At 41.9% G+C, this 72,089-nt stretch overlaps 1 protein-coding gene across 2 annotated transcripts; it reads left to right on the top strand.

Moving 5' to 3' along the window:
- Positions 1-18,921: 18,921 nt before the first annotated feature.
- Positions 18,922-52,003, top strand: CCDC34 (coiled-coil domain containing 34). Of its 2 annotated transcripts, none has more exons than XM_075837717.1 (7): positions 18,922-19,162; positions 21,437-21,680; positions 24,327-24,456; positions 25,420-25,527; positions 44,649-44,807; positions 46,676-46,817; positions 51,198-52,003. In XM_075837717.1, the coding sequence occupies exons 2-7, from the start codon at positions 21,439-21,441 to the stop codon at positions 51,410-51,412; spliced, it is 996 nt and encodes a 331-aa protein (XP_075693832.1). In that variant the 5' UTR covers positions 18,922-19,162; positions 21,437-21,438; the 3' UTR covers positions 51,413-52,003. The 2 variants fall into 2 exon arrangements, with proteins under 2 accessions (XP_075693832.1, XP_075693831.1); XM_075837716.1 differs by having other exon boundaries at positions 18,923-19,162; positions 21,388-21,680.
- The last annotated feature ends 20,086 nt before the right edge of the window (positions 52,004-72,089 follow it).

Below are 72,089 nucleotides of genomic sequence, written 5' to 3'. Positions count from 1 at the left end.
ATAAAAATGAATCAATAAGTCCCATGTACCCCAAAACAGTACCATTCAAAACTACGTCTTGTCCCGCAGAAAACAAGCCCAAAAAATCACTACATTGATGGAAAAATAAAAAAATTACGGCTCTTGGAAAGCGACGATGCAAAAGCAAATAATTTTAGTTCAAAAGTGTTTTTATTGTGCAAAAGTCGTAAAACATAAAAAACCTCTACATATGTGGTATCGCCGTAATCGTACCGACCCATAGAATAAAGGTCACATGTTAATTACGTCGCACAGTGAACGGCGTCAATTTAAAAACGCATAGAACAATGGCGGAATTTCAGGTTTTTTTTATAATCCCCCCCCCAAAAAGGTTAATAAAAGTTAATATAAAAATTATATGTACCCAAAAATGGTGCCATTAAAAAGCACAACTAATCCCGCAAAAAACAAGTCCTCATACAGCTATGTAGACGAAAAAATAAGAACGTTATAGCTCTTTGAATGCGACTATAGAAAAACGAATAAAATAGCTTGGTCATTAAGGCCTAAAATGGGCTGGTCACTAAGGGGTTAAACATGTCTGTATGGAAGACTATAAATGGAGCTAGTTTGTTGTACGCAAGGTCTATCAGGGCTAGTAGTGCCATGCTGCCATCTATGTGTGCTAAAGGAAGAAAAGAAAAAAGACACGGCGCCACCTTGTGCAGATCAATTGGCAAAGGTGAGACAATACTCCAAGAAATATGCTCACCTGGAACCGAAGTTTTTAAAGCGTGTAAATAAATAAGCCACAGTGCTGCTGCCAGATCCGAGTCGGTAACCAGAAGGGAACCGTTTGAGTAGAGACAATTGCAGGAGAAAAATGTGGATCATTCCAGGGGCGCTGCTGTGTGGTGAGAATAATGGGAGCGAAATCCAGAGGTATTGATAAGTTCAATTTAATTGCATGAGTGGCTACGCGTTTCAACGACGGACAGTCGTCTTCATCAGGCCATGTATATATTACAAGTAACAAAGCTTATATAGTGAACCTAGACACTATATAAGCTTTGTTACTTGTAATATATACATGGCCTGATGAAGACGACTGTCCGTCGTTGAAACGCGTAGCCCCCATTATTCTCACCACACAGCAGCGCCCCTGGAATGATCCACATTTTTCTCCTGCAATTGTATCTATGTGTGCTGGCACCCTAGCAGGACATGGATCTGGCAGAAGTGTGCTCCGTTTTAAAAGCTGTCCTATAGGTAAACCTAGACCAAAAAAAAATTATTTACAGTATTCGCTAGTATGTTAACACAAGGGCTAGAAACCTGCTAATGACAATAATGGGTTAACTAGTAATAGAGAATAGAGCATGTTTTTCACCGTGCACTAGTTAAATACATTTATAATCCAAATGGCAGTATTTATTACAGATGCAGCCGGTACATATTGCAAAATTAATGGTGTAAGACACAAAATATTACTCGTGCCTTATTGATTACTAGTTAAGAATTTTCCGAAAGCCATCCAAATGGTCCTCCTTGGACGCCCACACAGTGGTCGTAGTCGACATATTTGGTAATGACCTGGTAAATTTCACTTGGGTCCTTTCTATGGCAAAGTAGTCTACCATAACTGGGCCTGCTGTTTTAATAGTAGTAGAGCAGTTCTGTGCAGAAAACAAGGTACGAAGAGTGAAAATGACACGCAAAAACTGCCGTATAAATTATATGGAAAAATGTTTCCATAACATATCACACTCTGATCATATGAGCATCTAGGTTTTATATCCATGCAGGAGGTATAAAGAGACATCACTATTGCCGGCTTAAAGGAGTTGTATGAGGTTACAAAAAAGTTTTTTGTTTTTTTTCTTCTCTCCCCAGAAACAGCGCCACTCTTGTCCAAGGACTGTGTCTGGTATTGCAACATATCAAGTAAATGGTGCTGAGACACATTTTTCCAATCTCCTACAGCCCTTTTAACCTTGTGGAAACAATAGATTGGCTAAAATAAGAGTCAACCAGTGGTGTCTGATGGTGCCCATAATTGGAGATGTGGCCTGGTCCTGCCAAAATGATTGCAGAGTGACGATCATCTAATGTCTTCCTCCAATATGGAGATTTCATCAACCTTCACACTGTACACACTGCCTAAATGTATGCAAACTCTGCATAGAGCGCACCATAAATCGGCTGTAACGTATTTTAAGCCATTCAGCGCATCTCAATCCTCACACAAGACCATATCCGAACTGACCATTCATATTCCCGCTGCTTTAAAGGTGCTGTCCACTTTTGCCAATCTTCTTTTGGTTAGGAGGTTCCTCTTTTAAGTTGATGGTGTTCAATTCCCCTGCAATGCCACCACAGGGGAAATAAAGTATTACATGGCACCCATTGAAAGCAATAGGACGTCTGCCTCTGGAGGAACCGGCACGTTCATGCATTACACAGACGCTCTTTGTATCGGCTTTCTGCTCTAGCTAATAGATGAGGACCACTACCCCTCTAACGTGAAATGCCCAAATCGCATATTTGATAATAGTTTTTTCTAAATCCAACAACCCAGTCCTGGCAATTTTCCTAAAGAAGACATGATGACAAAATTTCTGTTCACAAATTAATCTTGAGCACTTAATTTTTTATTTTTTCTATTGAAATCATTAAACCCCCCTGATTCAATCCTATATATTTCGCTTAGATCTGTAATAAATGGTAAATATTCAGATTATTTTTTTTCCTAGGGAACATTTAATTTTGGCTCCGTTACTAGTTCGTTGCTGTTGCCAAATTCCTTAGAGCCGTTCATTATTAAGTAATCGGTGTGTACACAAAAAAAAACAAAACACAATTTTGTCAAACCCCTTGTTACCTGCCACGACCCCCCCCCCTCCCCCGCCTTTTGTTTTAGAGACATTCCAATCTTAACCATGAAGCTAGATGGAAGTTTTACAAATTAAGCTGTATATAGTGAGCATATTTTTTTATCTTTCCATTATAAATTATTGATAGAGCACAAGGTTGGGATGTATAGCTTCAGTTTATTTTGTCAATTAAAAGCTACCTCCTTTAAACTATATTGGCTGCCAGTAGCAGAATGAATCAGTTTATATACTTTCTCTTGCCTTGTAAATAAGCTCTTTTGTACATAGCTGCTGTAATAAAGTTGTTGTATATTAATCATGGGAGGGGTTTTACTCTGTATATTGTAATTTGTTTTTATATGAAAAGCTTTTAACAAGTAAAGAATTATTTCCATTTCGTGTGTTCTGTTATTGGGTCATGAGTGATCATTTGGTGCGGGTTTTCTTCAGACGTGTTTAGAAGTCCTTCAAGGGAAAATCCAGCCAACACTGATCTGTCGTAGATACGTATCTCAAGAACACATTGGAGGCCACAAGCTCAGACCACCACCGGAAGGGACTGTGGCACTGTAGGGTCCCTTTAAGGGGTTGTACAGGATAAGATGAACATGGCTGCTTTCTCCCAGAAACCGTACCATACCTGTCCACACGTTGTGTTTTATTGCATACCAGACACCCATTGACAGGTGTGGTACCTTGTTGTTTTTGAGGGGGTTTTTTTGGAAGAAAGCAGCCATGTTTTTCTAATCCTATACAAGCCCTTTCGGCCCTGCAGATTTCCGTTACTGGGAATCACTTGGTACAACATTCTAAGGCTATGTTCACATCTGCGCTTTTTTTTTTTTTTTTTTTTTTTTTCCCTGTTCCTGTTCTCTCATAGGAACAGAACAAATGAAAATGGCAGCAGTGCCAAATCCATCACATGACAGACACTAACCGCGCGCGCCGGACACCATTGACTTAAATGGGGTCTGTCATTTTACTGGGAAAAGATGTGTGTGTGTGTGTGTGTGTGTGTGTGTGTGTGTGTGTGTGTGTGTACACACACACATACATACATACATACATACATACATACATACATGTGCAGGAGCACCTGTGACTGCAAATATACAGCAGAAAAAGAATGGCAACAGCACACTGACACTAATGCCACCTAAGCCACTAAATATGCATTACTGATAAATCTACTTATAGTAGGGAGGTTCTTAGTGCACATTTTGATCAAAAAGTGTTTATATAATTTTTATTTCTCCCCTGCTTTTTTGATGCCTAAATTAACGAAGCTTAAGTAAAGTGTCAGAGTTATGACTTTGCATTAAATGTTGTCAGATTTTCAGTGCTTGAAGTCTGAGCAGTGCCAAAGGGACTTGAGAGTAATCTAGGACATTTTGTAAGCAGGTATCTGTGTGTGCATATTGAATTGTTCTTCATCTAAGAATGCAACTCTTGCTAGGCCTCAACTAAGGTGCAGTACAATGCAAGTAAATAGTATTTAACAAAACCGCATGTACGTGCAGTGGGAAAAAAAAAAACATCTCCATAGATTTAAGGACAATCTGCAGATTTATAATTCTGCAGCATGCCCGATCCGCTGTGTGGGCATATTGGGTTGTCTGAGATATTTAAAATACTGACTTCACTCTGGGGATGTGATAAAAGAACAAAATAATTACCTGGTATATCCCCTGCCGCTCCAGTGCTGCCCACCAGTCCGTTGCTGTCCAGCAGTGATGTCTTAGGACTACCCACATGTGATTGCTGCAGTCAATCACTGGTCTCTGTGCTGATGGTAGCACGGTGGGCACATAACCGCTGTGGACGGTGGTTGGCTGCAGCGGTCACGTGCGTGTAGTTGGAAAGTCATCAATGCTGAACAGCAATGGAGAACGCCAGGGAGCATCAACGCCTGGGGGTGCTGGTGCAGCGAGGGATGTGCCAGGTGAGTAATTTATTTTGCTATTTTATTGCATCCACTGCTTGCAGTGCCAGTTAAATGGCTACCCCTGAAGGACAACTATGTCAACTGCTACCCGTGTAGTAATTATTCAGATACTTGCTTTTGTTTTCTAGACCAGAGGATCTAAACCTCAACAGGCCAGGATTTGAGAGGATCTCCTAGAGAGAACACTTGTAGTGATTCTTGGTGTGCTGACCAGAATTATATTACCGGGTAATCCTAAAAATGTGACCTGTTGGGGTTACTTGAGGCCTGCAGTTGAGAAACACTGTTCTAGACTATACTTACAATAGGCAAAGAACACAGCACACACTAGTAGACAACCTTTGGGTGCAGAGATACGATGTCCTCTCTAGCAACTCAACCTCCTCATTCAACTTGATGAAAATCTGCATATTTAAGTAAAGGCCTAAATGCCTTGGCCAGAATGTACATTAATTCTGTATGAGAGCTATATTTCAGGATCCACAATACTGTGACCCCCTCAAATGCAGTACCATCTTCCACCACTGGTAATGACCAAGACCTCCATGAAGACTAATGCAAAGTGGCCACTAGGCCAGCTGTATGCCAACTTTAGGATGAAACCACCACTAGAAACAAAGATCCCCTGTTTTACTGATGGCTACTACATAATGCAGTATTAAAATCCTGCGTCGCACCTTAAAAAAAAAAAAAAAAACTTTTTTTTTGGTAAAACGAGATTATAGTAGACGATGTATCATTCAATACTCATGCTGGATTCTATCCCGGTTTTCATCTCAGTAACTTGGGGCATTTTTTGAAGAAACCCCCATCTATGTGTTTGCAGTCATACTGACCCTGGCTTCATTCCATGTTGTCAGTGAACAAACATATTTTTCAGATGTTAACAATGACTACTTTACAGGTGCAAATAATCATTACAAGTGCTCTCTGGGTTTATTTCATGCTCTACCAGAGCGTGGGTGAGGGCAAAATAAAAGCATGGCACTTTATAGCATGTAACAGAAGCCATTCCCGTATGTTCTCAAATATTCAATGGTTGAACAGGTTAATGGTGTATAGTGATAATCTTGTCACACCAAGCTGGGATTGTTCACATTGTCCATGTTGGAAGCTGTTCATCCAGTTAAAACTCGACCACACAAACCGAAGAGCACCCCAAACTTTTTTTTTTCTCCCTAGACAACCACATTCAAATTTACCATGAGGTCAGAAGCCACATTAAAGGGGTTTGCTTTGATCAACCCCTACTTCTTAGACTGGTGACTTGACAATAAGCTTATTAAAAATTTTGACCATGCTGGAATCCCAGCGATCAACTGTTCTCTGTGGGGAAACCTCACAGAAAGTCTTCAATTTCTCTGCAGCGCCACCACAGGGAGAATTAAGCATTACATAGTGCCCATTTAAATCCATGGGTTGTCTGTGTAATACAGGACAAGTCCTCCAGAGCAAGAGACGCTCTTTGTAACCATTCTCCACTCTGTTCAGGAATCTCATTTCTTGGCCAAAGGACACTACTCTATGAACTTAGAATTCCCTAATATGGTGTATATAAATGGTTTTTATATATATATATATATATATATATATATATATATATATATATATGCCATGCACACATTTTTTGCAGTGCCACTGAACGAATGCCCCAGACATGCAACTCTATGCCTATTCAGTTGCATATGTCTGTCATTGACTCCTATTGTATTATAAAAACACTCTTTTGGCATGACTGTCCAATAAAACTATGGAAACCCAAATGGGATGTGAAGCTAGTCTAATGCCTAATGCACACGACCGTTGTGTGCCATTCGTGGAAAGAGCATCGGGTCAGTTTTTACGGATCTGATTCACCCGCTAAAGGGAATGGGACCGTGAAAACTATCGGGTGCTACTCTGATGCCGTGAAAAGCAGCCCAAGTGGCACTTGGTCGTGTGCAACTGCACTTAAGGTGCCATTACACGGGCAGATTTCTGCCCAGAAGGAGTTCCAAACAACGATATAATAAGTTGTTCAGAACTCGTTTGCAGGCCCTTTTACATAGGCCGATGCAAACTGTATGGGGGAACAACTGTTAATACAGAGGCTCGGGCCCCATACAGATTGCATATTGTAGACAACACATCTCCTATTTACACAAGAAGTGCCGACAACGAGTTTTTTAGGCTGCATAAAAAGTGTGCTCAGCTGACAAATGAGCAAACGCTGATCGCTGACATGATTGGGAACGAGCGATCGATCGAACACTTATTTGGCCAAATTTGCATCCAGTGTAAATGGGCCTTTATCTGGGTCTAGCTAGGATGGGTCCAGGAAGCAGAGATCAGATTACTGATGTCCTTGTGTCTCCAGAGCCAGCAATGACACTTTCCTGACTAATAAAAATAATGTTCATGTCCAACAATTACTCCTTAAAGGGTCATTCATTAGGAGCGGTGTAATATCGGATCTAATGTATTACTAAGGTGGTCACATTAAAAAAATGTTTACATTCGGAAAGAAGGATCCACTCCTAAATAACGGTGCGATCTCATGCATAAGATGTGTCTCTGTGAAGCCCCAGTCTTTCCCAGTGAAAGAAATTCAATGAAGATTGTTATAACCTACTGTGTGCATCTCAAGCATCGCTCGAACAACTCTATTGCAAGGACCTCGGATCTCTGCTTCCTGGACCCCTATGAGAATAACCTGAGGAAAGTGGGATTTTGAGCTGACCAAGTCCAAGGCCTTATTCAGACGAACGTGAAGAAACTTGGACGTGAAAAACTAGTTTTTCTCGTCCGCTTGCCCCCGTGTGGGTCCCATTTTCACGAATCCCCATAGACTTGAATCTATGGAGGGATCCGAGAAAATGGAAGAAAATAGAACATGTTCTATTTTTCAATGGACCATTCACACGGTCCGTTGAAACAACGGCCGTGTGAACGGCCCCATTGAAATACATGTGTCCGTGTGACGGACGTTGTCTTAACACCCGTCACACGGACGTATTCAACACTTGTCTGAATAAGCCTTAACATCGATATTTAGGTTTTTAGATGGAAGCATCAGTCTGTGTACATGTAGTGATCTGCAAAGGATCAGACAACATCCTCACCTTGCAGAATAGACCAGAGATTAAGCCCATTTGGCCTGTTATGGTTATTTTAAATCCTATGGCTGGCGGAAATCACATTAATCTCACTGTGTCTAAAACCATTGTCTACAAATTACAGTATCTGGAAAAGAAAGCATTTAGTTCAGCTGTTTTGGAATAGATTGCATACCTATTTGCAATTCACAATGATTATATATGTATATAATTGTGGACTGTTATTCATGCTGCCTGATAGGTTGCCAGGCGCTTTGACGGACAGTTACATTGAATGTACAGTGTTGGCAGCATTTCCGGTTCTTACTACTGAACGATGCCAAGTTTTATCTGACACTGGTCACCACCACTGTTTTGTTTGAATTGATATTAACCCCTTTAGGACGCAGCCTGTTTTGGCCTTGTGGCACAGCCGAATTTTTCAAATTTGACCTGTCACTTTATGTGGTAATAACTTGGGAATGCTTTTACCTATCCAAGCGATTCTGAGATTGTTTTCTCATGACATATTGTACTTTATGATAGTGGAAAAATTTGGTCGATAAATTCAATATTTATCCGTGAAAAACACCAAAATGTAGAGAAAATTTGCAAAAATGTGCATTTTTCTAAATTTAAATGTATCTGCTTGTAAAACAGATAGTAATACCACACAAAATAGTCACTAGTTACCATTTGCCATATGTGTACTTTATATTTGCATTGTTTTTTGAACATCCTTTTATTTTTCTAGGACGTTACAAGGCTTAGAACTTTAGCAGCAATTTCTCACATTTTCAAGAAAAATTCAAAAGGCTATTTTTACAGGGACCAGTTTAGTTCTGAAGTGGTTTTGAGGGCCTTATATATTAGAATCCCCCAATAAATCACCCCATTTTAAAAACTGCACCCCTCAAAGTATTCAAAACAGCATTCAGAAAGTTTCTTAACCCTTTAGGCGTTTCACAGGAAATAAAGCAACGTAGAGGGGAAATTTACAAATGTCTCTTTTTTTTTTTTTGCCGAAATTCATTCGTAATAAAAAAAATTGTGTAACACAGAAGGTTTTACCAGAGAAATGCAACTCAATATTTATTGCCCGGGTTCTGCAGTTTTTAGGAATATCCCACATGTGGCCCTAGAGTCCTAATGGACCGAAACACTGGCCTCAGAAGCAAAGGAGCACCTAGTGGATTTTGGGGCCTGCTTATTTTTAGATTATGTTTTAGGCACCATGTCAGGTTTGAAGAGGTCTTGTGGTGCCAAAACAGTGGAAACTCCCCAAAAGTGACCCCATTCATAGAAATTTTGAAACATTTATAAAGCATCTTCTCCCGATTACGGAAATACCCCATATCTGGTAATAAACTGCTGTTTGGACCCCCTCAAGGAATTTTTCTAGGGGTATAGTAAGCATTTATACCGCACAGGTCTTTTGCAGAATTTAGTAGAATTAGGGGGAATTCACACGAACGTGTATTCGGTCCGTGCGGGCCGCGTGGTTTTCACGCGCCACGCACAGACCAATACAAGTCTATGGGGCAGTACAGACAGTCCGTGCTTTTTTTCGCAGCGTTTGACAGCTGCGCAAAAAACGCGACATGTTCAATTTCTCCGCGTATTTCGCGCATCACGCACCCATTGAATTCAATGGGTGCGTGAAAACCACGCAGGTCACACGGAAGCACTTCCGTGCGAACCGACTGAAACAGCGCACCAGCTGTCAAAAGGATGAATGTAAACAGAAAAGCACCACGTGCTTTTCTGTTTCCAAACATCCAAACGGAGTGTCTTTTTAGATGAGCGAACCCGGACAACCGAACCAAACTTCACCGTGTTCGGCCGAACTCGTTTTGGCCGAACCCGGCAAAAAAAATTCCGGTACGCGACGTCAGGAGATAGTCACTGTCCAGGGTGCTGAAAGAGTTAAACTGTTTCAGCACCATGGACAGTGACTTCCGATCCCAATATACATGAACCTGTAAAAAAAAACTAAGTTCTGACTTACCGATAACTCCCGGCTTCTTCCTCCAGTCTGACCTCCCGGGATGACAATTCAGTCCAAGTGACCGCTCCAGCCAATCACAGGCCAAGCACAGGCTGCAGCGGTCACATGGACTGCCGCGTCATCCAGGGAGGTGGGGCCCGATGTCAAGAGAGGCGCGTCACCAAGGACGCGTCACCAAGGCAACGGCCGGGAGGGAAGTTCTCGGTAAGTACGAACTTTTTCTTTTTTTTTAACAGGTTGCTGTATATAGTGTTCGGGATTCACTGTCGAGGGTGCTGAAAGAGTTACTGCCGATCAGTTAGCTCTTTCAGCACCTTGGACAGTGACGGGCGTCGACTAGCCTCATCTCTATGATGGCGGCTGCGCGAAAATCACGCAGCCGCGCATCATACACGGATGACACATGCAGCTGTCAAATGTTTTTTGCGCGCGCAAAACGCCGCGTTGTTTGCGCGCGCAAAAACGCAACGTTCGTCTGAATCTGCCCTAAGGCCGTGAAAATGAATATAAACATTTTTGTCCACTAAAATTTGAATTTTTTCAATTTTACAAGGGATAAAGGAGAAAAAGTCGCCCTAAATTTGTAATGCAATCTCTCCCGAGTACGACAATACCCCACATGTGGTAATAATTATTTTTTTTAATAGAAATTAATTAACCTTTGCAGGACTGAACCTTTTTTGCTTTTCCATTTTAGTTTTTCACTCCCTGCCTTCTAAACGCCATAACTTTTTTATTTTTCCATGAATTGAGCGGTGTGAGGGCTTATTTTTGGCAGGACGAGCTGTAGTTTTTATTGGTACCATTTTTTGGTACATGCAAATTTTTGATCACTTTTTATTACATTTTATTTAGAGCTTTGGTGGCCAAAAACAGTGATTTTGGCGTTTTAAATTCGTTATTTCTTACGGCGTTCATAATGCGCTATAAATGACAATTTTACTTTATTCTGCGGGTCGGTACGATTATGGCGATACCATATGTATATAGTTTTTTTAATGTTTTGCAGCGTTTGCACAATAAAATCACTTCTTTATAAAATAATTTATTTTCTGTGTCACCATATTCTGAGAGCTGTAACGTTTTTATTTTTACACTTTTGTAAAACATTTTTATTAACTTTTTTTTTTATTTTTTCATTACTTTTTACACTTTCTTTTTTTACCTGCAGCTCTGATCGCTACTAGAATACATTACACTACTTAGGTAGTGTAACGTATTCCAACTGTCAGTGTGACGTCACAGTCACTCTGACAGTTAGTCCACGAGGACCAGCCAGAGGCTGATCCTCATAGGCTTGCATACATGGCAGACCCGGGGGGCGTTGTCCGGCCCCCGGGTGCCATCACAAGCATCAGCAGCCCCCACAATTGTATGGGGGCTGCTGATGTGCTACAAACCCTGTACATGCGGAGATCGCAATCGAGCCCCGCATGTAACGGGTTATTTGCCTAAATCAGCGGCAATGAGACGCTGATCGGCAACAGTGGAGTGTCAGCTGTTAGGGACAGCTGACCTCCCGGTTCCCGATGCACACTGTCGCGACACTGTCACAGACACTGTCATCGACAGTGTGCATCGCGAACGGCAGTGACGTCCTGTCACTCTGACAGGAAGTCTATCAGGAGGCTGATCCTGATAGGCTTCCGTACATGGCAGACACGGAGGCCATTACTTGGCCTCCGATCGCCATGCTAGCCATCTGCAAACCTCACGATTTCATCCTGAGATCTTCCGATGAGCTAGAAACCCCCGAATGTGGTGATTGCAATCGATCACCACAATCAAGGGGTTAATTGCCGAAATCAGCGGAGATAAGCCGCTGATCGGCATACAGTGGAGCGTCAGCTGTCAGGGACAGCTGGCCTCCCGGTTCCCGGTGCACACTGTCGCCGACAGTGTGCACCGGGAACCACGCAGTAACTGTACGTCCCTGTGCGATAAGACACTGGCCACATGGACGTACAGTTGCGTCCTGGTGCGCCTAGGGGTTAAAGAGGCTCTGTCACCACATTATAAGTGGCCTATCTTCTACATAATGTGATCGGCGCTGTAATGTAGATTACAGCAGTGTTTTTTATTTAGAAAAACTATCATTTTTGACGGAGTTATGACCTATTTTAGATTTATGCTAATGACTTTCTTAATAGACAACTGGGCGTGATTTACTTTTTGACCAAGTGGGCGTTGTACAGAAGTGTATGACGCTGACCAATCAATGACCAATCCGCATCATACACTTCTCTCCATTCATTTACTCTGCACATAGTGATCTTACTAGATCACTATGTGCAGCCACATACACACACATTAACGTTACTGAAGTGTCCTGAGAGTTAATAGACATCACTACCGGCCAGGACGTGATGTCTATTCACAATCCCGACACTTCAGTGTCAGAAGCCTGGCAGTAAGTGTTCCATTTCCCAGCAGTGCCACCACATGGGAAATGAAGCATTACATAGTTCTCATTCAGTACAATGGGTTGTCTGTGAAATACAGGACAGGTCCTTTAGAGCGAGAGATGGTCTTTGTAACTGGTTTCCACTCTGGCTAAGAGATAAGGATCCTGAACAGAGGACTATCCTCTATTAACTAAAAATTTTCGTAATAGGGTATATGGGAATGGGCTTTCTAAACTGGACAACCCCTTTAAGCTTTATCTACATAAGGCCTGATTCAGACGAACGTGGCGTTCTTGCGCAGGCAAAACACGCTGCGTTTTGCCTGCACAAAAGCCACTTACCTGCTCCGTGAGGCAGCATCATATGATGCGCGGCTGCGTGCTTTTCGCGCAGCCGCCATCATTATGACACGCCATTTGGATGTTTGTAAACAGAAAAGTACGTGGTGCTTTTCTGTTTACATTCATCCTTTTGACAGCTGTTGCGCGAAACAGGCAGTTCGCACGGAAGTGCTTCTGTGCAACCTGCGTGGTTTTCACGCACCCATTGACTTCAATGGGTGCGTGATGTGCGAAATACGCCGAGATATTGAACGTTTCGCGCTTTTTACGCAGCGGACAAACGCTGCGCAAAAAGCACGGACTGTCTGTACTGCCCCATAGACTTCTATTGGTCCATGCGTGCCGCGTGAAAACCACGCGGCCTGCACGGACGCAATTCACGTTCGTGTGAATCCGCCCTAAGACTGGAAACAACTTTAAGGGTTTTCTAGGACTTAAATATTGATGGCCTATCCTCTCTATAGGCCGTCATTGTTTGATTAGTGGGGATCTTACCACCGGGACTTACGCCGATCAGCAAAATAAAGGGGTCGCCATGCTCTAGCGAATGCCGAATCTGCTTTATTGTTTACATAGGAACAGTGGCTCATCCAAATGGGCAGCTGTACCTGGTAATTCAGCTTAGGCCATCAATATTTAAATAGCACCTGTCCGCTATCCGGACGTCTATTTTAGTAAATAATTACATTTCCAATGACATAACTATTTTGGAGCATGTTTTGTTAGAACCCTGAGTTGTGCCGTTCCTCTATTATTCCTCTTGGAAATCTATGAATAAATTCACAACTAGTCATGTTACCATTCCTCGTGTCAATAGGGTCAATAGGGTGTGTCCTCACACTGTCCAATCAGTGCTGTCGATGTCAGACTGTATAGGGACACACCCTATTAACAAAGGGAAAGAAATGCATCAGTAGGGATGCATCGAAACGTCGATATTGTTTTGATACCGTGCACCCTCAAACAGTTCAATACTGTTATTTCATGTATGAAAGCGGGGCTGTGTCTGTGCTAATACAGCCATTGCCCTGCTCCTTAGTCCTGACAAGTGTGTGCGCGGTTAGCATGATGTGATGCGACCAGTGCTGCACTAATGAGCGGCGGTACTGAAGACAGAACATGGCGGGCGCACTGCAAAACACCCCCATGTTCCGTCTTCAGTGCCTGCGCTCATTAGTGCAGCGCTGGCCGCATCACCTCATGCTGACCGCTCGAGCACTTGTCAGGAGCGGGACAATGGCTGTATTAAACCTCTCGTCTCTGCCACTATTCCCCCGAATGCTGTGATAAAAGCTGACCAAGGGGAAAATGAGAAGGGGGATGCCTCTTGTCGATTGAAGGACATACCATATATGGGCAGACAGCCCAGGGTCCATTGAAGGACTCCAGGGCTGTCTTACCATACTTAGGTATGTCCTAACAACTGCCTGTGTACTATCTGTATATAGATATATGCCAGTACATTCAAGTTAAAAAATAAAAAAAAGTTAAAACATACACATTTTTTTACAATAAACATTAAAATAAGTCTCAATACATAAAATATACACACATTCAGTATTGGCGCAGCCGTAATAACCTGCACAACAAATTTTTCGCATCATTTATAATGTACGCTATGAAAACATAAAATAAAAACTTCTTTATTTTACTTATTAATGTAATGCACGAGGTGTGATGAATTTAACCTCCATGTGCCTCATTAATAGTAATTAACCCCATCATTAACCCAATGTTGTCCATTATGACTGAGAAACGTGATGGGGTTAATTACTATTAATGTGAGGTGCATTCAAAATTCATCATCACACCTCGCGCCTCACATCAGAAAATGGAAGAACTTATTTATTTTGTTGGCAAAGTATTATTGTTATCGAAAATCGCAATACTACACAAAGTATCGGTATCAAAGTCCAAATTCAGGTATCGTGACAACCCTAGTTTCCACGAGGAATAACAGAACGGCTCAATGCAGAGTTCTTAGAAAAGAGGCTCCAGAACGGTTATGTTATGGGGGAACACAAGTATTTACAAAAACAGACATGTCCGGAGAGCTGACTGTTCCTCGTTAAAGAGTGACTGCACTTTCGTCAAACTTTCGAAATGTCATAGAGACATATCAAAAGTTTGGATCGGTGCGGGTGCTGAGACCCCTACCGTCACTGAAATGCAGCTGAGCGCTTTTCACCTTCGGCTGTGATCAGCGCACCCTGTCAGGCTGAAGATTTCTCTCTTAGTACGTCTATGAGATTCATCTTCAGATTGACCAGGATCAGCGATCACAGTCGAAGGTCCTGAGCTGAGCGCTGCTGCACCGTAGTTTCAGCAATGGTGGGGGTCTCCGCACCTGTACCACCAATGATCCAAACTTTCGATATGTCTCAATAACATATCAAAAGTTTGATGACTGTGCAGTTACTCTTGAAGCCCCCAGAAAACCCCTTTAAATATGCTGTGATGACCTGTTAGCTCCCGGGTACACCTATGGTACATGTAAGTCATTGAGAAGATTCTGGCTACTTAGACACTCGATATACCTGTGAGCGCAAGACACACCACAGGAATTACACACCCACATAGATATTTAGGCATTCATACAACGGCGCCAGTGTGATTTACTGTATATTGTTTAGTGTTTTAAGAAATAAAAGTTAACCATGTTTGACAGCTGAACTAATTGTCTTAAGACAGTTTAGTGTATGCAGTTTGTGGGAACATTTCTTAAAAGATTATCAGTTTTAATGAGAAGCATAACAGGGGCTTAAGGAACGATTCCTTCAAGTTATCCCAGGAAAGCATTTGGGTTTGTCAGTTATCGTTTTAACATGTTAACTACCGGTACGTTGTGATCTGACCTGCAAAACCTTTGTTTTATTACTTCTTAGGAAGATAAAAATGGCGTAATTCTCGTTACATACAGATTTTTATGGGAGGAAATCTGTCATCCTAACAGTTTATAGAATTTAAAGCCTTAGGTAATGAATGTCTTTTTTTCCGGAATGTCATTTTTCAGTTTTGTCATATTCTATTCATACTTTCTGTAGTAATATAATTAATTATTTTGGTTTTGTTCTCAACGGTATAGTTAATATAACATTTACGTTTATTCGGAGCAATCCGGGTTGGCTGCTTTGGACAAGGACTTCAGCACCCTTATCCAATTTTTCATTGATGTTTACCTGCACGATTTTGCAGACCATTAACAAGCAATTTGACAACTGCTCCAAATACGGAGCCGGCGCGACTGTCGGCCGCGTCAATGGCGCTCTGTGGGGCCTTATTCATAGCTGATCACCGCGTGTCCCGCTGCTGGGATCCCTATCGATCAGCTGTAATCGGTGGGTAAACCTGGCAGCAAGTTGTCCATTCCCTTAGAGCTCCTCCATAGGGCAAATGAAGTTCCATTAAAACCAATAAGAGGTCTGTTTAATGTATGGACAGGTCGGGTCGTTTAGGAGTAGTGCTTCTCAAACTGAGGCGGGCCGTGAGGTGCCCCTGTGTTTTTGGTGAAGCATAGCTGGGAAGGCAGATTTAACAGAAGTGATTATATGCTGCATTGAACCGTTTCTGGCTGCAGCAATCTCTGGTTTAGCAGCATTATTGACTAGTTTTCTTATCACTGGCCCCACCACTGAAACCCCCACCTAAACCCCCAAATCCTCCTCACTGCTCAACCGCAGTAAGAAGGAGATTGAATAGAGCGGCAGGCGCATTGTTAACCGCTGTTCCATTTAAAGTCTATGGAAATAACGGAAACAGCCGAGAACAGCACTCGGCTGTTTTCGTCATCCTCATACACAGTGAATGGATGGCAGGCGCAAGCTCGACTGCTGCTCCTTTCAAGTTCCTCCTAACTGCCAGGGTGCAGTGAGGAGGATCTGGGGGTTCAAGACATCCGTTCTCAGGATCGGTAGGGGTTCCAACGGTTGGTCCCGCAGCAATGAGAAAATGATGACCTGTCCTGTGGAGGCCGGGCATCTACATATTCTAGCACCAGTAGAAAAAGTAAATACAGATCCCAGACCAGAACCCTGAAGGAGACCCCCTAAATTAATACGGTCTAAATAATATAGACACCAAACTTTCTAATTAAATACAGACCCCATAAATACAGACCAGACCTACTAAATAAATACAGATCAGAGACCAGACCCCTAAATAAATGCAGACTCCAAACCAGACCGTCTACAATAAAATACAGACCCAGATAAATGCTGGGAGGGAAGAAGACTGCAGGAACGGGAGAGGTGAGTATAATTTGAAGACATTTCGCCCTAGAGATTTGCCACAATCTCTCAAAGGAGAGTTGTCAAGTATGAATAAAGAGCAATTCCAATCTACAGAAAAAGTTTAGTAAGGGTGGATTCACACACTTTTTTAGCGCCGTTTTTCCTGAAGATTTTTTGCTGTGTTTTTAGTGGCAAAAAACGCTGATGCCAGATGTTATCTTGAAATCAATATGGCAATGTAAAATGCCCTACATACATAGGCGGCGTTTTTAAAATTTGAACTTGCGTTTTTTGGGGCCTTTTGTGTTTTTCCAAAATCGCAGAAACCCTGGGTTTGTCGTTTTTTTTTTTGCATAATTGATTGACTTTCTTTGTCCCATAGACCTCCAAAGTTTTTTTTTACTTTTTGACAAAATGCAAGTGTCAATGTGTGTTGCATTTTTTTATGCCGTTTTTTTCTTACTTTTTTTTTATAAAAGAGAAAAACATGCATTGGACAGAGGAATCTTTGTATCGCATGATCTTTAAATTACATGATTTGCAATATAAAAAGTGCCCCCTAAAATAAACTCAGGTAGTAATACACTACTTAAAAAAAAATGCTTCCTGCCCCCGTGTAGTGCCACACAGCTCCCTGTACATAGTGCCACAATACCCCCCTGTAGATAGTGCCACACACCCCCTCTGTAGATAGCACCACACTCACCTGTCGTCCTTCCTGCACCATCCTCTTCTGATCAGGCTTCATCCAGCTCCGCGATGACGTTATCGCGCCGTCTACGTCACAGGAAAGTGCCGAATGTCGGGGAAGGGAACCGATGGTCCAAGGGACGCAGATACAATTGCGTCCTATCTATAGGCCTTCCTGCCCTTGGCACAGGGGACTTTCTGCCCCATACACAAAGCAGCTTTGTTGCGTTTGCGGCAAAAAACATGAGAAATCTACGATGTGGTTTTACTCCTTGGGCGGCCATGGGGCCCCTGGGATCCCAGATGGCCACCCTAAACTGACCTATTGGGATCCGCTATTGATCAAATGACTATAAAGTGCGTGGTGTAAATATTACACTTTCCAAAATGCAAATCATCTGAACAAACTTTATACAGACACTGAACCAGGTAGGAATGCTACGAGATTTCAGCTCTGATCCCTGCAGAATTTCAATGCAGCTCTGGACTATAATACAGGCTGTAATTCAGGATAAGTACAAGATAAATATAGAAATGTAGTCACAAAGTTACTCTTCTATTCTCTAGAAAGTGACCAACGGCTTCTCACATGTCACTTTTGTCAGCAACGATCTCTTTATCTGCAGAGGGGATATTTGGTGGGAGGGAGAAGGTAGGACTAGGGTCGGGTGATGCCATTCAGGGGATAGGTGGGAGTCCCAGAGCTGGGACCCATATGAGTTGGGAACAACCCTTTAACGTATATAACAATAGCATAAAGCTCCGTTCACATCTGGGTTCGGGGATTCCTTCAGGGTTTCTGTCAAGCTTTGCAGTATTTTTGATGACAAGAATAATACTATTTTTGCAGTGAAAAATACTGGAACCCCAATGGACTTCATTAAGGACAATGGAATCCACTGGAAAATGTATCAAAAATGCCCTAAAATTCTGACCATAAGGCTGCGTGTATATCTAGCCAGGCTATGTTCACACTGGCGACATGGCTTCAGTTTATAACGGAAGCCATGGCGCTGTGACGGATACATCACACAACAGACCTTGTTTACTATTTAGTCTCTGGGGGTACTGTTAAGTTTTCTGTTGTTTTGTTGGCAAGAATAGCGCTGCCTACTGCTCTATTCTTCCTGCCATCAATGGAGTCACTGAACTTCAATGTGAACACAGCCTTATGGTGGTAATTATTTTATTATATTGGACTTTTATTTCAGCATTGTATGGTGCTATGATGTTAGCTATTTATTACACATTGATGTCTTATTGGAATATGCAGTTGTCACTGAAGCTGCATATACCGCACTGTTATAATAAGAGAGCTGCAGGTGTATGCTGGAGTTATTTGCTCCTGACCACACTGTTTTATATACAGCTTCCTGAAGTTGCTATGGACCTGGCAGTAACGCATCACGCGTTACTAGGAAAGCCGCCTGAGGACGGTTTCCCCTCTTCCTTGACAACGGGGGAGGAGCTTCGCCAGCCGACAGGAAACGTGCTCTTTCATTGGACCTATCTCGCAGTGACTGATGGGATCGCGTTTAGTCGCCGCCATTTTGAAAGCTGGCTGTAGTTTGTTGATGCCTGTAACCTGTAGACGATGCTTCTCCGGTGATAACGGCACGGTGAACTTAGGCGCCCGGTAGGTAGAGCTTGATGGCTTCACATCACACAGCGCAGTAAGTCTATTGAGCTGATAGACTTCGTTTCCCCGATAAGCGGTGTGTATGCAGACTGTGACTGTACAGCTGTAATGAAGGGCATGCTGGTAGTTGTAGTTTCAGCTGGAGACCCCTGCATTAATGCATATATAATTACTTCTATATGTAAAACATCGTCTGTTGTAATGCAGACTTGTCAACTTTTAATAAATGACACCAGGGAGTGTTAATACAGACCCAGACCAGACACAGAGCCAGATAAGACCCCTAAACAAATACAACCCCCCTAAATACGGACCCCAGACTAGATGACTCCCTTAACATATACAGATCCCCTAAACAAAGACCATACAACATAAGTGCAGACCTATAACAGACCCTCTAAATACAGATCCCAGATGAGCCCCTTAACATATACAGACCCCCCTAACATGCAGATCCCATATCAGACCCCCTAAGCAAATACAGGTCCCAGACCCCCCCTAAACGAATGCAGCTTCAGACCCCCCCTAAACGAATGCAGCTCCAGACCCCCCCTAAACGAATGCAGCTCCAGACCCCCCCTAAACGAATGCAGCTCCAGACCCCCCCTAAACGAATGCAGCTCCAGACCCCCCCTAAACGAATGCAGCTCCAGACCCCCCCTAAACGAATGCAGCTCCAGACCCCCCCTAAACGAATGCAGCTCCAGACCCCCCCCTAAACGAATGCAGCTCCAGACCCCCCCTAAACAAATGCAGCTCCAGACCCCCCCTAAACAAATACGCACCCCAGACTCTGCAGATCCTCACCTCTCCGCATTCCTGCGGTCCTCTTATGGCACTCCCGCAGGCAGCGTTTTAGCGGCTGTCCCCATGGAAGGACATTTTCTGCGGCAATTGCAAGGGGATTCCTGTTCTCACTTTTCAGAGGCCCTGATTGGTTGCTCGTTTAGATAAATCTCCCCCTGTCTATACTAGGGTTGTCACTATACCAGAATTTGGACTTCAATACCGATACTTCGTGTAGTATTGCGATTCTCGATACCAAAACTATACTTTTGCCAACAATTAAAAAAAATAAAATTCTGATGTGAGGCGCGAGGTGTGATGTATTTTGAACCTCCACGTGCCTCACGTTAATAGTAATTAACCCCATCATGTTCCTCATAATGGAGAACATTGGGTGAATGTGTGAGGTACATGATGGGGTTAATTACTATTAATGTGAGGCACATGGAGGTTCAAAATTCATCACACCTCGTGCCTCACAATAAGTGAAAGAAAGCAGATTTTATTTTATAACAGCAAAAACATTACGCTATAAATTTATTACAGTTGCAATGATACCGAATATGTGTATATCTTATGTATTGAGACTTATGTTAATGTTTATAGTAAAAAAAAATTGTGTTTATTTATTTAACATTACTGTTTTGTTTTTTTTTTACTTTTTTTTTTGTTAAACTTTAATGTACTGGCATATATCTATATACTGATCGTGCACAGCCAGTTGTTAGGACATACCTCCGTATGCCCTAACAGGAAATATGATCAGACAGCCCTGGGCTGCCTGCCCATATATGGTATGTCCCTCGATCGCGTCACAGGGATCCCCTGTGACGTGATCCAAAGGGCATCCCCCCCCCTTCTCATTTGCCCCTTGAATGCTGCGATCAGCCTTGATTGCAGCATTCACGGGAACAGCGGCGGAGATAAGCGGTTTCTCTGATCTCCGCCGTTAGAGCCGGGCTGTGGCTGTGTAATACAGCCATTGCCCCGCTCCTGACAATAAGTGTGTGCGCGTGCGGCCAGCATGAGCTGATGCGGCCGGTGCCGCACTAATGAGCGGCGGCGCAGGCACTGAAGACAGAACATGGGGGTGTTTTGCAGGGCGCCCGCCATGTTCTGTCTTCAGTGCCGGCAATCATTAGTGCAGCGCTGGCCGCATCACCTCATGCTGACCATACGGACTTGTCAGGACTCCGGAGCGGGGCAATGGCTGTATTACACACCCGCAGACCCGCTCTGACTATCATGTATTTCGATACAAAGCTGTGCGGCTGCACAGCTTAGTATCGACATACATGAAATCTCGGTATTGAACCATTTGAGGATGCAGAGTATCTAAACAGTATCAAAGTTTCGATGCATCGTTAAACCCTAGTATACACAGGCTGACTATATATCACACTTTAAATGTCAGACTTCTCTTTTTTTTTTTACAGACACTCCTTAGTATTTTCTATCTTTTCGTTCGTTTTGCTACGGATACAGGCATGTCTTCCTCCACCAGTGACGTACTATCGGATGAAGTGAGACGCTCTTATTCTACCCCTCAAAAGCCAAGCTCGAAAGAGACCGTAATGGGGCGTTCTAAGAGTTGTGACATTCCAAGCACCGGGGACTCCACCTATTCTCTGTTGTCACCGATCTATCATGACAGCTTTGAAAGTGACAATGAGGATCATTCATTCCATGCAAAGTTTTTGGCCGAGGAATCTGAAACAAAAAAGTCTTGGTAATGTAAAATGTTTTAACCTGTGTGTTAAACACTTCTTAGGGAACGGGTGACATATTGGGATTTCCTTGTTGGTGAATAGTTGGTGGCACACGTTGATATGCCACCAGTAATTCTGGTAGAAGTAGAAGAAGGGTGAACCACTTCCCTCCCAGAGCTTGTAATCCCTTTAAAGTAAAAGTCCACTTTCTATCCAGCTTTGCAATATATATTAGAGAATTTTCTTATTATAATGCTGTTATTAAAATTGCTCAGTTTACCATTTAAAGAATTTGTCTCATCAAGACAGCCCCTTCTCTAAAAAGAATCCTGAGGACTGCTCACGGGACCCCCGGCACTTATTTGCTATCGTTGCGTGTAGTTCAGGTGATATCACCAGCGGACGTTTTGTGCGGCCATACCTTTTTCCTGCAAATAAATGGCCGACGATGTAATATATGGCTGTGCCAAGTTGATCAAAGCATGAGCCGCTTTTACTTAGCTGTTCTTCGCTCATGCTTATAGAGGGGGGTCCCAGGATTTTAACATTTATGGCCTATCCTTAAGATAGTCTGTCAATATTGGATCGGTGGGGGTTCTAACTCTTGGCAACGCCGCCGATCAACTGTTTGAAGGGGCTGCAGCGCACGTGTGAGCACTGTTGCCACTTCATTGTTTACATCAGTTTCAGCCCGGTTCGTACTTGCACATGCGGTTACTTTCGTAGCGGCTGTGCATGCTATCGCGGCTTCCCATTCTAGTGATAAATTAAAATTCTGCTTCCCTAAGTTTACAACCCGTCGTATTACAGTTAAGGTGTATTCAACGACGTCTGAGCTATACGTTGGGAGGACTACCTGAGCTATCTAGGCATACGGTAGCATATGTTCTCCATAGGCACCCATGTAAAAAAAAACAAAAAACAAAAAACTTATATCGTGCGGTATGTTTTCCATTTGTGGACTGTCTCTGTATGGAATAGCGTAGTCGAATATGCTATTCCATACAGTTGAAAAAAAGGTATACTGACATATACTTCTACAGATGCCAAGAGGACACTCTCTTGTCATCAGTCGCATAAATGAGGCCCTATGTATACGTTTGATGTATGTGACGGGAGCTTTCCCAGCCCATTGAATGCAGTGTGAATACACCCTAAGGCCGGGTTCCCACGTATTGTAAATGCTGCGGAATTCTGTTTGGAAATTCCGCAGCATTTACAGTAGCAGCAAAGTGAATGAGATTTAGAAAATCTCACGCCCACGCTGCGGAAAAAAAACCGCAGCATAAACGTTAATAAATTGACCTGCGGTGCGGAATTTAAATCCGCAGTATGTCTATTTTATGCTGCGTTTTAGTTGATTTTTCGTTGCGGGTTTTCCCCATTCAATTGGGTTGCAAATCCGGCAACGGAAAGCCAAGTGTTGCGATCTTTGCGGCATATTCGCAGCGATAGCGCCGCGAAAATCGCAACTATAGAAAAAAAAAACACTTACCCAGAAGTCTGTGTTTCTTCATCCAGTCTGGCCCCCTGGGATGACGTTGCATTCCAAGTGACCGCTGCAGCCAATCACAGGCTGTAGTGGCAGTCACATGGGATGAGACATCATCTTAGGAGGCCGACATGGATGACGTCATAGGGCCAGCCTACTGGGATGACGTTACAGCTCATGTGACCGCCGCTGCAGCCAATCCCAGGCTGCAGAGGTCACAAGGGCTGCAGCGTCATCCAAGGAGGCCGGTCCGGACTGCACAGAAGGCAATAGTCACCATAATAACGGCCTAGGTAAGTATGAGTGTTTTTTACCACTGCTTTCCACAGCGGAAAATCCCTCCGTCAAAACGAACCACAATGTGGTGCGGTTTTTCAGACGGAGTGTATTGCTGGTTCCAGGTCGGGTATCGATGCTCAGTTTTATACGCAGCGTATCCGTCCTGTGGGATACCGGCCTCAGCAGTCTGAATTGTTACGTATGACAATGCATATAGAAATGTACAGCAGGTACCAGGGAAGTCTTATTATCTGGCTACTAATAAGATCTGACTGGCTACTAATAAGATCCGACTGGCTCCTACAGATTACAGATCACCGCAGGGAATGTGAATGCTTCCCCAAACCGTCCTGCAGCATGTTCTTTTTTTCTCCCTCAGCAGCCAGAAGGGATTCTGCTAATAACAATCATGTAAAGGAATTGCTATTTAAGCAGGACATGTAGACACCATGGCTTTACTATAAGTACAGCATACTGAAGGTTAGGAAATATCCGCTAAGCACGGAATAACGTTTATAAGCGTTTTGTATTACGAGCAATCCTTTAGTACGGTTCTCCATGCTTACTACACCCTGTATAAACTTGCTTACGTGTATTCTGAATTTGCCACGGACTGAGAGGCGCTTTTGTACATGCGTTTTGGAAAAGTGCCACAAATCCTTCTCATTCGATGCAAAGTAACTGATCGAAAAATCCTTATTCTAGTTAATTTGGGGAACGCCAATCCCAGGATACTCTAATCTTCGGAAACACAATGTAACCCAATGCTTGTATAGAGTGGCAGGGCTGCCCCCAAACTTGACTTCTTTTTTTTTTTTTAATGACATACCTCCAATATTAATAATATTAACACATAATGCTCAAATGTAATAAATTGTAAATGTCACTTTTTCAGTCATCACAACCAAGGAATGACCAGCACAATAGAGCAATCTCTAGCAGATTTGAAGCTCTCTCCCTGGGAAACATGGCTGCTCAGAAAGGAAAAACAAGGTCGAATTGAACTGCAAAACAAAATATCTGAGGTAAATATGTCCCAGTTTATCATCTGTCTCGTTTACTTTGTGGTCACAACTGTCGTGTCAGACCGCCCTTACGCTTATACTGGAGTGTGGCGTCATGTTGACTGACTGGAATTCTCTAGCCCTGGCCTTCCCTATATCACCAACAAAAAACGCTATACGCAGGTTTTGTTGGGGATCGGCTCTACCAACCTGGTCTCAATTCTATTTGATGGTTTTCCATTTCTGAGACCAGGGTGGGAAAGGAATCGGTCCATTTGGTTCCAGAGCTACCCAATATGTGTGATTATGGCAGACAATTTGGGTAGCCCTGCTCTCTAGTCCTAGGACTCACACCCATCAGTCTTGGAAACCGTTATTTTTCTTTTTCTTACCCCAGTATGGAAGACTTGGAGCAGGAAAAAGATCTCCCAAAAAATCAGGCAAAACTTAAGTTCTCTGGAGTGTAAAGGGAATATTTCACAGAGACAGATCTCTTTAAAGTGTTATTCCCATCTTATTAAGTAATGGCATATCCCTAGGTTATGATTAGTAGGGGTCTGACCTATGGGACCCCCACCGAACCTAAGAATGAAGGAGTCATAGCGCTAATTGGGGCCATACTGCAGTTCCCCGCACGGTGATTGGCTGGGGCAAAACAGTGTGGGGTACCCATCGATTAACTGGTGCTGCAGCTCCTTCTTTCTCATGTTTGTTGGGGGTCTCAGAGGTTAGACCTCCACTGATCCTAGGTATATGCCATCACTTTATAAGTAGGGAAGGCCTCTTTAGGTTAGGGCATCATAATGCTCTAATAGGGGGACTATATGCATGACCCTTCTCAGTCAGCCAAGAGGGACTTGACGTTTTACATATATATATTTTTTTCCGGCGGATTCCGCCCCACCATGCAAAATCCGCCGCGTGAACAGGGCCTTATTTTACTATTTAGATCTTCTTTATGAAGGTGTTTATCTTTTCATTCAGGAATTAAAACAAGAGGAAGAAAGAAGAAAACGGGAACAGAAGAAAGAGCAAAAAAAACGCTTTGCGGAAGACCTGCACAAGGAATGGGTCCGTAAAAAACTAGAACAGGTAAAGCTGTAAATATATATATCTCCATTGTTAAATCATTCCTATCTTAATTAATTAACATTAACTTATCCATTCTTACATAAATATTTAGTAGAGTTGTAATTTGGAAGTTTTTCACCGTGGGCACATCGTTTTCCCCCCCCCTGCAGTGTTTTTAGATCTTAAGGGTAGAGTGGATTTGTTGGCTATTATAATATGCTTTTTGCATAATAGATCTAAACTGTAGCAGCAGGGAGGGTGGTCCTTCATGTGTCTAATTGCAGGTAGTGATTCCTAAGGCCTCCTTCACACACACCTTCTCTTTAACGTTTTAAAAAGTATGTAAAAAAAAAAAGCTATGCGTTTAAGCGTTTTTTAAAAAAAATGTTATTTAAGATCATTTTGTACATGCTTTTATTTTTTCCTTGTGTTTTTGAAGTCCTTTACAGCAGCCTCTGGAAAGAACGGCAGAAAAAAAACCCACCATGCGCAGAGCCTGCTGTGGTATGAAAAAAATGGCACTGACCCGGCCGCGATGCTGCCAACAATCGCGCCGTCACCATGTTCGGCGCGGCTGTCAAACAGCCTGTTAACGTTGTTGCGGGTAAAACGACCTTTGCAGATAAAGGTCCTTTTTACGCGAAGCCATTAACAGGCTATTTGACAGCCGTGCCAAACATGGTGCCGGGGCGGTTGTTGGCCACATCGCGGCCTTACAGTTAATTTCACATACTGTAAGTTTAAATGCATAATGAATTATAGACATCACAGGCCGCTCAGGTATTCTGACTATTTGTCCATACGGGGCCCCCAATATCTATCTATGTTTGTATCTTGTTATCACCTTCCACTCACGATGCATTCAATTAGATCTATTGTAAAAACGGGAGCTGCATTTTTATGTAAATGTGGAGCTCCCAATTTTTGGTAAAAAATGGTGACCGCATGTCATTACTTTTCTGTATATAACGCCTATTGCGATTTCTTATGAACTGGATCTTCTGATTGATGCTAAAACTACCAGGTGGGATGGGGGTCAGTTGAGCCCTGCTCTGGAGATAGATGCATTGTCCCAGCTCTCGGACCTGCACCTATCAGACATATGTGGATATGCCATAAATGTCTAAAATGGGAATAACCCTTTAAAGTGCATCTGTCTGGCTATTCGATTAAATTAGACGTAAAGATTATTTTTATTTTTTTACCTGTACATAAAAGGTGTAGGGGGCCGTGCACACGACTGTATTACAGATCTGTTAAGTATGGATCCATAATACAGCGTCCATAGTCTGCTATGGTCCCATACTGTACCTACGTGCGAGGCTTCAATTTTATATAGGCATATGAAAATTTTCTCTCATGGATCCATACAGAATCTCCGTCATGTGCCATATTACACAGGTATTCTCCCCTAGAAGCTTTGCTCACTAGGTCACCATGCGGCAGCACACGTAGTGCCTATTGGTCTGTTATAAGGACCCGTAGCGACTCAATGTGCCGCCGTACATGGTCCATCAACATGGCTTTTCAGTGTGAATGAGTTTTTTTTAAATGACCTTTTAACCATTTGCAGAATTAGCAGTTATATTTGCATGCCACTTGGAGCTTCTTTTTGTATAGAAATGCAGAGGAGTAAAGTTCTTGAAGGGAGTTGTTTAGGTTTAGAAAAACATGGCTGCTTTCTTCCAAAAACAGCGCCACACCTGTCCACAGGTTGTTTCTGGTATTGCAGGTCAGCCCCTTTGAATAGAATGGGGCAGAGCTGCAACACCACACGCAATCTTGTGGACAGATGTGGAGCTGTTTTTGGAGGAAAGTAGACCTGTTTTTCTAATCCTTAACTGGTTGTAGATGCAGGAGTAGTTGCTGCATCAGGACGAGTATACTCGTCCTTCTGATTGTCCGGGCACAGCGAGTGTGTCTGTACAATTAAGGAGTCGGCAATGGCTTGTAATAGACAGATCACAGCATTTTAAAGGGAGAGAGTAAGGGAAAACCCCCTTTCATCGCGTCACGGGTAATGCCGTATTTTGATCGAGGCCCATACCTAGTATGGGCAGACAGCCCAGGGGCCTTTGATGGGTAACAGCGCTGACAACTGCCTGGGCACTATTAGTACACGGGCCAATGTACTGGCAAAAATGACCAAAACATTAATATAGATTTGTATCGTCACAACCGTAACAACCTGTACAATAAATTTGTAGCATCATTTACAATCTATGCCTAAATAAAAAATGAAAAAAAAAAAAAATGCAGCGCAATTGCAGTCCTAGATGTCTCCAGCCAGCGGGTCCAGGTCTTCTGAAATATAGGCGCCATGCACAAGTTTTCATTCGTAATTACGGATGGAATTACGGACCCATTTATTTCTATTGGCCATGGTCACTTTTCCGTATATACGGATGTATGTCCGTTCTGTAGAAATGATCGGCAAAATAAAAAACATGTCTTATTCTTGTCCGAAATTGCGCCACTGACTCGTCCATTGAAATCGTCGGGCACTTGCGGACGGCTACTTTTGTGTAGCCGTTGGATCTGTATTTGCGGACAGTAAAAGCCCTTACGGTCATGTGCATGAGGCCTTAGAAGGACAATTCCTGCTACCATATAACATTTGGTAAAGAGGCACATGTTTATTGACAAGTTCAAGCCAGTGTAGCAGAGTTGGCGTCTCTGTTGCCTTCCAGGCCATATTAATGACTTTCCTGGCACAGAATAGAGTAAAGCAACAAAAAAAAGAACAAAAACCTTTTTGTGTGTATTTTTTGGCAAAATAAAATTATATATAAATTAAATTCTAACGTGTACTAAAAAATGGCACCTACGTAAAGTACAACTCATTTCGCAACTTTATGCAGCTACGTTGGACAAAATTAAAAAAGGTATGACCGCTAAAATACAAGGAGGAAAACGGAAAAAATTGTTCTGCTGCTAAGGGATTAAGGAAAGACTCCTCCTTTAAAACACTTCAGCCCAAAAAGTAAAGGTGAGGGGTAAAACGATGGGCTGTGAAGTCACGGTCTTAATGAGTACACGGCAGCTTCTTCTCCTTCCCCGGGTTGCTGCATCTTGTGTCTGTGTGGAGGAGGGAATAAGGAGTTCCATGACCTGGTATAGATTACATTTATGTACAGAAGATTGCCCAGACAAGGCCACAGTGGTTGTGAAGCGTTAAACGTCACATATCGAGTGATGTTTTATATTGTTGTGTCTGCATTAAAAGGTCACATCAACCATTTTCCAGGACAATGGCTTCCTATCTTGGCTCTCAAAATGAGGACTGGTGATGGGATGAAGGATGAGATGACCGACATCGAAAATCTTTTTAGATATTATATGTCTTGATGATTACGAGCGATATTGAAGTGAAAAGAATAGTATGTCCGCAATGAACGGACTACGGATAGGTTTGTCCGGTGATCCGCATTGTTTACAGTCACATTGGAAGTATGTTGAGTATGTAGGTTCAGCAATCAAAGTCCGGAAGGTGAAAGGACTGAAAACCTACAATTCCCATTACTCAACCGTGACTGTAGTTTCTACCTGACGCTATTGTTCGAGTCTTGTACTTCACATACTGAATACTAACCAATAATGGTGCGGTCACGATTATTTCTCACGGGTTACCACCAAATAAAATAAATTCTATGGCTATACGAGGACAGGTAAGTCACAAGGGAGTATAGTAAAATAACAAAAAGATATGCTTCCTGAAGGGCCAAAATGGGCCGCGTCCTTGAAATGGGTATTCCCCTCACCCAAAGTAATGGCATATCACTAGGATATGGCATCATTTAACCCCTTCCCGCTCCTTGACGTACTATTACGTCATGGCAGCTGTATCGTTCGCGCTCCATGCCGTAATAGTACGTCTCGGGAGTAACGGCCGTTTCGGCCGTCCTCCCGACACATACAGGAGCTGTGACGCTGCTGTCTTGTTCAGCAGCTGTCACAGCTCCTACAGCGGGGACCGATCGCTGTGTCCCCGCTGATTAACCCCTTAAAAGCCGCGTTCTATAGAGATCGCGGCTTTTTAGGGGTTAAGCTGCCATCGCCGGCCTGCTACGCGATAGCGGCCGGCGATGGTGACTATGGCAACCGGACACCAAACAATGGCGTCCGGCTATGCCATAGACGGAAGCCTAGTGGGTCCTGACAACGTCAGGACCCACTATGCTTGCTGTCAGTGAGTAGCTGACAGTTCTAATACACTGCACTACGCATGTAGTGCAGTGTATTAGAATAGCGATCAGGGCCTCCTGCCCTCATGTCCCCTAGTGGGACAAAGTAATAAAGTAAAAAAAAAGTTAAAAAAAGATGTGTAAAAATAAGAAAATAAAAGTTTTAAAAGTAATAAAAGTAAAAGTCCCACTTTTTCCCTTATCAGGCCTTTATTATTAATAAAAATATATAATCAAACAAATAAACTATACATAATTGGTATCGCCGCGTCCGTAACGGCCTGAACTACAAAATTATTTTGTTATTTATCCCGCACGGTGAACGCCGTAAAAAAAAATATTAATAAACCGTACCACAATCACAATTGTTTGGTCACTTCACCTCCCAAAAAATGGAATAAAAAGAGATCAAAAAGTCGCATGTACCTAAAAATGGTACTGATGGAAAATACAGTTCGTTACGCAAAAAATAAGTCCTCGCACGGCTTTATTGATTGAAAAATAAAAACGTTCTGGCTCTTAGAATAAGGTAACACAAAAAGTGAATGATTGTTTACAAAACGTACTTTATTGTGCAAACGCCATAAGACATAAAAAAAAACTATAAACATCTGGTATCGCCGTGATCGTATCGCCCCGCAGAATAAAGTTAATATATCATTTATAGCGCACGGTGAACGCTGTAAAAAAAAAAGTATACAAAAACAATAGTACAATTGCTGTTTATTAGTCACCACGCCACCTAAAAATGGAATAAAAACTGATCAAAAAGCCGCATGCACCCCATGAAAACTACAATGGATTCCTCAAGGGGTCTAGTTTCCAAATTGGGGTCACTTTTGGGGGGTTTCCAATGTTTTGGCACCACAAGACCTCTTCAAACCGGACATGGTGCCTAATAAAAAAGAGGGCTCAAAATCCGCTAGGTGCTCCTTTGCTTCGGAGGCCGGTGCTTCAGTCCATTACCGCCCGAGGGCCACATGTGGGATATTTCTCTAAACTGCAGAATCTGGGCAATAAGTATTGAGTTGCGTTTCTCTGATAAATCCTTTTGTGTTATAAAAAAAATGGTATAAAAAGAGTAAATTTCACCTCTACTTTGCTCTAAATTTCTGTGAAACACCTAAAGGGTTCATAAACTTTCTAAATGCTGTTGTGAATACTTTGAGGGGTCTAGTTTCTAAAATGGGGTGTTTGATAGGGGTTTCTAATATATGGGCCCCTCAAAGCAACTTCAGAAATGAACTGGAACCTAAAAAAATAAATAAATGAGGCAATACTTCGCTTCTTACATTATACTGATAATGAGCCGTGCCCACTCCGAGATGACCCCAGTTTTGACCGTTTGTATAAACGGAGACCCCTATTAGACCGTTCCAGTGCCCGGTTTTCCCCAGCATACACCCCCGAGAAGTGTTTTTCTATTGATGAGTCCCTGGTACATTTTAAAGGGAGGGTTCAATTCCGCCAGTACCTGCCAGGTAAGAGGGCAAGGTATGGCGTGAAGATGTATAAGCTGCGAGAGTGCATCAGGGTATACCTACAGGTTTAGGATATATGAAGGAAAGGCCACCCCCAAACCAGACTGCATCCTGGACTACAATAGGTACATGGGAGGGATGGACTTGTCAAATCAAGTCCTGAAGCCCTACAGCGCCATGCGGTGAGGTATAAGAAGCTGGCCGGGCACATCATACAGATGGCTTTGTACAATGCGTATGTGCTACGTCGATGTGCAGGCCAGAGGGGAACTTTCCTGGAATTTCAAGATCTAATCTTTAGGGACCAGGAAGGGGGGGGCGCATCGTACCAGGGCAACACTTTCCAGGAGAAGGTCCCCAAACCGGTGGAAAGGGAAAGAGTCAAAAGAGGTGCAGAGTCTGCTATAAGAGGGGGATAAGGAAGAACACAATATACCAATGTGACACGTGTCCCGAAAAACCAGGGCTCTGTATAAAAGATTGTTTTAAAATGTATCATACATCCCTTGATTTTTAATTTACCCTGATGCACTCCGCACAGCTTACCCCCCTCATCTTTCCCTTCTGAGCCCTGCCGTATGCCCAGGCAGCTGATAACAGCCACATGTAGGGTATTGTCGTACCCAGGAGAACCCACATTACAATTTAAGGGGTGTATATCTCCGGTGGCGCATGCTGGGCACACTATATTGGACACTGAAATGGCATATACATATATAAAATTGCAAATCTCACACTGCACCATCTGCTGCGCATTATCTTTTACACAGTACCTGTGGGGTCAAAATGCTCACTACACCTCTAGATGAATGTCTTAAGGGGTGTAGTTTTTAAAATGGGGTCACTTCTCGGGGGTTTCAACTGTACTGGTACCTCAGGGGCTTCTGCACACATGACTTAGCACCAGAAAAGCTCCAGTAGGCCAAATGGTGGTCCTTTCCTTCTGAGCCCTCCCATGGGCCCAAAGGGCAGTTTATCACCACAAATGGGGTATTGCCGCACTAAGGACAAATTGGGCAACAAAATGGGGTATGTTGTTCCTTGTGAAAATAAGAAATTTTGATCAAAAATGACATCTTATTGGAAAAAATATCATTTTTTTCATTTCACAGCCCAATTCAAATAGGTGCTGTGAAAAAACTGTGCGGTCAAAATGATAACAAAAACCATAAATGAATTCCTTGAGGGGTGTAGTTTCCAAAATGGGGTCACTTCTGGTGGGTTTCCATTGCTTTGATACCTCTGGGGCTCTGCAAATGCAACATGGCACCCGAAAACCAATCCAGCAAAATCTGGACTCCAACAAACACATAGCGCTCCTTTCCGTCTGAGCCCTCCCATGGGCCCAAACGGCAGTTTATCACCACAAATGGGGTATTGCCGCACTAAGGACAAATTGGGCAACAAAATGGGGTATGTTGTTCCCTGTGAAAATAAGAAATTTTGATCAAAAATGACATCTTATTGGAAAAAATATAATTTTTTTCATTTCACAGCCCAATTCAAATAGGTGCTGTGAAAAACCTGTGCGGTCAAAATGATAACAAAAACCATAAATGAATTCCTTGAGGGGTGTAGTTTCCAAAATGGGGTCACTTCTGGTGGGTTTCCATTGCTTTGATACCTCTGGGGCTCTGCAAATGCGACATGGCACCCGAAAACCAATCCAGCAAAATCTGGACTCCAACAAACACATAGCGCTCCTTTCCTTCTGAGCCCTCCCATGGGCCCAAACGGCAGTTTATCACCACAAATGGGGTATTGCCGCACTAAGGACAAATTGGGCAACAAAATGGGGTATGTTGTTCCCTGTGAAAATAAGAAAATTTGATCAAAAATGACATTTTATTGGAAAAAATATCATTTTTTTCATTTCACAGCCCAATTCAAATAGGTGCTGTGAAAAAACTGTGCGGTCAAAATGATAACAAAAACCATAAATGAATTCCTTGAGGGGTGTAATTTCCAAAATGGGGTCACTTCTGGTGGGTTTCCATTGTTTTGATACCTCAACGCCTCTTCAAACCTGGCATGCTGCCTAAAATATATTCTAATAAAAAAGAGGCCTCAAAATGCACTAGGTGCTTCTTTGCTTCTAGGGCTTGTGTTTTAGTCCACGAGCGCAGTAGGGCCACATGTGGGACATTTCTAAAAACTGCAGAATCTGGACAATACATATTTAGTAGTGTTTCTCTGGTAAAACCTTCTCTGTTACTAAAAAAAAATTGAATAAAATTGAAATTCAGCAGAAAAAATGAAATTTGCAAATTTAATTTCCACTTTGCTTTAATTCCTGTGAAATGCCTGAAGGGTTAAAAAAACTTTCTATATGCTGTTTTGAATACTTTGAGGGGTCTAGTTTTTAAAATGGGGTGTTTTATGGGGGTTTCTAACACATAGTCCCCTCAAATCCACTTCAGAACTGAACTGGCACCTTCAAAAAAAGGCTTTTGAAATTTTCTTAAGAATATGAGAAATTGCTGTTTATGTTCTAAGCCTTGTAACGTCCAAGAAAAATAAAAGAATGTTCAAAAAACGATGCCAATCAAAAGTAGACATATGGGAAATGTGAACTAGTAACTATTTTGGGTGGTATAACCGTCTGTTTTTCAAGCAGATGCATTTAAATTCTGAAAAATGCTATTTTTTGTAAATTTTCTCTAAATTTTGCAATTTTTCACAAATAAAGACTGAATATATCGACCAAATTTTACCACGAACATGAAGCCCAAAGTGTCACGAGAAAACAATCTCAGAATCGCTTGGATAGGTTTAAGCATTCCGACGTTATTACCACATAAAGTGAAATATGTCAGATTTGAAAAATGGGCTCTGAGCCTTAAGGCCCAAACTAGGCTGCGTCCTTAAGGGGTTAATAAATAGTGGCGGTCTGACTTTGGACTGAGATTGTAGGGGCTGCTTTAGCGTGGTAGCCCATTAACTGGTTTTCCCTTCACAGCGGGTGGTCGGGAAACTGACACCGCTTCATTCAAGTGCAACGTTGTGGCGTTCACCATGACTTTTGATGAATGGCCTCCTTCATGCACTCTTTTTCTTAAGGGTAAAATCACTCACAGAGTTTTGATGCAGTTTTTGGTCAGTTTTTCGAGCCAAAGCCAGAGGTGGATCCAAAAGGAAGGAAATGTATAAAGAAAATACTGATGCATATCCTTTCTTATGTGTCCACCCCTGTGTTTGGGTAAAAAAAACTGAGCCCAAAACTGCATCAAATTTCTGAGTGTGTTCCTGGCCTTAGGCCTTATTCACACGAGCGTATTTCACGTTAGTGTTACGCACGTTAAAACTACGGACGTCACACGGACCTATGCAATTCAATGGGGCCATTCAGACATTGTGTTTTGCACGCAGCGTGTGTCCGCTGCATGAATCTCACTGCATGTCCTATACTTGTGCGTTTTTTGCGCATCACGCACCCATTGAAGTCAATAGGTGCTTGAAAAAAACGGACAGCACACAGATGTCATCCAGGTGTTTTTCACGCACCAGTTGCTAAAGAAATAAGGAAAAAATAAAATACCTCCTTCAGTTTTTTTTTGCTGACGTAAAAAACGCGTGACATACGCGCGGAAAAAACGTAGACGTGCACCGTACACGGATGCCACATGGAATTGCAATGCTGCTTTTTTTTCACCTGCAAAATGGACACGCTCGTGTGAATTAGGCCTAAGAGTTGTAACAACTACATGCGTTTGGAAAGGTTTTTTTTAAGTGTAATTTTGCACATTCGTTTTCCTGGTATTTTTTGAAGTCCTATAGAGAAGCCCATGAAAAACTGCAGAAAAAACTCTATAATGCGTGCTGCGTTTTAATAAAAATGCCACAGACCTCAAATATGGCAAAAAACTAAAGCGCTCTGTATGTCGGCTTTCTCATGGTTTACTACATACTTTACAGTAGGATCTGGCCGCTGTTTTTTGGATCCCATTAAAATTCTGCCAAAAAATGCCAACGAAAAAGCGGGTAAATGCTATGTGTGGTTGAAAAGGGTTGTCCCACCAAACACATGTATCCACTATCAAGTTCTCATGGAGCTCTTCGGGGGACCTTCAGTTCCCTGTTCTCTTTATTGCTGGGGGTACCAGCGGTCGGACCCCCAGAGATTACACATGTATCCCTGTCCTGTGGGAAACCCCTTTAAAGAGGCTCTGTCACCAGATTTTGCAACCCCTATCTGCTATTGCAGCAGATAGGCGCTGCAATGTAGATTACAGTAACGTTTTTATTTTTAAAAAACGAGCATTTTTGGCCAAGTTATGACCATTTTTGTAGTTATGCAAATGAGGCTTGCAAAAGTCCAAGTGGGTGTGTTTAAAAGTAAAAGTCCAAGTGGGCGTGTATTAGGTGCGTACATCGGGGCGTTTTTAATACTTTCACTAGCTGGGCGCTCTGAAGAGAAGTATCATCCACTTCTCTTCAGAACGCCCAGCTTCTGACAGTGCACATCTGTGACGTCACTCACAGGTCCTGCATCGTGACGGCCACATCGGCACCAGAGGCTACAGTTGATTCTGCAGCAGCATCAGCGTTTGCAGGTAAGTCGATCTTACCTGCAAACGCTGATGCTGCTGCAGAATCAACTGTAGCCTCTGGTGCCGATGTGGCCGTCACGATGCAGGACCTGTGAGTGACGTCACAGATCTGCACTGTCAGATGCTGGGCGTTCTGAAGAGAAGAGGATGTTACTTCTCTTCAGAGCGCCCAGCTAGTGAAAGTATTAAAAACGCCCCGATGTACGCACATAATACACGCCCACTTGGACTTTTACTTTTAAACACACCCACTTGGACTTTTGCAAGCCTCATTTGCATAACTACAAAAATGGTCATAACTTGGCCAAAAATGCTCGTTTTTTAAAAATAAAAACGTTACTGTAATCTACATTGCAGCGCCCATCTGCTGCAATAGCAGATAGGGGTTGCAAAATCTGGTGACAGAGCCTCTTTAAGTCTTATAGGTTCATTTATAGCACCAATGTGCATTGGACCTTGTATTGGACTCCCTATTGGCACTTTGGGGTGGATTAGTTGGTGCTCTTGTGGTTGATAGACCTAATTTCTTGTTTTATGAAGTAATATTATTGTGATATTACATTTTTGGGGGTTTTAGAAAGTTTTACCTAATGTTCTGCTCTGCCGTATAGACTTGGGCTTGTTGCAGCATGTACGTATGTTTTGGTGATGTCTATATATACACACACAGACTCCATAGGGAGATGCTATCTCACTTTCACCCAAAATACTACTAAGTGCCCATCTGAGATTATTAAGAGCATCACTTGAGTCATTTACACGGTCAGATCTGTCACGCGGCCGTTCATACACGACGGTAGGAAAAGCATTTATCTACAGTGTTGAGAGCCGAGCCATGCGTGTTTAGACAGAGCGTTGGTATGTAAAGGTGTGACTGCTTTATAAGTCAAGCCCAACCTATCATGTTCTTGTGGAAACAATAGTATTGATGTGTGTGCCAGATGGAGGCTGAAAATAGTAATCAAGTTATACATTAACTCGAGCCTTTGTTAATTCGAGCCATGTACATGGCAGTAAATTATTAGAATGATTTATAAAATGGCTCGTGTGGATCCTGCCAGGAGATCTCCTGATCTTGCTTGAAATGCCATAAATGTATACGATGCGTGCAGTCTCCTTTAAATATGAACGCCTCGGTTTTAATTATTACGTTAAGACATTTGCTTTTGCATCACCCTATTATTAAATGTCAAGTGTCATCAAGTAAATTTCGACTCCTGGAGGACCCTTTAAGTTGCGTTTCTTTGGACTGTCATGTCTGCTGTTTGAGTCGTCAGATTTCTCAATGACCTGTCCATGATTTCCAGAACTGTATCTATCCTCCTTGCTGCTGGTTAGTCGTCTGACATTTGTCTTTAGCCCTTTCACGCATAATTGTCTACTCCAATGACCTTGGTCTTCTGAGTCCTAAATTAGGTTCTGTTCACACTTGTGTCGGAGTGTATTATTCAGTCAGATTTGACAGGCGGAGTAGCGATATATGCAGCGCTAGTTTTCATATTAAAATGATGGACACTATGTTGGAACCCCGAACTAGCCTTGTAAGTATGGGTGTATTTGCGGTCCACGTTTGTCTCTGGCAGCCAAGTATAGGTCAGAAACCGATGATCTAACCCACTATTTTATAAACAGCATAGACCGAGATTTCGTTAGAGAGTTTACGTGAGATTTGAATTGGATGTACTGGAAAGTCTGGTTACCTGGTAAGTCATGATTTTGTGTAGGTTCAGACACGGGGTCATGCATTATGTGTGCATGGTACAGGTGTCCCTTTGTTTCCAACCCTCAAATAATTTTTTTTTAGGCCGTCCAACTTGAAATTCTGTGTGTTTCCGAAGTTGAAGGTAGTTGTGGAGTTGGAATGAAAGGCCATAGCGTTTCCGAAGCTCTTTCCAAGTGGATACCATGTCACGTATAACAACCGAGTGCTTCGCAGGAGATAGGAGAGTAGCTTATGTGTTGTGTAAAAGAGAGCTGTGATGTTGTGGGGTTCCACTAAAGCGGACTCTAGGGAGTAATGGGAATAATAGCTAGAATGGTGTACCCAGTCTAGTATGTGTCTTCCCAGACATGCTAGGTTGTAGCCCTGGAAATTAGGTAAGTTCAGTCCTTCTCCCTGTTCAAGGTCCGCTTAGCCAGGGGTGTTCTGGGTCGCTTACCGGACCATAAGAATTTCGTAAATGCTTTAATTTAAAGAGGTAATGTCTAAATGTTTCAAAGGAAGCAGTATGGTTTGGAGTGGGTAAAGAAGTTTAGGAAGGTCATCATCTGGATAAGGTTTACTCTGCCCATTAAAGTAATAGGGAGAGATTCCCAGTGTTGAAGTTTGGTTTGTTTCTTGTGCATTAGGGGCGGGTAATTAGGAGTATATATGGAGTCAGGAGTTTTCCCAATCTTAACCCTCAGGTAGGTGATATGAGAGGAAGCGGTTTCCAATCTGCCAGACACTTTAGTCGGCAGCTTATCTCTGTTCTCACAGTGTATGACGCTGATTGGTCAGCGTCATACACTTCTCTACAACGCCCACTTGGGCAAAAAGTAAACCATGCCCAGTTGTCTATTAAGAAAGTCATTAGCATAAAGCTAAAATAGGTAAAAAATGATCGTTTTTCTAAATAAAAAACACTGCTGTAATCTACATTACAGCGCCGGTCACATTATGTAGAAGATAGGCCACTTATAATGTGGTGACAGAGCCACTTTAAAGAGTAGCTGCACTTTCAGAAAACTTTTGATGTCATAGAGACATATCAGAAGTTTTGATCGGTGGGGGTCTGGGTGCTGAAACCCCGACCATCGTTGAAATGAAGGTGTAGAAGCACTCAGCTGAGCGTCCTGCACCTTCGGCTGTAATCGGTGCTACTCATCATCCCTAAGATGAGAAGACTATGAAGTCTCAGTATCTGGACCCCCAAGGATCAAAACTTCTGATGTGTCCCTATGACATATCAAAAGTTTTCTGAAAGTACAGTTACTCTTTAAGTAAAGTTAAGGATGAACTCAGACGAACACGTTTCAGTGCGAACTTTGGCTCTGAATGTAATAAGTTTTGTTGTAGACACAATAGTGTAGATTCAGGAGCCATCAGATTGCGTTATAAAACATGTGCCTCCATCGTGGAGGATCAGTCTCAGAGTTTAGACGATGGCAGTAAATTTTTGTCGGCACATTGGTTTCCTGGCTCCTGATGTGTCTCCAACTTTACTCCATTTCCTCTTTGATCATATGTTTTCCTATTTATGCTTGTGAATATTATTATAATGGTTGACTAACTTTTATAACAAAAGGAACTACATGCAGAAGTGAGAACGTAAATCCTTAAAGTATACAAGTCCTGGTTCTTTGATGTATCTGGCTTTGTAAAGGGAAATAAACCAGATCTTTGAACAAGACATGTTTTATTCTAAAGCATCGACTATGGTATAGCTGTCCATGGATATGTGATTACACTCCAAATTACGGGCGGCATGCAACAACTTGCTTGTGGTTCAAGTATTGTGAGGAGAAATGAAAAGTCCATGTTCAGTTCATATAATGTACACAATTTGACTCCTACAAGTATACATCGATATATCATAAAAGAACAATGAGCAATCGCATAGAACAAACAGCCCAGGCAAACACTGAACCGTCTATGCTTTACAAATGACCTGTCTGATAGGAATTTCTGTCTGTTTTTTTCATGATTCAACCATGCGGCTATTGAATTAAGCTGGTAAATATCGCTTGACTAGATTTATGTGCTGTCATTTTCTCGTGTAAGTGCCGTGATTTCTGATGACTGTTAAACACACGGTTGATGTTCTGTAAGTGACTATTTGGAGAACCTGTATTGTACACGTATCGGGGATTTCTATAGACGTGTTACCTTTCAGAAACCGACATGAAAATAGCATAAATGTAGTGACTTTTTTTTTTTTTTCTCTTTACCAAGTCACATTGTTTGTCGAGGTAGGTAAATGTTGTAAAAAGGTGAATCTGCAAGACATTAGACGGTTGCTTTATCAGATCTTTTAAAGGGACGTTGAACCAAAAAACTTATGCATATGTTTGCATTTGGTAGGCAGTGACCGGAAGACTATTGCTCCCTGATATCGGGCTAGTGAGAGACTGACTGTAAGGGTCCTTAAACATAAGCCCATTTTGGCCGTAGCAACGAGCGCCAATCAATGAGACCGCTCGTTGATCGGCGCTAATTTCCTGCTTTCACAAGGTGCTATGTATTGGGACGAGCGCTTGTTTCTATGATCACTCGTCCCCATACATTTCTATCATATCGGCAGCAGGTCTCCCTGTTTACACAGGAAGATGTGCTGCTGATAACTATATGATCAGCCGATGCTCGTTCATCGGCTGATCCAACGATCATCGGGAGCGAACGGTTTGTGAACGCTCGTTTGCCTGATCATTGGCCCTTGTAAAAGGGCCCTAATGTTCCAGAATCGTGCCCCCATGATCTTTCCTTTCACATATATCACCTTTACATGGGGTGCAGAATAATGTTGAAATGCTCGTAGTGTAAAAACAAAAAAATACTTGCTAATGCACTAATTGATGTCAGATTTATTCTTTAGGCAAAAGCAACATGTATTTTTGTTTGCAGGTGGTCCAGTCTTTCACTGCCAAAAATGCTACTTGAAAAGGTTGTTTAGTTTAGATTACCCGTGTTCAGAATCCTCATCTTTTTGGCCGGAGTGGAGAGTGGTTACAAAGAGCGTCTCTTGCTCTGGAGGACCTGTCCTGTTCTGCATTACACAGATAAGCCATTGATTTCAACTGGCACTGTGTAATGCTTAATTTCTCTTGTGGTGGCGCTGTAGGGAAATGGAACACTTACTGCCAGGCTTCCCCACAGATCACAGGTGGCACTTTTTGATCCGCTTATTGTCAAGGGACCGTTCTAACAAGTAGGGTTTGTCCAAAGTGAAGAACCCTTTTGACTGTAATTGCTTGATACATATAGCTATGGGCTTCGACATGCCTACATCAGATAGGGGCATAACACCATCCGCTGCTTCATTGATGAGCGACCCCGTTATTTGTGTGAAACCATATTGAATCTCCTTGTGGTCAAAGTTGCAGCAATGTCCGATAAACTTGGCGTTAGGATGTTGACCACTTTATACACAGTCGAGTCTTGTTATTATGACCTCCAGCTAATATCCAGAGTTACCGCCGTGTGCAGCACGGACAGCAGCTAGACTGGCTGGGAGTGACTCGATAAGGTGCTGGTAGTTTGTCTCGGGTATCTGGAGCCATGCAGACTGCGGTACATCCCACACTTGCTGGAGGGTGCGTTTGGGAGGATCCATAGAGCGAACAAGACGATCCAGGTGGTCCCACAGTCTTTGTCGTGCTCTTCCAACCATGATCAGACATTTCTAGCCGTGTGACATGTTGCACCATCTTGCTAGCAGATTCCATCTTCCCCAGGGAAGACAAACCGCATATATGGGTGGATGTGATCTACATGCATTCATACCCAAATCGGTTCAGAGTGCCTTCCACATGGATGAGTGGCCCAGAGAATGCCATAAAAAGATTCCCCAGACCATAACGATGCGGCCACCGGCTTGTGTTCTTCCAGCAATGGTTGCAGGGGGTTTGCTCTCTGATGTTTCTCGCCTGACACACCAACGTCCATCTGTTCGATAAAGCAGCAAACTTGACTCATCGGAGAAGGCAACCCTTTGCCAATCATCGGTGGTCCGTTTCCGATGCATATTGAAGCCTTTTTTTCTGATGTCAATAATCATTCCTTTTTGCAACTCTGATTAAATCGCCCCTTTTGCCCATGGCAATAACGAGTGATATGTCTACATAATTTCCTTTATGGGCTACGCGCTGCTGACTTTGAAAGTAGGAGGTGGTCATATTAATGTGACTCGACTGTGTATGACTGCTACGACCTGGTTCACCAATCAATTATCATTACAATTTGCTCCTTGTTCTGATGGTAGGGACCATCAGATCCTTCTACACAAATTTCCAAACCACCGATCGATCGCCAGGGGTTTGATAATTTGTCCCATATAAAGAGGCCTTTAGTCCTTGTATTAGGTTTATAGATGTGGTCCAGCGCTTTACATTAGAGTAGAGACCTTCTTGAATGAGGACGATGTGAAGTGGCAAGTTGACTTAAAACTAAGAATCTCAAGTTCTTTTTCCAAAATAATTTTTACTTTGCAGTAATAGATCATTGTCTAGATGTACCCTACGTGCACCTGAGAGGCTGGTATATGAAGAGTCATGAAGGTCTGACAGTCTTCAGGTGGCTGCTGGTCTACGAGTATCCTACTGGATCAATATAACGTTCAATCAACCTCCTATGGTAAAATATTTTTGAAGCAACGTAGACAGACAGTGACCGGTTGAAATAAAAATACCACCCGTCCTCATGTTCGTCTTTTCCCTCCATGAGGACTCGCATTGCCTAGAGTTTTGGGAACGTGTGGGATCATTTACCGGAGCTGACTGCATGAGTAATTGTTGGGCATTGTTTTAAAACCCTATGATTAAAGGATTACGGTGATTTATCTAGAAAACTATCTTGGAAACAGTTTTGCCTATAAGTTTTTTAGAAAGTATGTGAAAGATTGTTTTATATGTATTCAGATCGCATATAAAACCTACCAGGTGTTTCCACATAACAGAAGATGAGGTATGAAGCCGAGAGACTCGCACAGTAACCCTATGACAATAAAACAAGATGCAATTATCTCCGCTGGCAAACAGCCAGTCTGCTATTAGTTAATGTGGCTCCAAGAAACTGGTGGGGCCATTCGCTAAGGGTATAATTAACAAATCAGAAGCTTCAGTCAATGTCATGAAATTGTTCTGACTCTACCGAATGTAAAGCAGCAGAACAAATAAAAAAGGAAGCAAGGGATTACCGGAGACATGCAAGAGCTCTAAATGAATGGAACTGAATGAATTGCTTTAAAAAAAAAAAAAAAAAAAAGTATTTTTGTTCACTTTTTCCATCTAGGGGATGAGAGGGAAGTGTTAAAGTAGCACGCAGGGCATCCAAAGACAATTATTTAAATGTGCCCTTTGGAACTTGAATTGCAAGGAGGAAAACCTCATTTCCTTTTGTTGTGTTTGGGAAAAAATATTCTCCAATTTAATTTTCTATTTCTGTACCGAGCACATGGTACGTTACTGTGGGGGACAATATATAGACCTATATATGCAGTAAATTTCCTTTAAAGGGAAAGTATAAATTATATATTTTTTTCCGAATTAAAACCAGAGAGTAAAACTTAATCTTTCTTTCTAATCTGTTTTTACTCTTCAATTGTAAATTTGTTTTTTATTCTCTTTTCTGTACACGATTATGGGGGTGGCCATCTTGCCTGTGCTGATGTTCACAGCATTTAGAGGGATGCTTTACAGCATAGGAACCTGTGAACGGTAGGGGTCCCATTGACTTCTGTGGGATAGTTTTCTAGGCCTGCTCTGTGACCTGTGCAAAGCGATGGCATGGCATGACTGTACAACGTAAAGGGGTTATCGTTATCTGGGGCATTTCAAAATTGGCAGCAGGGCAGGTGATGGTGTAAAATAATAAACTAGGAGATACTTGCCCCCTGAAGTGCTCCCCGCTCCAGCACTGAGGTCTTTTTCGCCCCAGCCCCAGAAACTCTTGCAGCGGTCACGTGATGTTCATCAGTCGTGTTGCTGCAGCCAGTCACTGGCCTCCGCGAGAATGCTGCCATGAACAATGTGTGATCGCCAGCAATTGGATGCGACGCCACGTGACCCTTGCAGGAGCTTCCGGGACCGAAGCCGCGGAGAACGGGGTCTCTGCTCTGGGGCCATGATGTCGACTTTGAAAAGTCCCACCCGAAAACCAATTAGATTTCCTGAACGCTCTCTATCCTTGCCGGTAAAGTTTAGATCTTTCTCTATGACCCTGCAATAATTCAGAATATTTGATAATCTGACACACACATCAAGTACCGGTAGTGTTGGATTATAGAAACGTTATTGTTTTGTCCAAATTACGTGGTGCATTAGTATCTACCATTTATGACTTACATTACTTTATTTTTTCACTTATTTGTAGTTTTAATATCAACTAATTCCAGATCCGCGAGCATCCAATTTGTATTTGTTTTCTGATTAGTGTTACAGGGTTTTATTTATTTCTGTTACTTATATAGCGCCAACATATTCTGCAGCGCTGTACAGAGGTCCTCTTTTACTTTCCCCATCGGGGCTCACAATATAAATTCCCTATCGGTATGTTTTTTGGGGCGTGGGAGGAATTCGGAGACCCCGGAGGAAACCCATGCAAACACAGGGAGAACATACAAACTCCATTCAGATGCTGTTCTTGGTTGGATTTGAACCCCGGACCCCGTGCTGGGTTTATTTAAAGGGTATTAGAAATCCGGTTTATCCACCCCCTTCCCCCAGAAACAGGGATACTCTTATCCGTTGGCCGTGCCTGGTACTACAGCTCTGCTTCACTTGAATGACATTGAACTGCAATACCGGACATAAGCCAATGAACAAGAGTGGCGCAGTTTCTGGGGAACAAGGCCCCTTCTTAACTTTAGAAGCGTATAGCACTTTTGCTCTGTTCCTTTAGGCCTGTATTCCTAGAAAACGCCTATACGTAGTCTTTTCACATCAAATGATTTTATATAATATATCCATAGGATTCATTTATATGATATATTAAGAAGACAAAAAGAAGAGATTCCATCATTGACTCGGAGCTGCATGTTGTAAGAAGGTTGAGTTAGATATTGGCATTGTTGGTTCTGTATGTCTCTGCTCGTGTCTTGTTATTTTAGCCTGCACTTAGCTGTCGGATATTTAAAGAACGTTTTTAATTTTTTTTAAATTAACTTTATATTTGGCGTTGAAAGCTATGAGCTCTACTAAAGGAAGAAATTGTGTTATTCTTTCTCATACAGGAAAGAAAAGAGAAGGAACAAAAACTTTTCAAAGAGAGTCAGGAAAAAGCATTGGAAGAACAGCAGAAACGTTTAATAGAAGAGAAGAGTAAAGAGCGGTACGAAGAATGGCTGAATAAGAAGAGAGAAGAGGAGCAAGAGAGAAAGCGGAGACTAAAGGTCTGTATTGTCTGATCGCCACTAGATCCAAATGCGTTATAAAGACGTTTCCTAACTTATTATTTTTAGAAAAATCTGATTAATAAAGCAAAAACAAAGATCAGCCGCACCAGACAAATAGATAGATAGGGAGGGTGCACGCCTCTGGGGTCACAGTCCAATGACCATACTATATAGAGGAAAGTGAGGAATAAACTGAATTGGTCGTGCTGCCTCACTTTCTACTTTCTGATTAATAAAGCCGGTTGAGATGGGGAATTACTATCTTCTGCCACGCTGCTCTTCCCCTTTCCTTGCATTGGCAAAGTGTCCATCCAGCTAGGCGGCTTATTAGTTTGAGACTGGTTGCGAGAACACACTTTCGAAGGGCTGTAGCCCTTTATAAGGGGTTGCCAGGCAGTGTGTCCCTAGCAACCAGTCGGTCTTGAATTACTAAAGTCTTTGCAAAATTGACATTGAGTGGAGGACTGAGACTAGGCTTGACCAAACTTAAACTCCGCATTTCTATGTCTTTCTGCTGTATTAATCAGATGTTTCTAAATTTTAGTGGAATCTCTTTGTGAAGTGAATTTTTGCCTTTTGATGCCAGTTTTCTGATATAGAGCTCCAAATCCCCTCTATGCCATTAGAGTTAAATATTAAAATTGAGGCTTAGTGCAGCCACCACTAGAGGGGGCATACTATTCAGACATTTAACTGAATAATGGTACTGTATGCGGTAAGCTCCCCCTAGTGGCAGCTGCAAGCAAACAAAATATTATCATTTAACTCTATACTGTGGATTTGAAGCTCCGCATCAAAAAAATCTGAACTCTGCCTGCTATAAAGCTATATTAAGAAATTACTCCCAGAATTTTTTTACTTTTATTTTTTTAAATATAACAAAATGGTTAAGGGTGGGCATGTTGTCCGGAATAATGACTGTCACTGTTTCTTCTCAGACTATTCAGATGTCTTTACATACGTGTGTAAGGGATAGAAGCTGGCTTTATACTGCTGCACTTTTATATAAGATGTAATATTGAGGCTTTAAAACAAAGGATACACGTTTATTAACGTCTCTGGGTCCCGCCTTGGTGTGGGTCTCTTTGACGGGAAGAATAGCTCTGCATGGTGCACTATTGTTCATCAAATCTGAAGTCCTTTGCAACGGAGCCGCATCGCAGATGTGAACATCATGTAAAAAATGACCTGTTTTAGAATTTACTTTACGTACATTTCCCTTTCTATATAAATTGGCATACCGTGTGAGTATAAATTAAATTCTTGCTGAGCAGGTAGTGTTGTCCCATAATAGAAGGCCCCGAAGCTCTAATTAAAATGTAATTTTCTTTGTGGTGACTGGACTAGCCCTTCCGGAAGACCCGTTCATATTTATTTATTTTTTTATTTTTTTTATTTTTTTTACGTTAACCATTTTGTGGGTGCAGCACATTCCAGTAACCATGAATTACAATCCCTCCTGGAAATGGAGAGGATATTAATAAGTTCCATGAATACATTTATGGAGTATTTGTAAAATGGCAAATAAGAAACGGCACTGAGGTATAGGGCCTTAAGGGAGATTGCAGAGCAGCCTACATATTTTTTAATGAACTGTGCGGTGATCGGAAACAGACCTGACCTTGCAGTTTGCAGAGCGGCAGAGAATACACATCCCACTCGCTGCTATAGAAAGAGTCTATTACTGTCATTACATAGGACAACTAGCTGGAACCCGCATTCTAGATGAAAGAAATCTAGAACCTGTCGACTGCTTTATTTTACCCTATCCATTGTTCATCATACTTGGTTTGGAAGGTTATTATGCAGAGGGGACAGGGGGCAGATATAATGAGGTAATTGGTATCTGATGTGTTTCTGTTCAGGAAGAAGAGGAGAAACGTTTAGCTGAGCAGAGCGAGAAGAAGGAGAAGGCAGAGCGGATCTTCAAGGAGTGGTTGGAAGAGTCCAAAAACAAACCACGTCCTACGCTAAACAGCTATGGCTATGTCAATGGGAAATTAACAGGTGTGTGCAAGACCCGGCCTCAAGTACCGCTAACCGGTCAAGTTGTAAGGATTTCCTAAAGAGCAAAGATGTACGATAATGACGCTCTGATGGCAAGTAATTCACCTGTGTAATCCTCCGTATATGACCTGAGAAACACGGAAGGAGATTTATCAAAATCGGTGCAAATAAAAAGTGGAGGAATTGCCTATAATAACCAATCAGATCACCCCTTTAATTTTCAAAAACGACCTCTGAAAAAAATGAGAGCTGGATTCTGATTGGTTGGTATGCTCCACCTTTCCTTTGAACCAGTTTTGATAAATCTTCCCTACTGTCTGAATGAGCGCCAGAAGCCCAGATTATTGTTTAATGGAACCAAGTTATAGATCTGTCATGAAAGGAGTTGCCCACTTTAGTCATTTAGGGCATTTCCAGAGGATAATACATACATGTCTGATAATTCGGGGTCCCATGACCTCCGTTCAGCAAACCAAAGAGGCCAGCAACAGCCCCATACAGGAGGAGACCAAATGGCGAGGTGGCCATGTTTATTGAAACAAATGAGCTCACAGCTACCTCTGTATTAGGTCTCCTCCTGTATGTGGCGGTCACAGGCCACCTTGACTTGCTGGGCTTGACCTCAAGTCCCTTTACCCTCCTTCCTGACCAGTCTTTCTGTGCTTGGGATGCTTCAACGTACAGATGGGGAAGGGTTCTGTTGGAGGTAAGGGGGTGTTTTTGGTGTAGATAAACAGCGTTTCTTAAAGGGGTATTTCCATAATCAATATTTATAACCATAGAATATCTATAATCCATACAATAGGTAATAAATATTTGATTGGTGGGGGTACGACCGCTGGGACCTTCATCCCGAGAATCTTACTTGACTGTTCCTGTGCGCCCTATATAAATGGGGCAGTACTGAGCATGTTCGGCCACTGTTCCATTCACTTTCTATGGGGTGTCGGAGATGGCGTTTGATCTATTCATATGTGGTCTACAGGGACGGCCAGGTAAACCCATTCTCGGGATCGATGTGAGTGTCAGCGGTTGGGCCCCAACCGATCAGACATTTATCACCTATACTGTGGCTAGGTGATAAATATATATTAAGGAGAAACCCTTTTAAGCTGGGTGCCACAACCACTCCTTTTGAAGTTTTGCACCATGCATAAAACATAGCAGGGCGGCAGGAGGATGGTTACGGCACGCAGCCTGAGCGCCATGTTCACAAACAATGGGTCTATCCGTGCGTTGCCTGCATGGAACAGACCAAAGTTTTGACCCCTATCCCTTAAATGGAAATACTTCTAATAAAATATTAATCCCCTTCAGAGGTTTTAGGATGAAGCTAGACAAATGAGTTATATTAAAGCAAAATGGATCTACTGTACGAAAGATATATTTTCAAAAACATTCTCACATCTCCCAAACTGGGAGCAGCAGTAAGTACAGCTTTACTAGGTTATCTGAGGATTAAAATTCAGTTTTAGCCGTTTTGTATTCAAAGCCATCGCAACGCTCTGCAGAGTCGTATAATAGCGCCCATAGACATGAAACTTAATACCAAATGTTAACTCTTATAGAGCTGGATGCTGGCAGTGCCCTGGGGCCTCCAAATCTAGGACTGTCCAGGCCATGTATAGTAGTACAAAGTTTCTTCATTTATTGATTTACACATATCATCCGCTCTACTCACAGGGTATGATGCTCCTTAATTTTGCAGGTCATTTAAAGGGGTTGTCCACGCCCAAAAATTTTTATGGCTTATCCTCCGGATGGGCTGTCAATATGTGATCGGTCGGGGTCCGACTCCCGACACTGCTTCCCCTTCAGTTTCTTTCCAGGTCACATTGTGAATGGCCGACATGCTTGTAGCTGCAGTTCAAAGTATTACGGCCTTCTCACATTCACTTGAATGGTAGAAGGCTTTAATACTATGAACCTCTGCTACAAGGGTGTCAACGATTCAGTGTGAGGAGTAAAGGAAATTAAGGGGAAGCCATGCGCGTAGGAGCGCTACGGCCCCTTCAAAACATCTGATCGGCGGGGGTGCCGGGACTCGTACCCCGACCCATCAAATAGTGATGGACTATAGCATATCCTAGCGATATACCATAACATTATAAGATGGGAATAACCGCTTTCATCAAAGGAATATTTCTTCTATGTTTGTAATAAACTTTTTCTTTTTCTTTTTTATATGGACTTTCTGCTGGTCTTGGATAATATATCATTTTGGTGATGCAGTAAATTGATATACTTTTTTTAAACTTTTGTTTTAAAAATGTTTCTCTCTCTCTATATATATATATATATATATATATATATATAATTTTTTTTCTAGCATAAAAACAAATGATGTACAATGTCCAATGATTTTTCCATTTCAAGTTTTACAAGCTATAGTGTTTTATACATGGTAAATACATTTACTGCCTTTCTGGGGTGGAGACAGGCCAGGCATGCTTTTCATACCTTTGTTGGAAGCTCATAAAGTGCTGACAGTTTCCATTGGCGTCTCAAACACCCCCCCACCCCTGTGCATAACATATGCCAGAGCTTACATTCAGGTCTGCTGTGAAGCGTTTGGTGCTGTGTCCTCATGGGTAAAACATACTGACATTGTGAGCTTCGCACATTCCTGCTGTCAACCACTGTCTCGGCATCTGTACTCAAGATTGCGGATTGTCAATCGGAGGTCAGCTCCTCGGTCATCATGGCCTCTCGGGGTCTTGCCACAGCGTGTATATTTGTCACTCTTGTACTGGTGGTTGGCAGATAGATAACCTTCATGGTTCATTGAAAGGCATAGAGAGACCATGTAAATAAATCATAAAGACGAGGCTTAGTAATGATTCCTGGCCAAACAATAGCTTATGCTTAAAAGAGAGAACTGATGGGCAATCCACATGTTTCTTCTTATGTTGTGTATGTTTGCAGATTAGTTAGATAAGTTTCTTCCATCTGTGACATTCTCTGGTACATGTATAGTTCACCCGTTTTATATCTACTAGCGGAGAATGGGGGAGATAATCACTACTACCCTCCCCGGAAAGAACTACTTTACTTTCAAGAACCTTTTATTAGCATCTAATGCTGCATCTATCGACCTACCTAGAGAGAGATTATAATGTGTGTGTGTATATATATAGATGTATTTTACGTAATTTTTAGCGGTTGGTAGTTTACCAAACCACCTCCATCGAGACACTTACCAGTCCTCTATCTTTATTAAACCTCTCATAGATGACTCCTCTCTTAGACAGTAAAGCTATCCAGATACAGTAGACTATTTAATATCTATAGCGGCACCCCATTAGAGGAATGAAAGGATTAAAAAAAAAAATTTCAACCGACTTAATCCCCCAAGATTATTGGTGTCAGAGATTCTGCCGTTTTATCTTTCTTCCCCTTATTAAAAAGAATGCATATTTGGCACTTCAGGGCCAACATAATGGGCTTTTTGTTAGAAGAAGCATCTGACAATAAGCGGATCACAGTTTGTTTTATAGCTGTAATCCCAGCAATCCGCTGTAATCTGTTAGGGAATTGTTCAATTTTCCTGCAGTGCCACCACAGGGGGAATTAGGCATTACACAGTTTCTATTTTCAGGTTCACCAGAACAAGAAATGCTCTTTGTAGGCACTCCCTGCATCGGCTAATAGATGAGGCTCCTAAACGGGGACTCCCTCTAGTAACTCTTAATAGGGAATGTAAAAATGTTTTTTTGAATCCAGACAACCCTTTAGGTTTATTAAACCCCCTTAATTTGTTTTTCTTTATTGAACTTTTAAAGCTGTCCATACACTTTAGGTACTTGTGGGCGGCCCCTGCTGATTTAGGCCCCCTTCACATCTTGTGCACTACGTTTAGTATGTACATCTGGAAATCTCCTGGTGTGTACACGCTAACCGTGTACATGGGGCTCCATTACGTCATGAACTTTCGTGACCCTAGTTCATGGCGTAGCCCTTTAACAGATACTGTTAAAGTCTTTGATGGATGCCGCTGTTAGGCATCCGTTACAACCTTTGTTTAACGTATACGTCGGAAGCTTTTCCCGGCATATATGTCAAGCTTAGGCCATTTAATGTAATGTGAATTGGGCCTTAGACCGTATCCGTTTGCAATCTACGTTAAATGAAGGCAGCCTGATTGTCGTCGTCCCTCTTTTGGGGTAAACTTGTGTCAAATGAGTTGGTTTTTAATATGCCTGATGCTTTATTTCCCTGTGACTTTTCTGTAATTTTAAGCAAATTTGATCCTATTTTCTGTCATTTCCCTGAGAAATAAGCGGCACTGGAAATCTCCACCTTTGGCAGAACAATACAGCTATGTTATACTTGTTGTGGTTTCCACTCTTGTAATGATTTATTTTTATGTGTTTATTTTAGGTTATTATGATGGAAGTTCTTATCCTGCCCCAGGCTTTTATAACCCCATCCCATGGAAACCTATTCCCATGCCACCACCAAAGGAGACTGTTAAAAACTCATCTGGAAAGAAGAACAAGAGACCCGTATCGCACAAGTCGTACAGATCCAACACGGCCCTGGTCTATAAACCTAAGGACAATCTTAAAGTTGGTGGAGGGATGTTTAAAAGATAGACATGACGTCTGGAAGATAGATGAGGGGGATGACGGCCGTGATTGTAGAAAACAAAAGAAGTAAGACCTCCTCAGGTCTGGATATGTTGGCCCATTATCCCATTCATAGAAGTAACTTTTTTTTTTTCACATCACATTTGCTGCATAATTTCCAAAAAACAGGATTAACATTTTTATTCACAATTTAAGGGCATTTACCTTTAAATTAAGGCCCAGTTCATGTAGCTTTAATATGCAAAACTAGCGGGTATAATTGTCCCATTAAATATTTGCCAAAATTGGCAGTCAGGGGGTTGGAGACTCACTAGAAACGGAGCAGGGGGCACTTCATCTGTTATCAAATATCACACGCGGCAGATTTTGTTGCAGAAATTTTCCATGCGTGAAAATCCGTTCTATTCAGCTGAATTTGGCTGTTTCTGCAGCGGGTGTATGGATTTCATAGGGCTTGTCCACACACAACGGAATTGCTGCAGAAAATTTAGCCCCGAATTACGACCGAAAATACGGCTCCAAAGCGCCGGCAAACATCTGGCCGTTCATTTGAATGGGTTTTACGATGTTCTGTGCCGACGTCTTTTTTTTTTTTTTTTTAAAAAAAGACGCCCGCGTCAAAGAAGTGCCTGTCACTTCTTGAGACGTAATTGGAGCCGTTTTCCCTTGACTCCATTGAAAAAACAGCTCCAATTACGTCCGTAATGGACGCAGCGAAAGACGCCTGCACATGCCATTACGGCTGAAATTCCGGAGCTGTTTTCTCCTGAAAACTGCTCCGTAATTTCAGATGTAACGGAGGCTGCCGTGTGAACATACCCTTACTCTACATTGTTAAACCTCATTCTGACAGGTGTATTATACCTGTGTTTAGCTGTCCATTTAAGATCAGGATGAGCAGAACAGTGATCGGATCTGATGAAGCATAGTATAAACGACATTATATTAAAGAGAACCTGGCACCTCTCCTGACATGTCTGTTTTAGTAAATACTTGTATTCCCAATAAAATAACAATGCTAGAACATATTCTCTTACAACTCTGCATTGTGCCATTCCTCTGTTATTTTTCCTAGAAATTAATGAATAAATGAACAGGTTGTTATTATTCCCCTTGTCAGAGAGGCGTGTTCCTACACTGTATGGCACTGATTGGACAGTGTTCGACTGTAGGGACCCCCACCCCAATCGGTAACACCCATTTATTAATTTATAAATTCCCAGGAGGAATAAGAGAGGAACGGCACAGCCAGCATTCTTAGAAAACGATTCTCCAGAATCGCTTTATGGGAAATATAGTATTTACTAAGTCAGACATGTCAGGAGAGGTGACAGGTCCTCTATGTACATAGCTACGATTTGTATATCTAGAAGCATGGTGCTGGCTGCTGGAGATTCCTTTTTAAACACAATTTTACAAGAAGGATTAAACTGGATTTAGATTTTCACGTGACATTTATTGTTTGTCAGAAAAAGTTACATTTTATAAAGCAACTAATAGACATTTCTGACATTTCACTAAGTTGTAGGAATGTCCGTGAGATCAGTTATTCCAGTGGTATTAATATCTGTGTATGGTACTGTTATATGGGGTGGACCTATAGAATCTTACGAGTAACAACCATGAAGGCACTTACTTCAAGTTTTATAATAGCTGGGTGAGGCCCCATGCACATGACCGTATTTTTCATAATTACGGACCCCTTAATTTTTATGGGCTACGGACACCTTTCTGTATTTTTTACGGATGGGTGTCCGTTCTGTAGAAATGATCTGTGAAATATGTCCTATTCTTGTCCATAATTGCGGTCCACAATTACGGATGCATTCACTTCTATTGTCCGTGGATATCTTCCCATTTATTGAAAGGTGTCCGAGCCGTAGAAGTGTACCGCAAAAAATAGGACATGTCGTATCTTTTTTGCTTTTTACAAAGTATGGGAGCACGGGCTGAAAATGTGGGCGCGGCCGGCCGTGCCCACAATCGCGGCCCATGATTACGGGCATGGCCATGTGCATGGGGCCTTACTGTAGAAGTAGTAGACCTTACTGAATATGAGAGTCAGGGAGCAAGGCTGAAGATGCTTATAGAAATAATAATTTGCAACCCTTGTGGGGTTATTTCATATATTATGTGAGTTGTCCCAACTGGACAATCGCCTGTGATCATCTGATCGCCACAGGTCCAGCAGCTAAAACCCACAGCCAGCTGTCGTCATTGGGGAAAGCAGCATCTCTCCTGAAGCGGCCACTGCAGATAAAATTAACATTACATGGCTCCCATTCAGTGGCTCTTTTCCCTGGTTAATTGGGAAGGTCCGTGAGCAGGGGACCCCACTCTATGTTGTGCATATGCCCTAACAGAGCATGTGGACAAGGGTTATCTTAATGGGAAAATCCCCTTAAGCTCATCAACATATACTACATTTTAACTTGGTTAGTTGTCTTTTATGTAAGCTGTGGTGCACACATTGATATCTATGTACGGCTTCCTCAATTCATCTGCAGACCCGAAGATCCACTTTTGGCCTTAAAGGGGTTTTCTTCTAATCGATATTTATCACCTATTCACAGGACAGGTGATAAATATCTGATTGGTAGGGGCCTGGCCGCTGGGACCCCCACCAATCACGAGAACGGGCTTATCTTGGTGTTCCTGGGAGCCCCATAGGAATGGAGCGGTAGAGCGCATGCTCGACCACCGCTCCATTAATTTTTATGGAGCTGCCGAGCATTATCTTCGACAGACGCAGAAATAAATGGATCTGTTGTAAGGGGTTGTATAAATTTTGATGGGATGGGAAGGTGCATGGACAGTATATCTGCCCCTAGGATACCCTCTGCAGTCAGGAAGCGGACAGCTAGAGGTTCTTACTTATTCTATACTACAACCATCTTATGACATAAAATACTAAGGGCATATTTAGTTTACATTTAATATGAACTGAGTTTATCAAAAAGGTTTAGAATCCCTTTTAAGTCACCCCATAGATTTTATTTATTTTGCTATTTTAATACCTTTTGTACAAAAAATTTTAATAGAATTTTATTTAAATAAACTATTTCTTCTCACCGCTAAATTCTCTCACCTAAATTTGTAAAAAAATATTTTTGTACTTTTTGAACTTTATCTGTGTGATGATTTAGTTGTTTTTTTTACTTTTGTATTAAAAGTTTCATGTTTTCTCATTTTATCTTTTTTGTATTTATTTAGATATTTTTATAGTGCTAAAAACTGCTAAAAATACAAAAAATTCAATGGTGTATGGTAAATAGAAATAATCTAACATCTCATTGCCTACCACCTTCAAAAGAAAAATTTAAAAAAATGGATACATGATTTACTTTAATGATTTTATATTTTTGTATAATTTATGCTGTGACATTGCGGTGCCTGTAAAGTTCATTTGTAGAGCACAGATTTATATGATTTGTGTATTCGCTGAGGACAGAGGAAATGATGTGTACGCCTAGGGCATCAGACTGAAATTTGTATATGCAACAGGGACAAGGCAAATATTTAAATGCCCTGGTAATGTGAATTTAACGACCAGCCGCTTCCTGCTCCCAGAGAACAAATAAAGCCCCTTTAATACTTTAATATTAATCTTGATAATAAAGTAGACAAATTAAGGCGTCTGACTAAAGAAAGACTTATCAAATGCCGTCTGTTCATTAAAGTGTGAAAGGCTCCAGGAAAGCGACTGTTACCGTTCCTTTAAGCAGAGAGAACTTTCTTTGTGTACAGTAATCCCCTTTAATGAATATGCTATAATTTAAGGAAATTTCTCTTTAAGACGTATGGTATCGGATAACCAAGGTAAGAAGTGCCTGGATGAAATTGGAAATTGGAAATTGTCTTCTAAGGCAACGGTCTGCAACCCGGTGGTTCTCCAGTTGCGGTAAAACTATAATTCCCAGCATGCCTTGAGTGTTCGTTTCACCACAATTGGAAAGCCACAGTTTACAGACCACGACTGTAAGAAAGGCTTTAAATTTCTGTCTCACAAAAATTGCTGATCATATGAGATTGACGCGTATAGTGTCCTCTGCTTTAATGACTGATCGTCCCCACCCTCGAGCATTGCTTGCCCCAAATGCTCTTTCTATGAAGTCTGGTATGCACTCTACTTGCAGTTCTGGAAATACAGGATTATATAATTTAAGGAGAATTTAATTTTGTTTATGGACCATTTGGGGTCACATGGTGACATACGCCTTATTTCATGCAACATAAGTGGTTAACCAATTCACTTCTAAAAATTTCTGATATGCTGCATTACTAAAAATTTGTTCCCAGAGAGCTCAGCACGGTGCTGGGGTTGGTAATGTTTAGACACTCATACATTGACATGGGATGCACCAATAGTTTTCCATGTATGTGTCCCCTGCTAACAAACATTCAGTAGATTAGCAATAAATAGGGGACAGATGAAAGAGTATGACTGCAGGATCAGACTACACAGAGTTTGCTTGTAGTCTGTTACCATGGAGATGTATAGGTCTGCCCAAAAATATCTATATCTGGTGAGCGCTGTAAAATAAGATTATTTGCAAGGTTGTTCATTGTGCGTTTTGGTTGCATGGGAACAAAAAGAAATAATTGACTGCGAAGGTGGACAAAGCCTTTGATTAAACGCCATATTAGGCCCCATGCACACGACCGTGCCCGCAATCACGGCCTGCGATTGCGGGCACGGCCGGCCGCCGACTGACAGCCGCATTTTAGGGCCGTACTCGCATACAAAATGCAAAAGAACGGACATGTTCCATAATTCCCGGAACATTTCCACGGCACGGACACCCTTCCGTAGTGCTACGGAAAGGTGTCAGTGTTCAATGAAAGTGAATGGCTCTGGTTTTGCGGACCGCAATTGCGGTCCGCAAAAACTGAGGTTTTTTACGGTCGTGTGCATGGGGCCTTAGACAGAGCAATTGACATACAATTTTTTTGTATAATCGTTTAAAGGCAAGAGGTCGCCACGTGTAATAGCGTGCAGCGATCGAACGACCAATGATAACTCGTGGTATCTCCGTGGATCGGCCACATCTACCTGAGTAAAAGATTATCGTTCATCGCTGCCACATCCCCTCGTCTTATCAGAAATTTTCCAGTCGTTCGCAAATCAGAAATTCGGTATAGGGGAACGAGCAACGATCGCAGTAACGACTGAACAGCGAAAATCTTTAGAGCTTATTATCATGTGTAATAGACAGCCTTTCGAATGCAAACGACTCACTGAATCGTCGCTCGTTCATGAAAGAATATCTGCCCGTCTAGTGGGACAACAACTTAATGAAAGTTTTTTTTTTTTGTTTTAAGACCAAGTCGCTTCTGGCACTTAGTTGCTAATGCGCTCGTCTGACTGAGGCATTTTACACCATTTTATGCATTTTTAGTGGCGTTATTTTGCCATATTTCTTTGTAAAATAATGTCAGGGAGGAGTTTTAGAAACCAGGAAGCAATTCCAGGCTATTAGATGGGTTACCTATAGAATTATGTCTCCAGCGAGATTAGAAATGGCCTATAAATGGAAATCTACAGGCGATTCATAACGTTGTAAATAGGGTCAACCAATATCATTGTCATGAATTAACTTTAAATGGAAATCATGTTTTTTATGTGAAGGATTTACGAGCTGGGTGGCCTGGGAACAAATGTACATTGTAGAGCAATAACACAACCATTTTTGTTTTTTCTTTATTTTATTCTTTAGATTCTTTGGAATATACGTATAAGTTATATTAAGTGATTTAAGTATGGTTTATAGACATTTTTATGTCTGTATTGTAATTGTTTGAAAATTACAATTTAATAAAAGGAACGTAAAAGAAAGAAACCAGGAAGTAATAAACTGATGAAAATACTGAATAAATATGGAACCAAATACGAATAGAAATTTAAACTGACAAAATACTGAACAAATACTGACAACAAATACGCTGCTCATTGTCGCGTGTACATGCGTTTTAATGTCTTTTTTTTTTTTTAATTTATTTTTTATAGTGCACGGTTTCACTTCCGTACTCAAATACGCTTGTCTGAATGAGGGCAAACACTGACGTTCTTAGAAATCATCTCACCGTTAAGCCGCTTCGGCTGCCTGCGGGCACTGGATGTTATGGCCCATTATACGATGTACGGAGCCGAAAGCAGTTGGCTCCGTACATGGCATAGGGCCATGCAGCCGAACTGCAGGTCTGCTCCTTTTCATGCTTCCAGCATGTACGTGCGGTGCTCGGAGGCAGCCGGAGCGGCTTAACGGTGCGGGGTCCGGGCGTCGGACCCCCACAGATCATGTACTGATGACCTATCCGGTGGATAGGTCATCATTTCTGCAGTAGTGGACAACCCCTTTAAGTTCACTTATAAGACCACAAGTAATCAAAGAAAAAACAGATCACAAAAGGTTAAATAATGATAATGACAGGTACTGTGTTAAGCAATAAAAAAAAAAAAAAAGGGGTGCCGCACAATAAAAGTTTGTGTATCATCACTTGTCAGTTTTATAAGAACACCCTGGGGTGATGAGACTGAATATCTTCGGTAAAATGATATGTTGTGTCATTCCTGATCTAATTTTGTACTTGTTTAATACAATAAAAGACGGCTGGACCATTGTACAGAACAATCACTTTTACCTCCTTTATTTCCTCATAGATTGTAAGCTCTTGCAAACCACGTCCTCACCCCTCTTGTTTGATTTGTTAATTAGTTTATTGCTCTGTAATGTTTTTACATTTTGGCTCTAAATTGTAAAGTGCTGCAGAATAAATTGGCGCTAAATAAAGATAATTATTATCAATATTTTATTTAACAAAAAGGAATAAAGTATTTAATATTAATACAATGCTCTCTTGGATGAAAGTTATTGGTGGCTATAGATGCAAACAAAATTCTGCTCAATTGGGCACATCTGAGTAAACCTTGTTCAGTTGCTCTAAACTTTATTGGTCAAGATCCATCTTAAACCTCATTTAGGCTGGGTTCACACGACCAATTTTCAGACGTAAACGAGGCGTATTATGCCTGCTTTTACGTCTGAAAATAGGGCTACAATACGTCGGCAAACATCTGCCCATTCATCTGAATGGGTTTGCCGACGTACTGTGCAGACAACCTGTCATTTACGCGTCGTCGTTTGACAGCTGTCAAACGACGACGCGTAAAAATAAAGCTTCGTCAAAAGAAGTGCAGGACACTTCTTTCAGACGTAATTTGAGCCGTTCTTCATTGAAGTCAATGAAGCACAGCTCAAAATTTACGGCTGTCAGAGAAGCCTCGCAAAATGCGAGGAGGAGGAATTACGGCTGAAACGAGGCAGCTGTTTTCTCCTGAAAACAGTCTGTCATTTCAGCCGTAAAAGCCTCTCATCGTGTGCACATACCCTAACTTTTTAGGTTCAAATTTATGTGCTGATGCAGATATTGGAGATCCATTTTTTCTGATACGGAGTTCTATATTCCCTGTATAGCCTTTTGAGATATATGCTAAAATTCTGGCTACCTGCAGCCACCACTAGATGGAGCTTACTGCATACAGATTTTTTTTATTTCAATGGCAACGTTATGCTGTACATGCCTATGCTCCCCCTAGTGGTTTCTGCAGGGAGCCAGAATTTTGAATTTAGAGCTCCGTAACAAAAAAATGGAGCTCCAGCACCTAAAAAAGAAATATTATAACATAAAGCAATATAAAATTTTGACCCTATATTAAAAAATAAAAATTAAGATTCCTGCCCTTATCTGTTATCTCCAGAGTCTACAGTTAATGCAAAACTTATGATTTTGCTTCTGTGACCAGATGTTAATATTAACTAAATATAAAATTGTTTATATGATCAATGGGGAAACCTGTGAAGCTTGAATCCTTTTGACTGTAGAGCCACTGTTCCTGCCGCACCTGCTGTACCAGATAAGGAGTGGAGGGTGGCGCTATAAGGGTGGAGAGGTAGCAATCGCACCTGGGCCCTGGTGCCTGAACTTAATAGGGGAAATCTGCAACAAATTTCTTGTAAGGCTGGTTTCACACGAGCAGGTTTGGTCCGTAAAGGACGGAACGTATTTCGGCCGCAAGTCCTGGACCGAACACACTGCAGGGAGCCGGGCTCCTAGCATCATAGTTATGTACGACGCTAGGAGTCCCTGTCTCTCCGTGGAACTACTGTCCCGTACTGAAAACATGATTACAGTACGGGACAGTTGTCCCGCAGCGAGGCAGGGACTCCTAGCGTCGTACATAACTATGATGCTCCATGCCATGTGTTCGGTCCGAGACTTGCGGCCGAAATACGTTCCGTCCTTTATAGACTTAACATGCTCGTGTGAACCCAGCCTAAGGCTCTTGAAACAAATTCTGTAACGATGTTCCCCCAACTATAAAATGTAATTTATAGTATTAATTTACTCTTATGTGGCCGAGGGGCCATTGGGCACTCAGACACCAGGGCGAAGTGTAATTGCAACTCCCCCACCCCTATAGTACTAACCCTGGTTAGTTGACCTGAGTATAACTGCTGTACTGGACACAGCTGCATCAATCTACACCCATGGAGATGACTACCAAATTCCTGTGAACTGACCCACTTTTTCTTGTACAGCGGAACTTCCCCTCCCCAACAATTTTTTTTCCATGAAGGTCTATGTTTTTCTAGCAAAGTCAATAACATCCACATCACCCGAGGACATTTGTGAAGCCAATGACAGGACATGTATAAAATATCTATATGCTGATCCACTTAGAACACCCTAAAATAACTTTGGTGACGCTGAAAATAACATTTTCTATAGTGGTCAACATAAGTTGTTTTGAAGTGATTCCTACTTTCTGTAGCATTAAGGTCTTAAGTGCTTTCATGACCATCCAAAGCAAATAAACCCATCTTAAGACTCATTCTATGTTGTTATTTCAGGTGCCTTGGTGTGTTTCCATCTTTTTCCATCTTATATAAGCCTGATATACCTTCTTTAAGACCGCTTCAAAGAGAGCATGTCTAGAGATTAAAATATTTAAACAGATTAAAACCTATCGTGCCTTTCTCCTCGTAGATGTTTCAACCTTACCTTCTGTTATGAGTTACTTGGCATGAATCCCTTTAAGGAGTATGATAAAACCAAGGTGTGCGTAATCATGTGAAGATCTGTCGTCTTAAGAAGAGGTGATAAGGGTAGATAGGGGCAAAGTTATGATATTAGCCCGAGGAAAATATTTCAATTTGTGAATAGTCTGGTGAGCAAGTTCTTTACTGCATCTTCAGATCGAGTCCTTTTGGCTTCCGTCTGGCCAGTATACATCAGTATACAGTATGCAAAAAAACATTATGGAATAGCATAGCAGACTACGCTATTCCATACAACAGTGTCCAGTAAAAAAAAAAGTATACTTTAAAATAAACTTTTTTTTTTTTTACAATGAGACGCTATGGGTGATGTATGCCACTGTATTGTATCTGTCACTGGCCTCCGTTAAGTGTATACATCTCCAGTTTAAGATGCCAGGCAGTAAATTGATATTTAATGTAAAATAATAACTACGCGGTACAAATGTGTCCTTTCTTATCTTAACATATACCGAAATGTGTGGCGCGAGATGACCAGCTTTGAAAAAAAAACATGATTTTGCAACAATCTGTCACGAGATATATATGCTATATGTGTCTATATGTGGCCACCCAGAAGTTGTGATGTGGATTCCAGACCGTCAAGTGTTTTGTTAACATGTCGCGATATTGTATTGAATTTTTCATGAGAAATTGGAGACCTTAACCAAATTCAAGGATGGAAACATTTGTATACTTTTTTGTTTATTTTCCAATTAATGCCTTTGAGGGATGGTTGTCCCTTTATGGCATCCATTATGGCCTCCATTAAATGCATACATTGGGAACGGATGTATACAGAGCCTAACCTAAATGTACTGGTGCTACTATATCAATGCAAATAATAAGACCGAGTTGTAGTTAGACTTTCCTTCACTTGGGACAAATAATCATTTTGCTGCCCTAGCCTTGTATCTAAATACTGTAGCCAAGGCAGAGTGGCTTGTTGGCTCTCCCCTGGCACACATCTCCTGGGACTCATGCCCCACCAGTCCCTCTAGCTACACTTTTGATACAATATAGGGCATAAATATTGTGACTGTCTACTACTGCAGGCTGCAAATAAGGGCACCGTGGGCCTCCAGGGCCGGTGGTCACACTTAGGCCCTGCGCACGGAGGGTGCTCAAAGGCTTCATTGCTAAATAAGAAGGTTAGAGCACTGTTATGTGACCGTTTGAGGGTCCCAGCGGTTTCAAGTTACTGTTTGTAGCCACTTCTAGCCCCCTGACCAAACTCTGTGTATGACTGCTGTGTTTGACGAACAATGTTTTATCCCATCCATACCAATTATAAATTTGCCATATATGTATGGTAATAGTCTCTGTACCCGGTCTTAGTTTAAAAGCTAGAGGACAATGAACTGCAGGCCAATGAACATAGAAAAGGCTCCAGTTCTTATTGGGGGAAACAAAGTTGTCTATCACAAGGTCCACAAGTCTACAAAGTCTTTCAAAGTCCTAGAACCTACAACACATATACGTGGTTCTTGGTATTTGATGGTCATTCGAATGACTCAATATGAGTTTCCCTGAACATTCACCATGTACTGAGGCCTCACATTTTCATAATTTTGCACTTCTTACTAGTAGTATGTAAATGGTAAGTCCTCACAATTATCTGAATGCTAAGACCTGTTGACTTGATTCTACCATATACCTCTACACGTCCTGACCAGCAGCTGCTCCAAATGTATAGATTTGATTTATTCTCTAGAGGACAAGTTCTACTGATCCAGACACAATATTAAGCAGCTCAGAGGAGATGACAGAAAGGGTTAAACAACTGCTATGAACAACATTGGTAAGGTCAAAATCCTTATGGTTGCATGTGCTGATGTTGCCCATACAAGCCTTATCCTTTGCATAGATCTATGTGGTATCTGCAAGGATAAAGTCTATTGAAATGGATTGGGAGACAGGTGAATCTCTGCCTGACTAAGCTGTTTCCTGTACCAGGTACAGGAAACAGCTTAGTCAGGCAACGATTCACCTGTCTCCCAATCCATTTCAAGAGACTTTATCCTTACAGATAAAACCCCAAAACTTGGTATTTATTTCTTAATTTTTTTAATATTGGAATGCCATTTTTCTGATACAGAGCTTCAAATCCCTTGCATAATTATAGGGTTAAATTATAAAATGAAGGCTTCCTGCAGCTACCACTAGGGGACGATTACTGCATATTCTGTTCACACTGCGCTAGGTCTCCACACTCCCGACATAGTGCTCCCAGGGTATACATTAACATGCCCACAGACTTTAGCCCAGCGCTGCCTGCCCCACATAAGTTAACTGGCTAATGACATCGTTCGTGTGCCATTATTTTGGTAATTTAGTGGCTCCCTTTGATGGCACTGCACACTCCTGCCCGCAGTGCCATCGGCAGGATCGTGCTGTCACACTGACTAATCCTTTTCAGTGTCCCTAAAAACCCCATAGCAGCTGAATCTGTTTGTGCATTTGGGCTAGGGAATCCCATGACATCATTAATGACATCACAGGGATTCCCATTGGAGAGTTATCGGCATCTTTTCTGCATGTCTCTGTATACAGATCACTGATCACTGTGACTAATGGGCTGTTACTATTAGATCACTGTTATCAGTAATCTGTATATGGGACAGCAAGGAACACACATCGTGTATTCCCTTCTAAGATGTGCCCCTGTAGTAAAAAAAAATTAATACACTAATAAATAAATAAGTTAATATAGTAATATGTTTAAAAATATGAGCTCCGTCTTTAAATAATAAGAAAGCCCTATGTGTCCCGCCCCAATAAAAAAATTGGGGTGTAGACTATGAAAAAAAATAAAAATACACCATGGTCGTGAAAGGATTGAGAGCCAAAGAGTGATCTTTTGTCATACATTTGGCGGTATATGCTCGTAGACATAGTTGACTATGCTTTTCAATTCATCTGGATCCTGCAAAAAAAAGTATAAATATAACTTTTTACAATGGGAGTCAATGGCAGATCAATGCAACTGTACTGGCACATTCATTGGTAATCTTTAAATGTGCACCATGTATGCCCCATGTGCAGTGTGAACAAAGCCTAATAAATTAAACACAACAATAAAACAGTATGTAATAAATTCCAAAGCTCCCCCTAGTGGTGGTTGAAGGCAGCTAGAATTTTAACGTCTTTGCAGCGGATTTGAAGCTTTTTATCAGAAAAACAGAGCTCTGAATGCTATAAAGATAGATTAAGAAATTATTAGCAAAGAATTGATAAAATATAGACTAAAATAAAGTGTTCGAGGGTGGTCATTCACTCTTTCGCCACCCTTTTGTCCCCACAGTCCATGCTAATAATATTCTACGTTTCGCCTTTCATCAGAAAGTTCAGAATCTGTATGAGATGGGCTTGTTGGGTTAATAATATATATGAGGCTTAGTTTTACAAGTGTCTCTATAAACACTGTCATTTTAGTCTGGTAGCTACATTAAACACATACTGGATGTTATACTAGAACATGATGAAGAATACTTTGTTTAACAAGAAATCAGCCCCATAAAATAACCTTGGCTTAATAAATATAATGATTATAAGCTTACATAGGACTGCTGCCTGAAATTGTCCTAAAATAGATATGAACATTCATACCAGTATCTAACACATACATCAATAATAAAAAATCCTGCCATCCTGAGCAGAGTCAGAGCCTCACATGCGACGCAGCACTCAACGTCATCAGTGCTTCGTCCAATACAACTTCCTGACGCTGCCCGGCCTCAGGACCTTGTATGAGCCGCATTATGCCGAGGGGAACTAGAGGGTAAAAGCGAAGAGGAGCGATGAGACGAGTATACTTATTTATTTATATTGTCCGATGGGGGTAGTCTGACGGGTGGGGAGTAGTCCAATCCCTTGGTTATGGTATAGGGCCCGGCGCGGGTCTATACCTTGCTATCCCCTACAGAGTAAGGCCTCATGCACACGACCGTGCTCGTAATTACGACTCGTAATTATGAGCACGGGCGGCCACGGGCAGCCGGCCGCTTTTGCGAGCCGTGCTGCCATTATAAACAATAGCAGCACGGCCCGTAAAATTAAAAAATAGAACATGTTCTATTTTTTTAACGGCACGGGCACCTTCCCGTGAGAAAACGGGAATGTACCCGTGACTAACAGAAGTCTATGGGCCCGTTATTGCGGGTCGTAATTACGACCCGCAATAACGGGTGTTTTTACGGTCGTGTGCATGAGGCCTAAGATCTACGTGGCATAGATTTTGTTATGGATAATGCCATTTTTTATAAGCCATGCCTCCTTGTTTGAAAAGGGTCGAAGGGTCGAGCCCAGCGTAAAAAGACCCAGAAGTCGAATTTTCAATGCAATTTGCGACTTTTGGGTCTTTTTATGACTTTTTAACCCCAAAAAACTGGCTGATAAATTCCCCCTATGGACTCAGAAGTGTGAGTTTATAAGTTATTGCTTGCAGTGAAGATGGAGTGTGAAATGTCTAAGGTCATACCTGGTTGTCATAATAATAGTTTCGCCACGTTAGTGGGTTGTTGTAGGAACCATTAAATTGATGAAAACACATCAGTAATTTATTATGCGTTCTTTATATAGTATGTTGATTTTTTACTGGGGCTGACATTTCGTTTTTATGTCATTTTAAGCTAAGCTTTGCTCACTCCATTCACATGACAACTGAACAATTACATTCACATTTGTGGATACATAAAGATGATGTAAGAGTCATTACAGCGGACGGTGTCATCGGCGTACACATTTATCATATGCTCTGGCTTTGTTACATGGCAATACAAGTCAAAGTTAATCTGAGCAGTAAAGTTACACTGTCACAAGATTGCAAGTTTGCTAAATTTTCTGCTTAATCTTTGCCTTTATAGTGGTGAAAGGTTAAATAAACAGTGTAAAGGGAGAATCATCACACATTCATACCCTGGTATTTCTCATGCATAAACAGAACAGGTTTTGACTATTTTTAAAAAAAAATAAAAATCTTCTATGAAACATTAAGATACTGGAGGGAATCCTACGTTTACATTCTCATATACGACCTGTAAAACCGGGGTGGCCATATAGTTGTTCGCAATCTACTGGTTGATGGCTGGGTGGTGACCAGTTGAGTACAATGACTAGTTGGCACTATTCCCCCTTTTAGAGCTGGGCCGCCTTGAAAACTTCTAAACAGGTTTAAGGGATTTGACAAAATGCTATTTCCTCTTCCCTCTGTGGGAGGCAGGTTCTTCTAAGTTAGTGTTTGATTTTACTATCTCCTTTTGTTGACCTCCTTTGAACTGTTTTTTTCCTGAAAATTGTTAAAATTGATATATACATAATATAAAAAATAGTTCTGAAAGTGGCCCTGCTGTGGAAGGAGGTTTAAGGGGAAATGGCAGTGTGACACAGGTAGCACCACCACCACCACCAAGTGGTAAGCGGGAGGGCATGTGCAACTGGCACTATAGGATCCTCAGAGGCGTATTCTCAGAAACATTAGGGCCAATAAAAAGACGGGAAAAGTAACTTGTGCATAATAAGTCAATCTTGCCTCTCTATCCTTGGAGGGAAGACACGCTGTCATGGGGACGCACTGTTTGAGGAAATCTGTGGCTGACGGGCTGTCTTGGGGGCTGAGATGGTGTTATTAGACATCTGCGCTGACACACCATTATAGGGAATCTCTGGCTGAAACATTGTTATGAGACATCTGTAACAGATAATGGGCATGTTCTTTATAAAAACCAATCCCATCTGGAATCCGGGGGGGCCCATGGTTCCCCACATTCATGTCTATCCACAGTTACTGTAGTAATGGGGGCCTATGTAGTAAACTACACGGGCCCCTGTTACTGCAGTAGCTGTATATTTAGCCATTATTCTTCTGAGTCGGGTGCGGGCGCAGCGCTGAGTTCTGATGTCTTTTTTTTAGCGGCACAATGTTATGTGCGCCGCACACAATGTTGTTACGCTCAATGGCATAAAGACCAGCGCTGCACCCGGAGATGAAGAGAACCCGATTCAGGAACGAAAAGGGTAAGTATAATAATACTGTCTGCCAGGCCCTGTATCTAAGCCTATCCTGTGTGATATTGTCTGCTGAGCCACTGTATCTAATCCTATGCAGTGGCGGAGCTGTAGGGGTGTGTGTGTATGTATATATATATATATATATATATATATATATATAGATACAGGGTGGGCCATTTACATGGATACACCTAAATAAAATGGGAATGGTTGGTGATATTAACTTCCTGTTTGTGGCACATTAGTATATGGGAGGGGGGAAACTTTTCAAGCTGGTTGTTGACCATGGCGGCCATTTTGAAGTCGGACATTTTGTATCCAACTTTAGTTTTTTCAATGGGAAGAGGGTCATGTGACACATCAAACTTATCGAGAATTTCACAAGAAAAACAATGGTGTGCTTGGTTTTAACGTTACTTTATTCTTTCATGAGTTATTTACAAGTTTCTGACCACTTATAAAATGTGTTCAAAGTGCTGCCCATTGTGTAGAGGAAGAGTGATCCAGCGCTGATGTTGGTTTTAAAAGGGAAATGAGAGTCCCATGTTTATTAGAAAAAAAATTTGAGTAAAAATAGAACGGGAGACGCAGTCCCAAAGTGCAAGTAGTTAGGGTATATGCCCAAGCCTACGCGTTTCAAACGCGGTCTGCGTTCTTAATCATGGCAAGATCTTGCCATGATTAAGAACGCAGACCGCGTTTGAAACGCGTAGGCTTGGGCATATACCCTAACTACTTGCACTTTGGGACTGCGTCTCCCGTTCTATTTTTACTCAAATTTTTTTTCTAATAAACATGGGACTCTCATTTCCCTTTTAAAACCAACATCAGCGCTGGATCACTCTTCCTCTACATTATTGTTTCATACCGCGGGCCGTCGCGGGGATCCGATGGACGCTGTTGGAGACGCAGACCGGTGAGCTGGAGGTTCTCTCCCTGTTTCTGCTGCCCATTGTGTTGGATTGTCAATGCAACCCTCTTCTCCCACTCTTCACACACTGATAGCAACACCGCAGAAGAAATGCTAGCACAGGCTTCCAGTATCCGTAGTTTCAGTTGCTGCACATCTCGTATCTTCACAGCATAGACAATTGCCTTCAGATGACCCCAAAGATAAAAGTCTAAAGGGGTCAGATCGGGAGGCATTTCTTCTGTGGTGTTGCTATCAGTGTGTGAAGAGTGGGAGAAGAGGGTTGCATTGGCAATCCAACACAATGGGCAGCACTTTGAACACATTTTATAAGTGGTCAGAAACTTGTAAATAACTCATGAAAGAATAAAGTAACGTTAAAACCAAGCACATCATTGTTTTTCTTGTGAAATTCTCGATAAGTTTGATGTGTCACATGACCCTCTTCCCATTGAAAAAACTAAAGTTGGATACAAAATGGCCGACTTCAAAATGGCCGCCATGGTCAACACCCAGCTTGAAAAGTTTCCCCCCTCCCATATACTAATGTGCCACAAACAGGAAGTTAATATCACCAACCATTCCCATTTTATTTAGGTGTATCCATATAAATGGCCCACCCTGTATATTTGGGGGGACAAAACATGTCTTGAGGCTATTGCTCCTTGACCTTAGTAACAACCCCAGCTGCTAGTGCTGCATTGATGGGTCACCTAAGGGACCCAACAATGTAGCTGAAATCTGCGGGCTGTTTGCCATGAAGAGAAGGGAGGGGGGAAAGAAAAACTTTTGCACAGGGGCCCATGAGCCTTTAGCTACACCCCTGTTGCTAGATCCCATGACTCGACAAAAGTAGTTTGCATACCAGAAAAGTCTGAACATACCTGCTGTAATTGATGGTGCACACAGGTGAAAAATGGATCTTTGCTTAGTGTGGTCCAAATGTGAGATGACACTAATATTTTCCCTGCATAAATATAGAATAAATTCTCATTATAAATGACCTGCCATATGTAAATGAACCATCTGAAGATACACTGGAAATACCGACATCATTAAGAGATTACGTTTGACACCTCAACAAAAGTATCAGTCATAATTTTTCATATTAGCGGAAATTTATTACATTCTGGAGCCGGTCAGTTGTTTGCTGGGGGGCAAACTGTGCATAACAAGATTTACTAGAGTTATAGCGGCTCATAATGAACTATGATCATCATAAAGACTTCATCTTAATTAGACTTATGATAAACCAGCTTTATTGCTTCTAGTCTGGGCCAGTGACATTTAACTAAGTGTCATATACATAAAACATGCTAACTCCATCACAGCCAAAGGGGCAATACCCTCTTGAATTGGAACCACAGCCCCAAATAAGAGGATGTGCCCATAGCAAACAATCAGATTCCAGCTGACACTTTTTTTTTAATGCAGGTTAGGAAATAAAGGCAATGATCTAAAACATTTATCATAATTTACCCCAGAAACTGGCGTAAAATATGTTGCAAAACTACACCAACTCAAGGCTGGCGTAGATTTCGCATTTCGTGCTCCAATTTGGCACAATTTTTCCCATTTCTGTCTTCTCATTCTAAAGATGTTAACACAATATTGATAAATGTCCCCCACTGTATTTGTGTGTGGCCAGAAGTGCCACAAGAATTGTCCATTGATGCTGTTGGTCAAGGAATATCTCTTTCTCTAAATATTCCAGATGGCTTGGACCTCTCATCTTTGTTATTTGTGTAGAGATTAAATCATCAAACAATAGAATAAAGGGATTGTTGCGTTATAGACAATCCCTTTCATATGGGAGCCACCTGCACAGAATCAGCTTCTGAGACCCCTGGCTAACAGTTGAAACCCCTGGCCAAGGGTAGCTGCAGGCAGCGAGACATTCCCCTGAAGCGACATGTAGTTTTATATGGCACACAATCAGATGGATGGCTGTCCATGTAATTCAAGGACAGCCCAAGTTTGCCAGAGATACTTGGCAGCAGCTCAATGGTGGGGCTCATCGAGTGGGGTTGGCACTAGTGGAGGACCCCCTCCATGACATCTATAGTCCCATCAGGAAAACCTCTTTAAGGAGAGCACGTCACCTTTAAAACTAAAAATTCAATCTTTAGTCATTGAAGATATGAGAAACACAAGTTTAAATGACCGACACAAGATACAACGCCCATCATGGCTCAGTGGACCTCTTCTTTGGGTAGATGTGTTTTCATTGGTTTTGGTTGACTGTTATGAACTACTACATTTATATTATGTCTTTAGTAATTTTCATGAATAAAGCACAATGTTGTATTTAGTACCCTGGCCTGATGAGATGTTACGGTTGGGGTTTATTGAGTTTTTTACATTTAGTCCCATATAAATATATATTATTTGAACCATAATGTTACCAATATATTTAATTTAAAGTTGTTGTCCTCTGCCAGGACTGCTATGAACCCCAATAATCTGTGAGGGAGAAGTGATCAATTTCCCTGCAGCACCACCACAGGCAAAATGAAGCATTACACAGTGCCCATTGAAATCAATGCATTTTCTATGTAATGCATGGATGTGCCAGGTCTTCCATAGTGAAGGATGCTCTTTATAGCCGCTCTCAATGCTGTCTGATAGAATCGGGGACCCCCTATTCAACTCTGAGTTTCCAGACAACCCCTTTAATGTGCCTAGAAAGTGTGAAGAACGGCATATCTATGCAAAAATACATCTAATACTTTGAACATCGAGCCATCTCATGAAAATGAATGCAGTGGCTCATTTTATAAGAAGGGACATATTCACACATAGTTCTGAAAATATAAATATGGAAAAATGTGTTTTGGAACGTGTCCTGGATGTTCCTGCCAACTCCTAAGCTACTGAGCTCATCTGCTCCTCATTTGGTGAAGTCCCTTGAAAAGTACAGATTAACTGTTTTATACGGTAGTTTAGCCAAGCAAAAATGTGGATGACTGAAAGAATAATAAATAAGTCCAGTTCACCTCCTTTTCAATCACACAAGTTTCATTGCATTAACAAGACTCATTTACAGTCCAGGTCTGTAGATTAGAGAAGAGATGACTATGACTTGTATGAGGAAAAAAGTTCCATGTTAAGCTCTAAATCCGAGATCTCGGAAAACATGTAATAAATCATAGAATGAAAATGGGCAGAGGCATTACTTCCACAATTATAGATCAAACCCCTAGTGGAATACAACATGGATCTAATCCACACCAAAGAACATATGGAAAAGTGCTTCTAGCAAACATAGAATCCATATAAAAGGCAAACATACTATACAAATCAAAGGGAGTGCCTTCAGGATATGTAAACCACAAGAACAGAGTCCTACATACAAGTTTCTTGAAAGGAAAAATAAAAACTTTCTAAATATACAGTGTCTATTTAGTCTCTGCTAAAGCAGTTTTGGCTGAATATTTGACCAACTTCCCTCCCTTTGGTCTCTGACATTAGGACCCATTGCTTTAATTTTTGCAGGAAAGTCCACTGTCCCAGCATTGATGAGCCAATTCTTGGTGCCATAACCACTCCTGCACCATGCATACCCAAATACTCCCTCGAGTAAGATCTGAATATTTTCTTATGCATGTAGAAGGACTGTAGGAAGTGTGGTTGTAGCACACAGCTTTGCAGACTAATGCTGGGATACACTACAATGTATACATACTATGAAAAGTTCATGCCAGTGGGGTATGTCGACCCACTAGGTCGCTTCACCGTAGCGGAGTAGCAGCTGGCCAAATTACAGTCAATAACTGTGTCTGGGGTAAGAGGATGTTCGGGCAGATGCTCGGAGTAGTAGACTTGGGGCACCGGTGATGCTTGGCGTGGCAGATGAGAGCAGACGTGGCAGATGACACCATAAGTGGCAGATAATACCAGACGTGGCAGATGACACCAGACATGGCAGATGATAACAGATGTGGCACATGACAACACGACTCCAACACTAGATGCAACTCGGGAACAAGCACAGTTACAGGATACAGTTAGTAGGATATGGGAACACTGGGAGCAGGATAACAACTAAGGGACCATTTGCAAGACTAACATGGGAATACAACAACAATGCTCAGGCAGGGAGTGGAAGGGCAGAGCCCTTTACATAGTCCAGGAAGCAAGGGGATATGTTAGGGAACATTTTAACATTTTAGTTGGTGCGCAGGAGGAAGCAGCCGCATGAGTTGGCGTATCCTAAGAGGGAGACGCCGATAATCTCCTAGTGTCCCACGGTAGCGACACAGCAGTCAGCACTAGGCAAACCTGGGCAGATGCCTGAGTCCACTGGGCTAGAGGGGCCCAGAATGCTCTATACTTGTCAAGAGTGGGGAAGACGCTGGACTCTCTTGCTCAACAGCTCACATATATCTAGATTTGCCCCAATCCCTATACATAGGGGTTGAAATTCTCTCCTTCAACAAGTTAACTCAGCTCAGCTACCAGTCACTCTGAACAATCATCAGACCTGCGAGTCTTACCAAATGTAATACTATGCAGGTGTCTGGGCTCAAGGGCAAGACTGTACACTAAGTAAGAAAATGTATACTTTCACCTTACTCCCTTTTACCCCATCCAATGGACGCCAAGGATTATACCATATCTCTGGACCCACTAGATCCCAGGGAATATTATCCCCTCCACAGCTGGA

Source organism: Rhinoderma darwinii, chromosome 9 (genome assembly GCF_050947455.1).
Source record: "Rhinoderma darwinii isolate aRhiDar2 chromosome 9, aRhiDar2.hap1, whole genome shotgun sequence".
In the NCBI taxonomy this organism is placed as follows: domain Eukaryota; kingdom Metazoa; phylum Chordata; class Amphibia; order Anura; family Rhinodermatidae; genus Rhinoderma; species Rhinoderma darwinii.
Note: the sequence above shows the minus strand (reverse complement) of the source record. Positions and strands in the feature narration are given on the sequence as shown.

What these genes read in the sequence shown, in the direction of transcription:
- CCDC34 (XM_075837717.1), top strand. Translation starts at nt 21,439, where the DNA reads ATGTCTTCCTCCACCAGTGACGTACTATCGGATGAAGTGAGACGCTCT. An exon ending in TCTGAAACAAAAAAGTCTTG is followed by an intron (nt 21,681 to 24,326) that starts GTAATGTAAAAT and finishes TCACTTTTTCAG; the next exon opens with TCATCACAACCAAGGAATGA. An exon ending in TGCAAAACAAAATATCTGAG is followed by an intron (nt 24,457 to 25,419) that starts GTAAATATGTCC and finishes CTTTTCATTCAG; the next exon opens with GAATTAAAACAAGAGGAAGA.